Source organism: Taudactylus pleione, unplaced genomic scaffold (genome assembly GCF_031769625.1).
Source record: "Taudactylus pleione unplaced genomic scaffold, aTauple2 ptg001691l, whole genome shotgun sequence".
Classification (NCBI taxonomy): domain Eukaryota; kingdom Metazoa; phylum Chordata; class Amphibia; order Anura; family Myobatrachidae; genus Taudactylus; species Taudactylus pleione.
In genome coordinates, this window is record NW_028286088.1 from 209,551 (window position 1) to 281,639 (window position 72,089).

The following is a 72,089-nucleotide window of genomic DNA, read 5'->3' on the forward strand; positions in this document are numbered from 1 at the left end:
CCAAGGTGTCATACAAGAAACATCTCATGATGGGTAAAAGCAAAGAGCTCTCGAGACCTTCGTAACCTTATTGTTGCAAAACATACTGGTGGCATTGGTTACAGAAGGATTTCTAAACTTCTGAATGTTCCAGTGAGCACTGATGGGGCCATAATCCGGAAGTGGAAAGAATATCATTTCACTGTAAACCGTCCACGACCAGGTGCTCCTCGCAAGATTTCTGACAGGAGTGAAAAGAATTATCAGAAGAGCTAAGGCCCACTTGTGGAGAGCTTCAGAAGGACCTGGAATTAGCAGGTACAAGTGTTTCAAAGATATCAATAAGTAATGCACTCAACTGCCATGGCCTGTATGCATGCTCACCACGCCAGTGGCAGAACTAGAGAGTGGTGGGCCCAGGTGCAAGAATATGCTTTGGGCCCCTGTATGCAGTGCCCCTCAGTAGTGCCCCCTTTATGCAGTGTCCCCAGCAGTGGTCCCCCCTATGCAGTGCTCCCAGTAGTGGAAATTTTGTTATGGTTATTCCATAGGTCTTGCTATACCCCCGATACTAGGGTACCAAGCCAAGTAGGCCATGATACAGAGGGCCAGGCAGTATGGAGGTCATGATGCATACTTTCCTACACTCCCAAAAATCACATGGTACTCTTGGCTACCCGGAGATGTAGGCAAGTCTCCTGCACCTCCCTTCATTGGCAGCATCCCCCGCCTGCGGCTGCCCACTTATAGAGCACAAGTGGACGGTCCGAGGGGCCAGGCAGTGTGGAGGCCACGATGCAGAGGGCCGGGCGGTGAGGAGGCCACGATGCAGAGGGCCGGGCGGTGAGGAGGCCACGATGCTGGTCTGCTTAGGGACATTAACAATGGTTTGTGTTTTATCCATTGCACGGTGCTGGCTTACTGTTTTGTGAAGAATTGATTTGTGGAAAATTTATGAAGTAATATCTATTTTAAGCATTGTTGATGCAGTCTGGAGCGCTGTGAAGCATTGTTGGTGCAGTGTGAAGCATTGTTGATGCAGTCTGGTACGGTGTGATGCATTGTTGATGCAGTCTGGTGCACTGTGAAGCATTGTTGATGCAGCCTGGTGCGGTGTGAAGCATTGTTGATGCAGTCTGGTTTGCTGTGGTGCGCTGTGAAGCATTGTTGATGCAGTCTGGTGCGGTGTGAAGCATTGTTGATGCAGTCTGGTGCACTGTGAAGCATTGTTGATGCAGTCTGGTGCGGTGTGAAGCATTGTTGATGCAGTCTGGTTTGCTGTGGTGCGCTGTGAAGCATTGTTGATGCAGTCTGGTACGGTGTGATGCATTGTTGATGCAGTCTGGTGCGCTGTGAAGCATTGTTGATGCAGTCTGGTGCGGTGTGAAGCATTGTTGATGCAGTCTGGTGTGCTGTGGTGCGCTGTGAAGCATTGTTGATGCAGTCTGGTGCGGTGTGAAGCATTGTTGATGCAGTCTGGTGTGCTGTGGTGCAGTGACAAGCATTGTTGATGCAGTGTGATGCATTGTTGGTGCGGTTTGAAGCATTGTTGATGCAGTCTGGTGCGGTGTGAAGCATTGTTGGTGTGGCGTGAAGCATTGTTGGTGCGGTGTGATGCTGGGATCCGCACGTCCCCTCACACCAGGGCTGGGGGGCTGCACATGACACAACTCCTACAAGGCAAATTCTTACCTGTGCAGGTTTCTTGCTGCGCTCTGCTTGGCATGTGACCAATATCGCATTTTACAGCACAGGGCGCCCAACCCAGATCTCTGCTGCCCACAGTCGGATTTGTATATACAGTAACTATAGATTTAAAAAATGCAGGAAAACCCTCCAATAAAATGGATGAAAAGCGAATCCTATAACTACTGATGTTTCCCCTATATATCGGGGACATATACATAGGAACAGTCTTCTCTACACAACTGCATTCAGAAATCTCAGTTCCACATTAAGGTGATCTGGATTATATCCTGTAGCTTAGTATTTACGCCATGATTTTGCCACTCTAGCTACAGCCCCAGCTCCGTACAGTCTCTGAGGGAGCATAGCTGATGTCCCTTTATTGATGCTGTTATCAGAGGGTGGTGTGAGCTGTAGGTGTGTACGGATGTATCTGCTACTCACATGTGGTACCAGCCTCTTCCCTGGAGTATTTGTTCTGGCAGCTGAGGACCAGGAAACTTCATCCCAGCCTCCAGGTCTATAGGACAGACTGAATCTGCAGAGGATCCCCAGACTCGGATATAGCTTCCTGATCTCCAGCACAGAGTGGATCTGCAGAGGATCCCCAGACTCGGATATAGCTTCCTGATCTCCAGCACAGAGTGGATCTGCAGAGGATCCCCAGACTCAGCTATAGCTCCCTGATCTCCAGCACAGATTGGATCTGCAGAGGATCCCCAGACTCAGCTATAGCTCCCTGATCTCCAGCACAGAGTGGATCTGCAGAGGATCCCCAGACTCAGCTATAGCTTCCTGATCTCCAGCACAGAGTGGATCTGCAGAGGATCCCCAGACTCGGCTATAGCTTCCTGATCTCCAGCACAGAGTGGACCTGCAGAGGATCCCCAGACTCAGCTATAGCTCCCTGATCTCCAGCACAGAGTGGATCTGCAGAGGATCCCCAGACTCGGCTATAGCTTCCTGATCTCCAGCACAGAGTGGATCTGCAGAGGATCCCCAGACTCAGCTATAGCTTCCTGATCCCCAGCACAGAGTGGATCTGCAGAGGATCCCCAGACTCAGCTATAGCTTCCTGATCCCCAGCACAGAGTGGATCTGCAGAGGATCCCCAGACTCAGCTATAGCTTCCTGATCTCCAGCACAGAGTGGATCTGCAGAGGATCCCAACAGTGACCCTGTTTTCCAGGACATACAAGGAATATTCCAGGACAAATGCACCAAGGTTATTCCCCAATCAATACACTGTTTACAGGAGATTGCTGGACCCAGTCTGCAGAACGCCAGGTGAGACATATAGCTTTATATGACAGACATGTGGACAGGTTAGGAGCCTGATTCAGAGGTGGCTGCTAACAGCCGCGAATGTGACTATTTGCGCAGTACTGCAGCGCCTGTATGCTAATGCTGCAGCCGATGGGATTTGTACAGAGACGCTCACCGGCTGCATCACTAATACCCCGCTCTGTGTATATATATCGCACCATTGAACATTTCATCAGCCCTATGGCGATGCAGAATGTCAGTCTGACAATGGCCACCGTGTCTGACTATCCATCTCCGACCCGCGACGGTAGCCACAATGATACGCGTGCAGACTTAAAAAATTGCGCGTCCAACAAAGACATTGCGACCACCTCTGAATCCGACCCTAGGAGTGCGGAGTGACGCAGGTGAGATGTGCGATTGCCATACTATATAGTCATTATAAGGTTAGACTCAGGTTACGCCTCTTACATACAGCCCCCCGTCCTTATTAAATCATCTCCTAACCCTGATAATGATTTACAGGGAGTCTGAAGGCAGGAAGGACACCAGCTGCCCCATTACAGGAGACGCGTCACGCTAGACATATAATTAGTAACAGCTTCACGGACAGCTGGCAATTATCAATATAATCTGATAATAAAACAAATTGGTTCTGCTCAAAGAAGCATCACAAAATAGGGTCCCAAAAGAAGGGGGACCATACAAGGAAGTGCTGGCCTCATGCAGCAATATCTAGGGGCCAGTCATTTGCACTGAAACATTTAAAAATGTCAATTTCTCAGCTGTTTAGTTTGTTTATTTCTCTGTTGTATCTGAGAAACCAGGAATGTGCAGATGGGGAGAGGCGCGAGAAGGGTTAAGCTGGGTACACACTACACAACATGTGTACCCGTGATGCGACAAACAGCCCGGCTGCCGACGGGCCGACATATTGAGCCATCCGTACACACTGGGCGATCCGGTGCCTGATATGCCGGCCTCCGCCACATAAGATCACATCAGCCGCATCGCCTGATTGGACTGCATGTACAAAAGACCAGGCGATGCCGCTGGCGACCCCACGGGAGCGCGCACTACACGATGTAGTACATACACTGCACAATATTAACGATTTGTCGTTCCGATGCGCGGGAATCAACCAAATCATTAACAATATGGTATAGTGTGTACCCAGCTTTAGAGCTGCTCGTCCCCATGTTTCCTGAGGGTCCCTCCCGCAGGGTACTTTACATTTGTCTGCCTTTCCTAACACTACACTTTTCTTTCCTCCCAGCTCATCTTAATACATCAGAGGAGAGAACATCAGAATGTTCCATTGTCATCAGTGGCACCTACCATGAACTCATCACCCTCTAATTCAGGGAGTCTCTCTGCCCCCTTGGTCTCTGTTACCAACGTCCCCTACTTGTTGACCGAAGTGCTAACAGCCGTTATATCTGTAGTGGGCAACACTCTAATCTGCTTGGCAGTTTTAAATGACCGCAGGCTCCGGACTGTCACAAACTACTTCCTCTTCTCCCTGGCCACTGCGGACATCCTGGTGGGAGCCGTGGCCATCCCTTGTGCAATCCTGCTGGACCTGGGCGTGGCGCGATGCAGCCTGTACTCCTGCCTGCTTATGCTTTGCAATCTCATGACTTTTTCTTTGGCCTCCATCTTTGGACTTTTGGCAGTAGCAGTAGAGCGCTACATTTCCATCTTGTGCCCCTTCCATTACCGTGCACTGGTCACACCTAGGGCCTCCATAATAGTAATAGTCTTCACCTGGATGCTAGCGGCAGTGGCTGGTCTGATGCCACTCATGGGCTGGCACGAACCATTCAATCCTGAACACTTCTGTCTCTTTAGCAGTCTCATATCCGAATCTTACATGGTCTACCTGGTTTTCTTCGGTTGTGTGATTCCTCCTCTAGTGGCCATGCTTGTGTTCTATGCTCGCATCTTTCAGGAGATCCGGAGACAGATTCGGCAGATTGCAGAATGGGAACTGGATGTGAGCCGTAGACGCAGACGGAGGCGGATAGTGGTCAGGGAGTTTCGCATTGCGACGTCACTTTTCCTTGTGGTCTTCTGCTTTGTGCTTTGCTGGTTTCCCATTCATATCCTCAATGTTGTACGATTTTATTGCCCGCACTGCGAGGTACCTCGAGAACTGGTTCTCGCTGCAGTTATCCTCTCGCATGCAAACTCCGCCATCAACCCGATTATATATGTCTTCCGCATGAGGACTTTTCGGAGGGCAGTAGAGGCCACTTTGTCTTGTTCCTGTAATACAGGGGCTGTAGGAAGTATTACTGGGTCCAGTCTTGCAAAAGCGACTCCTGACCAGAGAGCAGAAGGGAACCTCAGAGATGGCCCTTTGCCTGGGACCTAGGTGAGGAGGTGTCCTCTATGAATGAAGCACCTAGAAGAGGAGCCTTCATCATCTCCTGGCACCGTCGTGGTGGATCTGACCCATTCCATGCCACACTCTCTGGTCTTGTTAGTGTTCCTCCATTCATCTAAGTGATTGGCTGTGTGTGACTGCCAGCAGTAAGCTTTGTGGCTAGGCCAGAGATCCCCGACCAGTGTGACAGCACCACATTATGGGATTTCTGTGCAAGATCTTAATAGAAAAGAGAATATAAAGAAGTACAGTTGGGAAAATAAAATATATTTATTTATAATGTAAATATAAAAAACATTGTCTTAGTTTCTTGTTTTTTTTCACCCCCAAAAGAATATGGTTTTTGATTACAATGTGTTTTTTTTTTGTTTTGTTACAAGAGGACAGGGGTATTGCATGTCTTATTAGCCTTTATTTACAATGTGATAGCATACTACTTACCGATCCACATTAAGGTGAGCAGGAGATAAGTGACAGTAGATGTGAATATGGTCTTACTCAGTGTCTGCGACAGCTAAGGCAGAGGGAAATGGCAGCAGTAACCTGTAGGGTGCAGTGACCATGGACAAGAGGTTTCAGTGTTGTGATGGGATTGGAAGATTGTGAAGGTTCCTGAGACCCTGATAGACCAGCTCCATGCGATGTGTCTATGGGAAGGAACGATACTTGAGGACCACTGGAGGATCATATAGGGCCACAGGAAGAGTCTATGGGGGAACTGGATTGATGGATAAGTAGGCAATGGCCAGCACTGTGTAACCTTAGGTACTTTTGAGATATCCATGATGCTGATAGACAGGAGGGTGCTGAGATTACATTTGAGGACACCCTGACAGGTCAGTAGGACAAGTATGATGAAAACCTGGAATGTAGTGTCACGTTGCCAAGGAAATGGAGCAGGGGTTGGTGGGCAGTGTGAGAACCAGCAGAGGATCCTGGAGGTGGAGAGCTTACATCTGGCTGTGAGCGGGTCTTTGCTGTCTTCTGAGCACCATCATGGCCTATTGTGCTGGGTGAAGGTCAGATGGAAGAGAGGTCCATTATGGCATTAGAGCTTGTAGGCAGGTGGGAGTAGAGAAACGGGACGGGGGCTAGGACAGCGATGGGTCAGTACAAAGTATCAGGAGAGTAGGGATGATGATCACATGGTTTTAGGCAGAGGGTAAATGATCCATGGAGCTGGAGAAGTTGTATAACGTACTAGGCCAGTGTGATTACAGGAGGGAAGTGCTGGGAGTAAGGGGTGACTGGGAGGGGGATGCAGGTGGGTGGGCAATGTCTTGTACGCTGCAATATCACATTCCACTCCTGATTGTGTTTCTTTGGAGTAACCAGCAATGTCTCAAAGCGCTGTCATAGGTGCGCACACAGGCAGATGATCCGTCTCCCTCCCCCCCAGTGTATGTATGACAGCTACATCGCACATCCAACCATAATGCAGATATTCACTGTATTCATGCATCTATGTATCCACAGCACACCATCAGCGCACATTGGCACCAGCGTCATCACCACCAGTGCACACTGGCACCAGCATTATCGCTGCCAGCACACACTAGCACCAGCGTCATCTTCATCAGCGCACATTGCCACCAGTGTCATTCCTAACAGCATGTACATTGGCACCAGTCATTGCTACCAGCGTGTACATTGGCATCAGTCATTGCTACCAGCGTGTACATTGGAACCAGTCATTGCTACCAGCATGCACATTGGCATCAGAATCATTGCTACAAGTGTGTACATTGGCATCAGTCATTGCTACCAGCGTGTACATTGGCTCCAGAGTCATTGCTACCAGTGTGTAAATTGGCTCCAAAGTCATTGCTACCAGCGTGCACATTGGCACCAGACTAATTGCTATCAAAGTGTAAATTGGCACCAGAGTCATTCCTACCAGCGTGCACATTGGCACCAGAGTCATTACTGCCAGCGTGTAAATTGGCATCAGTCATTGCTACCAGCGTGCACATTGGCACCAGAGTCATTACTGCCAGCGTGTAAATTGGCATCAGTCATTGCTACCAGCGTGTACATTGGCACCAGAGTCATTGCTACCAGCGTGTACATTGGCTCCAGTCATTGCTACCAGCGTGTACATTGGCATCAGAATCATTGCTACCAGCGTGTACATTGGCTCCAGAGTCATTGCTACCAGCGTGTACATTGGCTCCAGAGTTATTGCTACCAGCGTGTACATTGGCTCCAGTCATTGCTACCAGCGTGTACATTGGCATCAGAATCATTGCTACCAGCGTGTACATTGGCTCCAGAGTCATTACTACCAGAGTGTACACTGGCTCCAGAGTCATGACTACCAGAGTGTACATTGGCTCCAGTCATTGCTACCAGCGTGTACATTGGCTCCAGTCATTGCTACCAGCGTGTACATTGGCTCCAGAGTCATTACTACCAGAGTGTACATTGGCTCCAGAGTCATTACTACCAGAGTGTACATTGGCTCCAGTCATTGCTACCAGCATGTACATTGGCACCAGAGTCATTGCTACCAGAGTGTACATTGGCTCCAGTCATTGCTACCAGCATGTACATTGGCACCAGAGTCATTGCTACCAGCGTGTACATTGGCTCCAGTCATTGCTACCAGCGTGTACATTGGCTCCAGTCATTGCTACCAGCGTGTACATTGGCATCAGAATCATTGCTACCAGTGTGTACATTGGCTCCAGAGTCATTACTACCAGCGTGTACATTGGCATCAGTCATTACTACCAGCGTGTACATTGGCACCAGAGTCATTGCTACCAGCGTGTACATTGGCTCCAGAGTCATTGCTACCAGTGTGTACATTGGCTCGAGTCATTGCTATAGCGTGCACATTGGCACCAGAGTAATTGCTACCAAAGTGTAAATTGGCACCAGTCATTGCTATAGGAGGTGGGCAGGGAGGGAGATGTGGACATTGGCATCAGAATCATTGCTACAAGTGTGTACATTGGCACCAGTCATTGTAACCAGCGTGCACATTGGCTCGAGAGTCATTGCTACCAGTGTGTACATTGGCTCCAGAGTCATTGCTACCAGTGTGTACATTGGCTCCAGAGTCATTGCTACCTGTGTGTATATTGGCTCCAGATTCATTACTACCAGAGTGTACATTGGCTCCAGAGTCATTGCTACCAGCGTCTACATTGGCACCAGAGTCATTGCTACCAGTGTGAACATTGGCTCCAGAGTCATTGCTACCTGTGTGTATATTGGCTCCAGATTCATTACTACCAGAGTGTACATTGGCTCCAGAGTCATTGCTATCAGCGTCTACATTGGCACCAGAGTCATTACTACCAAAGTGTAAATTGGCACCAGAGTCATTGCTACCAGCATGTACATTGGCACCAGAGTCATTGCTACCACCGTGTACATTGGCTCAAGTCATTGCTACCAGCATGTAATTATTATTATTATTATCCTTTATTTATATGGCGCCACAAGTGTTCCGCAGCGCCTTACATAGTACATAGAACTAATAGGTGAAACAAGAAACAAGTAACTTACAGTACATTACAGTGCAGGACAAGGACACAACTTATATACATTGCTGAAATAGTGATTAAAGTACTCACAATAAGCTGCCGGGAGTTCCCAGTCCCGTGTTAGGTGCCCTAATGGGGAGTAGAGAGTAGAAGAAAATGTAAAGAGAAGCACATGAGGGAAGAGGTCCCTGCTCGTGAGAGCTTACATTCTAAGGGGAGGGGCAGACAGACAGGCGTGACACAGAAGGGGAAGATAGAAAGGAAAGAGCATGAGGTGGGTTAGGATGAGTGCTGAAAGGCCTTGATGAAGTAGTGGGTCTTGAGAGCCCGTTTGAAGATTTGTAGGTGGAGAGTCTGATAGGGAGAGGGAGAGCATTCCAAAGGTAGGGAGCAGCACGGGCAAAATCTTGGATGTGGGAAGAAGTAATCAGTTGGCAAGAGAGGTGGCATGCATTAGTTGAGCGAAGTGGACGGGCAGGAGTGTGAAGGGAGAGAAGGTCAGATATGTATGCGTGAGAGGATTTGGTGAGGGCTTTGTAGGCAAATGTAAGAACCTTGAATTGGCATCTGAAGGGGAAATGGAGCCAGTGTAGGGCTTGAAGGAGAGGGGAAGTAGATGTAGAACGTCTGGAGAGGAAGATGAGCCGAGCAGCAGCATTGAGAACCGATTGTAGTGGAGAGAGGTGTGAAACTGGGAGGCCAGTTAGGAGAAGGTTACAGTAGTCCAATCTGGATATAACCAGTGAGTGGATGAGGGTTTTAGTGGCATCCTGGGTGAGGAAGGGTCTAATCCTGGAGATATTTTTTTAGGTGAAAACGGCAGGACTGCGAGAGGTGCTGAATGTGCGGTTTAAAGGAGAGGGAGGAGTCTAAGATAACTCCAAGACAGCGCACTTTGGGGATAGAGAAGATAGTTGTGCCATCAATAGATAATGAAATTGTGGGAAGTGATGTAGTGGAAGAGGTTGGAAAGATGATCAGCTCAGTCTTAGACATGTTAAGTTTAAGAAAGCGCTGGGACATCCACGAAGAGACAGCAGAGAGACAGTTGGAGATACGGGTAAGGAGTGAGGGGGAGAGCTCAGGGGTGGAAAGGTAAATTTGAGTATCATCTGCATAGAGATGATATTGGAGGTCAAAGGAGTTAATGAGTTCACCTAAAGAGGATGTATATAGGGAGAAAAGGAGAGGTCCAAGAACAGAACCTTGGGGAACTCCTACTGTTAGTGGAAGTGGAGGGGAAGAGGAGTCATGAGAGGACACAGCGAAGGAACCATCAGATAGGTAAGAGGAAAGCCAGGAGAGGGCAGTGCCACGTAAACCGAGAGAGTAAAGGATTTGCAGGAGGAGAGGGTGGTCTACAGTGTCAAATGCAGCAGAGAGGTGAAGGAGAATGAGCAGAGAGTAGTGGCCCTTGGATTTGGCGGCAAGGAGGTCGTTGCTGACTTTTGTGAGGGCAGTTTCAGTGGAGTGGAGAGATTGGAAGCCAGATTGAAATGAGTCAAGGAGGGAGTGGGAGGAAAGGAAGGTGGTAAGGCGGTTGTAGACAATACGCTCAAGGAGTTTGGAAGCAAAAGGGAGAAGAGAGATGGGTCGATAGTTGGAAAGTAAGTTAGGATCAAGGGTAGGTTTTTTAAGAATGGGGGAGACAAGAGCATGTTTGAATGCAGAAGGGACAGTGCCAGATGATAGGGAGAGATTAAGGAGGTGTGCCAGATGGGAACAGGCAGAAGGAGACAGGTGGAAGAGGAGACGGGAAGGGATAGGGTCAAGAGGGGAGGACCGGATGAGGGCCAAGACTTCCTCTGCAGAAGCAGGGGAGAAGGATGTCAAATTTGGTGAGACAAAAGGGGAGGGGTGGTAAGGGCAAGGTGGGGGAGGAGTGCTGACGGTCTGATGGGATATGATGTCCTCACGTATAGAGTCAATTTTAGATTTAAAGTAGGTGGCAAAGTCGAGGGCAGAGAGCGAGGAGGGAAGGCGAGGAGGGGAAGGGCAGAGTAGTGTGTTGAAAGTGGCAAAGAGATGCCGGGGGTTTGAGGACTGGGAGGAGATGAGGTTCTTGAAATATGTTTGTTTGGAGAGAGACAGGGCAGCACTGTAGGAAGAGAGAATAAATTTGAAATGGAGGAAGTCAGCCTTAGAGTGTGACTTTCTCCACTGACGCTCTGCAATTCTTGAACACTTTTGTAGGTATCTGGTGCATTTGGAATGCCAGGGTTGTGGTGTGGATCTGCGAGGGTGAGTAGTTATTGCCGGAGCAACAGAATCAAGAGCAGAAGTAAGGGATGAATTGTACAGGGAAGTAGCTTGTTCAGGACAGGAGAGAGAAATGGTAGGGGAGAGAAGAGAGTCCAGCAGGGAGAAAAAGCAACAGTGTCAATAGCCTCAATATTACGCTTAGTAATGGTAGCCTTAGGAGTTAAAGGAGGGGAAGAGAGGGATAGGTTAAAAGAGAGAAGGTGATGGTCAGAGAGGGGGAATGGGCAATTGGAGTAATCAGAAATATCACAACAGTGAGTAAAGACCAGGTCAAGTGAGTGCCCACTCACATGGGAGGGTGATGAGGTCCATTGGGTGAGACCAAATGAAGAGGGGAGGGTAAGGAGTTTAGCTGCAGAGGATTTTGTGGGAATGTCAATAGGAATATTAAAATCACCTAGGATAATGGAGGGAAAATCTGAGGAGAGAAAGTGAGGGAGCCAGGAAGCGAAGTTGTCAAGGAATTTGGAGGGAGAGCAAGGGGGACGGTAAATGACAGCTACTCTGAGGTTTACTGGTTGGAAGAGGCGTATAGCATGAACCTCAAATGTGGGGAATGTAAGGGATGGTTCAGAGGGTATTAGCTGGTAGGAATAACTGGTGGATAGAAGGACCCCAACACCACCACCATGGTGACCCCCAGGCCTGGTGGTGTGGGAGAAGGCAAGGCCCCCAGAGGATAGAGCAGCAGGAGAAGTGGTGTCAGCGGGTGAGATCCAAGTTTCAGTGATGGCTAGGAGATGTAGGGAGTTGGAGATGAAAAGGTCATGGGTGTGGAACAGTTTATTACAGACTGACCTGGCATTCCAGAGGGCACAGGATAGAGAGATAGCATTTGTGGGGGAGATGTGAATAAGATTATCCAGGTTGCTGTAACGTGAAGGTAAGATTAGTTTGGGGGACCGATATGAATAGAGTTTAGTGATGGCGTGGGCACCTGAGCTAGAAAGGGAACCTATAGGAGGTGGGCAGGGAGGGAGATGTGGACATTGGTATCAGAATCATTGCTACAAGTGTGTACATTGGCACCAGTCATTGTAACCAGCATGTACATTGGCTCCAGAGTCATTGCTACCAGCGTGTACATTGGCTCCAGAGTCATTGATATCAGCATGTACATTGGCTCCAGAGTCATTGCTACCAGTGTGTACATTGGCTCCAGAGTCATTCCTACCAGCGTGTACATTGGCTCCAGAGTCATTGCTACCAGCGTGCACATTGGCTCCAGTCATTACTACCAGAGTGTACATTGGCATCAGTCATTACTACCAGCGTGTACATTGGCACCAGATTTATTGCTACCAGTGTGTACATTGGCACCAGAGTCATTGCTACCAGCGTGTACATTGGCTCGAGTCATTGCTATCAGCGTGCACATTGGCACCAGAGTAATTGCTACCAGCGTGTACATTGGCACCAGTCATTGCTACCAGCGTGTACATTGGCTCCAGATTCATTACTACCAGCGTGTACATTGGCTCCAGAGTCATTGCTACCAGCGTGTACATTGGCTCCAGAGTCATTACTACCAGAGTGTACATTGGCATCAGTCATTGCTACCAGCATGTACATTGGCATCAGAGTCATTGCTATCAGCGTGTACATTGGCACCAGAGTCATTGCTACCAGCGTGTACATTGGCTCCAGAGTCATTACTACCAGTGTGTACATTGGCACCAGTCATTGCTACCAGCGTGTACATTGGCTCCAGAGTCATTACTACCAGCGTGTACATTGGCACCAGTCATTGCTACCAGCGTGTACATTGGCTCCAGATTCATTACTACCAGCGTGCACATTGGCACCAGAGACATTACTACCAGAGTGTACATTGGCATCAGTCATTGCTACCAGCGTGTACATTGGCTCCAGTCATTGCGACCAGCGTGTACATTGGCTCCAGAGTCATTGCTACCAGCGTGCACATTGGCACCAGAGTCATTGCTACCAGCGTGTACATTGGCTCCAGCGTCATTACTACCAGAGTGTACATTGGCATCAGTCATTGCTACCAGCATGTACATTAGCATCAGTCATTACTACCAGCGTGTACATTGGCATCATTCATTACTACCAGCGTGTACATTGGCACCAGAGTCATTGCTACCAGCATGTACATTGGCACCAGAGTCATTGCTACCAGCGTGTACATTGGCTCCAGAGTCATTACTACCAGCGTGTACATTGGCACCAGTCATTGCTACCAGCGTGTACATTGGCTCCAGAGTCATTGCTATCAGCGTGCACATTGGCACCAGAGACATTACTACCAGAGTGTACATTGGCAGCAGTCATTACTACCAGCGTGTAAATTGGCATCAGTCATTGCTACCAGCATGTACATTGGCATCAGAGTCATTACTACCAGCGTGTACATTGGCTCCAGAGTCATCGCTACCAGCGTGTACATTGGCATCAGTCATTGTTACCAGCGTGCACATTGGCTCCAGTCATTACTACCAGCGTGTACATTGGCATCAGTCATTACTACCAGCGTGTATATTGGCTCCAGAGTCATTGCTACCAGCGTGTACATTGGCATCAGTCATTGCTACCAGCGTGCACATTGGTGCCAATGTACACGCTGGTAGTAATGACTGGAACCAATGTGCACGCTGGTAGCAATGACTGATGCCAATGTACACGCTGGTAGCAATGACTCTGGAGCCAATATACACGCTGGTCGCAATGACTCTGGAGCCAATGTACACGCTGGTCGCAATGACTCTGGTGCCAATGTACACGCTGGTAGTAATGACTGGAGCCAATGTGCACGCTGGTAGCAATGACTGATGCCAATGTACACGCTGGTCGCAATGACTCTGGAGCCAATGTACACGCTGGTCGCAATGACTCTGGTGCTAATGTACACGCTGGTAGTAATGACTGGAGCCAATGTGCACGCTGGTAACAATGACTGATGCCAATGTACACGCTGGTAGCGATGACTCTGGAGCCAATGTACACGCTGGTAGTAATGACTCTGATGCCAATGTACATGCTGGTAGCAATGACTGATGCCAATTTACACGCTGGTAGTAATGACTGCTGCCAATGTACACTCTGGTAGTAATGTCTCTGGTGCCAATGTGCACGCTGATAGCAATGACTCTGGAGCCAATGTACACGCTGGTAGCAATGACTGGTGCCAATGTACACGCTGGTAGTAATGACTCTGGAGCCAATGTACACGCTGGTAGCAATGACTCTGGTGCCAATGTACATGCTGGTAGCAATGACTCTGGTGCCAATGTACACGCTGGTAGTAATGAATGATGCCAATGTACACGCTGGTAGTAATGACTGATGCTAATGTACATGCTGGTAGCAATGACTGATGCCAATGTACACTCTGGTAGTAATGACGCTGGAGCCAATGTACACGCTGGTAGCAATGACTCTGGTGCCAATGTGCACGCTGGTAGCAATGACTCTGGAGCCAATGTACACGCTGGTCGCAATGACTCTGGTGCCAATGTACACGCTGGTAGTAATGACTGGAGCCAATGTGCACGCTGGTAGCAATGACTGATGCCAATGTACACGCTGGTAGCGATGACTCTGGAGCCAATGTACACGCTGGTAGTAATGACTGGAACCAGAGTCATTGCGACCAGCGTGTACATTGGCTCCAGTCATTGCGACCAGCACAACTCTTTTTAAGCATTGGATATATGTTTTATTTGTATGTCTGTGTTACTTGTATTAAATGATATAGGAGACGCCGTTCCGTGTTTGCTATATAGGAATGGAGCATACAGTACCAATTTCTTGGTGAATTTCTGGGGTGCAATCTACCATATAGCTCATATTGGTTTTTCCTTCCCTTTCTGACCAACTACCGTGTTTCCCCAATAATAAGACACTGTCTTATTTTTTATTTGGGTCACAAAAAACTCCATAGGGCTTATTTTAATTAACATTGACAGCATCATGCCCTCAGTCCTGCTTTATCCCCGTCATGCCCTCAGTCCTGCTTTATCCCCATCATGCCCTCAGTCCTGCTTTATCCCCATCATGGCCTCAGTCCTGCTTTTATCCCCATCATGCCCTCAGTCCTGCTTTATCCCCGTCATGGCCTCAGTCCTGCTTTTATCCCCATCATGGCCTCAGTCCTAGTTTATCCCCGTCATGGCCTCAGTCCTGCTTTATCCCCGTCATGGCCTCAGTCCTGCTTTTATCCCCGTCATGGCCTCAGTCCTGCTTTTATCCCCGTCATGGCCTCAGTCCTGCTTTATCCCCATCATACCCTCAGTCCTGCTATTATCCCCGTCATGGCCTCAGTCCTGCTTTATCCCCATCATGGCCTCAGTCCTGCTTTATCCCCATCATGGCCTCAGTCCTGCTTTATCCCCATCATGGCCTCAGTCCTGCTTTTATCCCCGTCATGCCCTCAGTCCTGCTTTATCCCCGTCATGCCCTCAGTCCTGCTTTATCCCCGTCATGCCTTCAGTCCTGCTTTATCCCCGTCATGGCCTCAGTCCTGCTTTATCCCCGTCATGGCCTCATTCCTGCTTTATCCCCGTCATGGCCTCAGTCCTGCTTTATCCCCGTCATGGCCTCAGTCCTGCTATTATCCCCGTCATGGCCTCAGTCCTGCTTTATCCCCGTCATGCCCTCAGTCCTGCTTTATCCCCGTCATGGCCTCAGTCCTGCTTTATCCCCGTCATGGCCTCAGTCCTGCTTTATCCCCGTCATGGCCTCAGTCCTGCTTTATCCCCGTCATGGCCTCAGTCCTGCTTTATGCCCTCAGTCCTGCTTTATCCCCGTCATGGCCTCAGTCCTGCTTTATCCCCGTCATGGCCTCAGTCCTGCTTTATCCCCGTCATGGCCCTCAGTCCTGCTTTATCCCCGTCATGGCCCTCAGTCCTGCTTTATCCCCGTCATGGCCTCAGTCCTGCTTTATCTCCGTCATGCCCTCAGTCCTGCTATTATCCCTGTCATGGCCTCAGTCCTGCTTTATCCCCGTCATGCCCTCAGTCCTGCTTTATCCCCGTCATGGCCTCAGTCCTGCTTTATCCCCATCATGGCCTCAGTCCTGCTATTATCCCCATCATGGCCTCAGTCCTGCTTTATCCCCATCATGGCCTCAGTCCTGCTTTATCCCCGTCATGGCCTCAGTCCTGCTTTATCCCCGTCATGGCCTCAGTCCTGCTTTATGCACTCAGTCCTGCTTTATCCCCGTCATGGCCTCAGTCCTGCTTTATCCCCGTCATGGCCCTCAGTCCTGCTTTATCTCCGTCATGCCCTCAGTCCTGCTATTATCCCCATCATGCCCTCAGTCCTGCTATTATCCCCGTCATGGCCTCAGTCCCACTTTATCCCCGTCATGGCCTCAGTCCCGCTTTATCCCCGTCATGGCCTCAGTCCTGCTTTACGCCCTCAGTCCTGCTTTATCCCCGTCATGGCCTCAGTCCTGCTTTATCCCCGTCATGCCCTCAGTCCTGCTTTATCCCCGTCATGGCCTCAGTCCTGCTTTATCCCCGTCATGGCCTCAGTCCTGCTTTATGCCCTCAGTCCTGCTTTATCCCCGTCATGGCCTCAGTCCTGCTTTATGCCCGTCATGGCCTCAGTCCTGCTTTATCCCCGTCATGGCCTCAGTCCTGCTTTATCCCCGTCATGGCCCTCAGTCCTGCTTTATCCCCGTCATGGCCCTCAGTCCTGCTTTATCCCCGTCATGGCCCTCAGTCCTGCTTTATCCCCGTCATGGCCCTCAGTCCTGCTTTATCCCTATCCCCGTCATGGCCCTCAGTCCTGCTTTATCCCCGTCATGGCCTAAGTCCTGCTTTATCCCCGTCATGGCCTCAGTCCTGCTATTATCCCCGTCATGCCCTCAGTCCTGCTATTATCCCCGTCATGGCCTCAGTCCTGCTTTTATCCCCGTCATGCCCTCAGTCCTGCTTTATCCCCGTCATGCCCTCAGTCCTGCTTTATCCCCGTCATGCCCTCAGTCCTGCTTTATCCCCGTCATGCCCTCAGTCCTGCTTTATCCCAGTCATGGCCTCAGTCCTGCTTTATGCCCTCAGTCCTGCTTTATCCCCGTCATGGCCCTCAGTCCTGCTTTATCCCCGTCATGCCCTCAGTCCTGCTTTATCCCCGTCATGGCCTCAGTCCTGCTTTATCCCCGTCATGGCCTCAGTCCTGCTTTTATCCCCGTCATGGCCTCAGTCCTGCTTTTATCCCCATCATAGCCTCAGTCCTGCTTTATCCCCATCATACCCTCAGTCCTGCTATTATCCCCGTCATGGCCTCAGTCCTGCTTTATCCCCGTCATGGCCTCAGTCCTGCTTTATCCCCATCATGGCCTCAGTCCTGCTTTATCCCCATCATGGCCTCAGTCCTGCTTTTATCCCCGTCATGCTCCGTCCTGCTTTATCCCCGTCATGCCCTCAGTCCTGCTTTATCCCCGTCATGGCCTCAGTCCTGCTTTATCCCCGTCATGCCTTCAGTCCTGCTTTATCCCCGTCATGGCCTCAGTCCTGCTTTATCCCCGTCATGGCCTCATTCCTGCTTTATCCCCGTCATGGCCTCAGTCCTGCTTTATCCCCGTCATGGCCTCAGTCCTGCTATTATCCCCGTCATGGCCTCAGTCCTGCTTTATCCCCGTCATGCCCTCAGTCCTGCTTTATCCCCGTCATGGCCTCAGTCCTGCTTTATCCCCGTCATGGCCTCAGTCCTGCTTTATCCCCGTCATGGCCTCAGTCCTGCTTTATGCCCTCAGTCCTGCTTTATCCCCGTCATGGCCTCAGTCCTGCTTTATCCCCGTCATGGCCTCAGTCCTGCTTTATCCCCGTCATGGCCCTCAGTCCTGCTTTATCCCCGTCATGGCCTCAGTCCTGCTTTATCTCCGTCATGCCCTCAGTCCTGCTATTATCCCCGTCATGGCCTCAGTCCTGCTATTATCCCCGTCATGGCCTCAGTCCTGCTTTATCCCCGTCATGGCCTCAGTCCTGCTTTATCCCCGTCATGCCCTCAGTCCTGCTTTATCCCCGTCATGGCCTCAGTCCTGCTATTATCCCCGTCATGGCCTCAGTCCTGCTATTATCCCCATCATGGCCTCAGTCCTGCTTTATCCCCGTCATGGCCTCAGTCCTGCTTTATACCCGTCATGGCCTCAGTCCTGCTTTATGCACTCAGTCCTGCTTTATCCCCGTCATGGCCTCAGTCCTGCTTTATCCCCGTCATGGCCTCAGTCCTGCTTTATACCCGTCATGGCCTCAGTCCTGCTTTATGCACTCAGTCCTGCTTTATCCCCGTCATGGCCTCAGTCCTGCTTTATCCCCGTCATGGCCCTCAGTCCTGCTTTATCTCCGTCATGCCCTCAGTCCTGCTACTATCCCCATCATGCCCTCAGTCCTGCTATTATCCCCGTCATGGCCTCAGTCCCGCTTTATCCCCGTCATGGCCTCAGTCCTGCTTTATCCCCGTCATGGCCTCAGTCCTGCTTTATGCCCTCAGTCCTGCTTTATCCCCGTCATGGCCTCAGTCCTGCTTTATGCCCGTCATGGCCTCAGTCCTGCTTTATCCCCGTCATGGCCTCAGTCCTGCTTTATCCCCGTCATGGCCCTCAGTCCTGCTTTATCCCCGTCATGGCCCTCAGTCCTGCTTTATCCCCGTCATGGCCCTCAGTCCTGCTTTATCCCCGTCATGGCCCTCAGTCCTGCTTTATCCCTATCCCCGTCATGGCCCTCAGTCCTGCTTTATCCCCGTCATGGCCTAAGTCCTGCTTTATCCCCGTCATGGCCTCAGTCCTGCTTTATCCCCGTCATGCCCTCAGTCCTGCTATTATCCCCGTCATGGCCTCAGTCCTGCTTTTATCCCCGTCATGCCCTCAGTCCTGCTTTTATCCCCGTCATGCCCTGTCCTGCTTTATCCCCGTCATGCCCTCAGTCCTGCTTTATCCCCGTCATGCCCTCAGTCCTGCTTTATCCCCGTCATGCCCTCAGTCCTGCTTTATCCCCGTCATGCCCTCAGTCCTGCTTTATGCCCTCAGTCCTGCTTTATCCCCGTCATGGCCTCAGTCCTGCTTTATCCCCGTCATGCCCTCAGTCCTGCTTTATCCCCGTCATGGCCTCAGTCCTGCTTTATCCCCGTCATGCCCTCAGTCCTGCTTTATCCCCGTCATGGCCTCAGTCCTGCTTTATCCCCGTCATGGCCTCAGTCCTGCTTTATGCACTCAGTCCTGCTTTTATCCCCGTCATGGCCTCAGTCCTGCTTTATGCACTCAGTCCGGCTTTTATCCCCGTCATGCCCTCAGTCCTGCTTTACAATTCTTTACTTTTTTTTTTTTTGTTAAGGCTTATTTTCGGGGAAACACGGTAGTAAGAGGTCTATGAGATTGGCTGCAGGTGTCTATTCACCTGCGTCATCGCTATCAGCGCCTACAGGCACCAGCGTCATCGCTATCAGCGCCTACAGGCACCAGCGTCATCGCTATCAGCGCCTACAGGCACCAGCGTCATCGCTATCAGCACGCATTGGCACCAGCGTCATCGCTATCAGCACGCATTGGCACCAGCGTCATCGCTATCAGCACGCATTGCCACCAGCGTCATCGCTATCAGCACGCATTGGCACCAGCGTCATCGCTATCAGCACGCATTGGCACCAGCGTCATCGCTATCAGCGCACACGGGCACAGCGCACAATGTCATCACTATCAGCACACATTGGCACCAGCATCAACACTATCAGCACGCATTGGTACCAGCGTCATCACGACCAGCGCACACTGGCACTCTCCACCACTGACACCTGCTGTCTGCATAACACAGAGTCTCGTACAGTAGCCATATACAGAGGAAATATTATACAGGGTATGAGATTACTGTACGCTATTATATGCTCTGTATGAGTCCTATCTGTGTAACACAGCATCTCATACAGTAACCATATACAGAGGAAAATGAGTTATGGTAAAACTTACCATTGTTAATTCTTTCTTCGAAGTCCATAGGATCCACAGGGCACCTGCCCTGACACACCTGGCTTCATATGGGCTGTGTCTGGTCACTGGTTTCCCGTCTCCTTCTACTTGAGTGTATGATTCTTGTGTGTACCAGTCTTCCTTCTCCTCCTCTGGCCTTTGGTGCTTTGGAGATGGGGTAGGGGGTGTTGGACCAGTGCATCCTGGGAGCTGAAAGCTTTAACTGGGTGGTGTCCGGTCCTCTACCTACACTCCAAGGTCGCCCTATGGACTTCGAAGAAAGAGAATTAACAATGGTAAGTTTTACCATAACTCATTTTCCTCTGTATATGGTTACTGTATGAGATGCTGTGTTACACAGATAGGACTCATACAGAGCATATAATAGCGTACAGTAGAGCCCGTTGTTAGGAGTACCCAGTCTGGGATCCAAAAGGGGCGACCCTTGGTTAGATGAGATGTCTGTAGCCATGAAGAGAGGGACAGACGCACCTCCGGAGAGTACCATTGCCTGAGCTTTGATCCGATGGGGTAACCCGTTCCACCTGGAGAGGATCAGCTTTTGCAAAGGTCTGGAATGAAACTGAGCATACTCCACCATGTTGAAGATGGACACCCAGAACCTGCATTGCTAAGTGGATCGACACCCGGCAACTGTGTAGACATCTGCGCACTAATAATTGAAGTGTGGAGATCTTGTCTAATGTCAAAAAGATTCTCTTACCTTCAGAATCCAGCAGGGCTCCCAGATGAATCATTCTCTATGAGGGATCCAGGGAGAACTTTTTCAAGTTTATTAACCATCCCTGCTTGTGAAGGAAAGCAATGGTTAGCCGCTGTTGGTGGTGAAGCATTTCTCGGGATCCTGCTAAGAACAGGAGATCATCCAGATATGGTAACAGTCGGATACCCTGTCCACGCAGGTGGGCTGCCATGATAGCCATAATTTTGGTAAACACCCGTGGAGCTGTGGATAGTCCAAACGGCAGAGCCTGAAATTGGAAGTATCGCTGTAGTATAGCAAACCATAGATATCGCTGATGTGAGGGCGCTATAGGTACATGTAGGTACGAGTTCTGAATATCCAGAGATACCATAAAGTCCCCAGGCTCCATGACAGAGTGTAGGGTTTCCATCCTGAACCTGGGTACCCTGAGGAATTTGTTCAGGGATTTGATAGACTGATGAGACCCATTCTGCTTTTGAACCAGAAAAAGAGAATAGTAACTGGTCCCCCGCTGAGATAGCGGGACTGGCAATTACCCCTGCTTGCAGCAAGGACTGTATGGCTTTCTGAATTTGTAAGGCCTTGCTTGGGTCTGAATGAGGGCTTGTGTAGAAAAACTGGTGCGGTGGCTATTTAAGAAATGAGAGGGCATACCCGTGGGAGACCACTTCTCTTACCCAAGCATCCGTGGTGGTTTGACACCAGCACTGGGCAAACTGAAGAAGTCGGCCTCCCACTCTGAAATTCCCCAGAGGGAGGCCCGTCCCATCAGGCTGAGGGCTTATCCTCGGATTTTGAAGCAGGGTTTCTGGTGGTCTAGGCCTGCTTGGTCCTGGGCTTGGTGGCCCTAGTGGAAACCGACTGCCTAGGAAAGGACTGAGCTTTAGGTTTTCCTTGAGGACGAAAGGACCTAAAAGATGTAGTCCGAGGCTTTGCAGTAGTAGTTGCTGAAGGCAGAAATGCAGTTTTTGATGCCGCCAATGTGGTTACAATATTTTCAAGGTCTGGGCCAAACAAGATCTCCCCATTGTAGGGTAACACTTCTAGGTCTTTCTTGGGAGTCCATGTGCGCCTTCCTTGAGCGTAGCCACAGGGTACGATGGGCAGACACTGCCGTGGCCTAGATCTGGAGGTTAGGAGACTGGCATCCAATGTCGCTTCTCCAATATAAGAAGCTGCATCTCGTATGTGATCAACGAAAGACATCTGATCCCTAGAAGCATTGGAGGGAAAAAGTCTTCAAGTGCGTCAGCCCAGCTCTCTATAGCTTTAGCCACCCATGGAATAGCGAAGGTCGGACGGGCAACATCCCATGAAAGAGAGTATATCGATTTAAGGCAAGATTCAACCTTTCTATCTGTAGGATCCTTCAGAGAGGATACTGTAGGGATAGGCAACGTAGCGCCTTTAATTAAACTCGTAAAATGCGAATCCACCGCAGGGGGAAGTCTCCCAATATGAACAGTGAGCCGCGGGAAATGGATAACAGAAGGTCAGACGTTTTTGGGACTGAAACCTGTTACCAGGCGTCTGCCAGGCTGCTGCCATGTGTTCAGCTAATTGATCCGATAGAGGGAATTCTGCTGAAGCCACTTTCTGTCGGTTAAACAGTGGGCGCTATGATTTAGGGGCTGGTTCGTCATCTTCTATTAGTAAGATGGATCTAACAGCTCGCACCAAGGCAGGAATATTAATTTTAGACCGACTCTCGTCCTCCCCCGGAGGGCAGTCAGTGTTAGAGGGATCAGCATCTTCTGCCTCCTCAGATGACACCTCAGAATCTGAGAGCTGCCTGGACTGTGAGGATAACACCAGACGCTTAGGTGTTTACTGGGCCGGGGATTCTCACCTTGCAACATAGTTTGAAAGGCTGTAGAGCTGCAGTAGCCACCAGACTCTGTACCGAGCTAGAGAGTACGTCTACCCATGGAGGGGGCACAGGAGGTACCTGTATTGCCTGAACCTGTTGTGGTAACCCCAGAGGGGGAATGACGGCCTGTTGTGGTAACCCCATAGGGGTAAATTACAGTCGGTACCGCTAGGTGGTCCACAATAGTAGCCAGCACCTGAGAAAAGGAAGCCCAGGGGGGATCCTGTGCAGGAGCTGGGGGGGTCTGATGGGCCTGGCAGAGTATAACATTTAACACATAACCCATCTTGTATCAAATCCTCCTCACCTAAGCCTGCAGCACCTAATGATAGCAGTATGGGTGCAGATGCTTGCTACTCTTGCCTTTGCTAGACATAGCTGTAAAGTAGTATAGCACACAATATGGCACAGGGTATAATGCAACCACTGGGTATGTAGGATACAAGTATGAATGCCTGCATATCCCTGAGAGAGCTGTGGCTGAGCCTGGAGAATATGGACTCCGGAGACCTGAGTTTCGTGTGTTTGGAAGAGAGCAGTTCAGGGAAGCGAGACCTCAGAGGAATGGCGTCCTGAGCTGAGGGGCCGCTGACCTCCCCATGCTAATTTCTAACCACCAGGACACTGGATTCCAGCTCCATCTGTACCCTGGTGATATAGTGGATCACGTTGGACAAAGCCTGTGTTCATTCTCAGCGCCACCGGTCTGTCCCCTGAGACCGGAGGTATGACTGCCAATCCGCAGGTCACCACAAGCGATGACCCGCCTTACCTGTCCCCTTGTGTCCGGGCTGCAGTCTGGGTCCGTCCGCGGGGCCAGCTAGTGAGGACCCCGGTATGCCCGCGGAAATCCCCAGCCGAAGCTGGCGCTGCGGCGTTCGGAGGGGTGACGGAGCGGCAGCGATGATGTCCTGTGGACGGTCTGCTGCTGTACGCTCAGCAGAAAAATAAACAAATCATAACATAAAAGCTGCCGAAGCAGCGCACTGCATTATGGTGACCCGACTCTGGCCAGGCACCGACGAGAATGAGGACCAGTGCATCCTGGGAGCTGAAAGCTTTAACTGTGTGGTGCCCAGTCGTCAACCACCACCTACACCCCAAGGTCTCCCTGTGGAGCCCTATGGACCCTGAAGAAGAAATATTATACAGGGTATATGATTACTGTACGCTATTATACGCTCTGTATCCCAACTATGTAACACAGCGTCTCATACAGTAACCATATACAGAGGAAATGTTATTATACAGGGTATATGGTTACTGTACGCTATTATACGCTCTGTATGAGTCCTAACTATGTAACACAGCGTCTCATACAGTAACTATATACAGAGGAAATGTTATTATACAGGGTATATGGTTACTGTACGCTATTATACGCTCTGTATGAGTCCTAACTATGTAACACAGCATCTCATACAGTAACCATATACAGAGGAAATGTTATTATACAGGGTATATGATTACTGTACACTATTATACGCTCTGTATGAGTCCTAACTATGTAACGCAGCGTCTCATACAGTAACCATATACAGAGGAAATGTTATACAGGGTATATGGTTACTGTACACTATTATACGCTCTGTATGAGTCCTAACTGTGTAACAGAGCATCTCATACAGTAACCATATGCAGAGGAAATGTTATTATACAGGGTATATGATTACTGTACGCTATTATACGCTCTGTATGAGTCCTAACTATGTAACACAGCGTCTCATACAGTAACCATATACAGAGGAAATATTATACAGGGTATATGATTACTGTACGCTATTATACGCTCTGTATGAGTCCTAACTATGTAACACAGCGTCTCATACAGTAACCATATACAGAGGAAATATTATACAGGGTATATGATTACTGTACGCTATTATACGCTCTGTATGAGTCCTAACTATGTAACACAGCGTCTCATACAGTAACCATATACAGAGGAAATATTATACAGGATATATGATTACTGTACGCTATTATACGCTCTGTATGAGTCCTAACTATGTAACAGAGCATCTCATACAGTAACCATATACAGAGGAAATATTATACAGGGTATATGATTACTGTACGCTATTATACGCTCTGTATGGGTCCTAACTATGTAACAGAGCATCTCATACAGTAACCATATACAGAGGAAATATTATACAGGATATATGATTACTGTACACTATTATACGCTCTGTATGAGTCCTAACTATGTAACACAGCGTCTCATACAGTAACCATATACAGAGGAAATATTATACAGGATATATGATTACTGTACACTATTATACGCTCTGTATGAGTCCTAACTATGTAACAGAGCATCTCATACAGTAACCATATGCAGAGGAAATGTTATTATACAGGGTATATGGTTACTGTACACTATTATACGCTCTGTATGAGTCCTAACTATGTAACACAGCGTCTCATACAGTAACCATATACAGAGGAAATATTATACAGGGTATATGATTACTGTACACTATTATACGCTCTGTATGAGTCCTAACTATGTAACAGAGCATCTCATACAGTAACCATATACAGAGGAAATGTTATTATACAGGATATATGATTACTGTACGCTATTATACGCTCTGTATGAGTCCTAACTATGTAACACAGCGTCTCATACAGTAACCATATGCAGAGGAAATGTTATTATACAGGGTATATGATTACTGTACGCTATTATACGCTCTGTATGAGTCCTAACTATGTAACACAGCGTCTCATACAGTAACCATATACAGAGGAAATATTATACAGGATATATGATTACTGTACACTATTATACGCTCTGTATGAGTCCTAACTATGTAACAGAGCATCTCATACAGTAACCATATGCAGAGGAAATGTTATTATACAGGGTATATGGTTACTGTACGCTATTATACGCTCTGTATGAGTCCTAACTATGTAACACAGCGTCTCATACAGTAACCATATACAGAGGAAATATTATACAGGGTATATGATTACTGTACGCTATTATACACTCTGTATGGGTCCTAACTATGTAACAGAGCATCTCATACAGTAACCATATGCAGAGGAAATGTTATTATACAGGATATATGATTACTGTACACTATTATACGCTCTGTATGAGTCCTAACTATGTAACACAGCGTCTCATACAGTAACCATATACAGAGGAAATGTTATACAGGGTATATGGTTACTGTACACTATTATACGCTCTGTATGAGTCCTAACTATGTAACACAGCGTCTCATACAGTAACCATATACAGAGGAAATGTTATACAGGGTATATGGTTACTGTACGCTATTATACGCTCTGTATGAGTCCTAACTATGTAACACAGCGTCTCATACAGTAACCATATACAGAGGAAATGTTATTATACAGGGTATATGATTACTGTACGCTATTATACGCTCTGTATGAGTCCTAACTATGTAACAGAGCATCTCATACAGTAACCATATACAGAGGAAATGTTATTATACAGGGTATATGATTACTGTACACTATTATACGCTCTGTATGAGTCCTAACTATGTAACAGAGCATCTCATACAGTAACCATATACAGAGGAAATATTATTATACAGGGTATATGGTTACTGTACGCTATTATACGCTCTGTATGAGTCCTAACTATGTAACACAGCGTCTCATACAGTAACCATATACAGAGGAAATGTTATTATACAGGGTATATGATTACTGTACACTATTATACACTCTGAATGAGTCCTAACTATGTAACAGAGCATCTCATACAGTAACCATATACAGAGGAAATATTATACAGGGTATATGGTTACTGTACGCTATTATACACTCTGTATGAGTCCTAACTATGTAACAGAGCATCTCATACAGTAACTATATACAGAGGAAATGTTATTATACAGGGTATATGATTACTGTACGCTATTATACGCTCTGTAGGAGTCCTAACTATGTAACGCAGCGTCTCATACAGTAACTATATACAGAGGAAATGTTATTATACAGGGTATATGGTTACTGTACGCTATTATACACTCTGTATGAGTCCTAACTGTGTAACAGAGCATCTCATACAGTAACTATATACAGAGGAAATGTTATTATACAGGGTATATGATTACTGTACGCTATTATACGCTCTGTAGGAGTCCTAACTATGTAACGCAGCGTCTCATACAGTAACCATATACAGAGGAAATGTTATTATACAGGGTATATGATTACTGTACGCTATTATACGCTCTGTAGGAGTCCTAACTATGTAACGCAGCATCTCATACAGTAACCATATACAGAGGAAATGTTATTATACAGGGTATATGATTACTGTACGCTATTATACGCTCTGTATGAGTCCTAACTATGTAACAGAGCATCTCATACAGTAACCATATACAGAGGAAATGTTATTATACAGGGTATATGATTACTGTACACTATTATACGCTCTGTATGAGTCCTAACTATGTAACAGAGCATCTCATACAGTAACCATATACAGAGGAAATGTTATTATACAGGGTATATGATTACTGTACACTATTATACGCTCTGTATGAGTCCTAACTATGTAACAGAGCATCTCATACAGTAACCATATACAGAGGAAATATTATTATACAGGGTATATGGTTACTGTACGCTATTATACACTCTGAATGAGTCCTAACTATGTAACAGAGCATCTCATACAGTAACCATATACAGAGGAAATATTATACAGGGTATATGGTTACTGTACGCTATTATACGCTCTGTATGAGTCCTAACTATGTAACACAGCGTCTCATACAGTAACCATGTACAGAGGAAATATTATACAGGGTATATGGTTACTGTACGCTATTATACACTCTGTATGAGTCCTAACTATGTAACAGAGCATCTCATACAGTAACCATATACAGAGGAAATGTTGTTATACAGGGTATACGATTACTGTACGCTATTATACGCTCTGTAGGAGTCCTAACTATGTAACGCAGCGTCTCATACAGTAACTATATACAGAGGAAATGTTATTATACAGGGTATATGATTACTGTACGCTATTATACGCTCTGTAGGAGTCCTAACTATGTAACGCAGCGTCTCATACAGTAACCATATACAGAGGAAATGTTATTATACAGGGTATATGATTACTGTACGCTATTATACGCTCTGTAGGAGTCCTAACTATGTAACGCAGCGTCTCATACAGTAACCATATACAGAGGAAATATTATACAGGGTATATGGTTACTATACGCTATTATACACTCCGTATGAGTCCTAACTGTGTAAGGTACAGTCTCATACAGTAACCATGTACAGAGAAAATGTTATTATACAGGGTATATGGGATGCGATCATAATCCCGACCACCAGCATCCCGCAGGTAAGTAGCGGGTTAGGGGGAGGGAGTGGCACTTGGGGGAGGTTAGGTTTAGGCACTAGGGAGGGAGGGTAAGGATTCCCAGGCATATGGCTACAGAACGTTATTATATGCTCAGCACAAATCCTGATGGAAGAGTTAGAGCTGTGTAAGTCGCCATCTCATAAGTCAGAATGCAGCACATGTCTAATCACTCCTGTTTATTACAAAATAAAAACAAAAGACAAACACGTTACATGGGACCCAACAGATCCCAGGCATGTGGAGACACACCCATCCCACATACAAGATGCCTCCACATGGATGGGACATTCGCGACGTAACCAGTGCTCCCAATAACCGCACGACATCACTTTCCAGCCAGCAGTGGGTTCCTGAGCACCACGATGACGCTGTCTCCTCGGAGGAACATCTTGGAGATGTATCTGTCCTTGTTCACCGGCTTGGACTTCTTCTTCCCTTTCCCACTTTTGGGAACCTCCGTCCACATCTCCTTGACATTTTCTAGGACCATATTGCAGTGCCTGGGGGTGACAGCGAGTGAGATGGGGGTTTGCAATAAGACTATAATACGTAACGTGACCACACCAGGCCGTGACAGAGCGCCGCTCACCTGTCAAACGCCTTCACCCGCCCCAGCAGCTTCTTGTTATTCCGGCAGTTGATGAGGACCTGGGTGTTGTTCTTGACGGACTGTGTGAGCACAGACAATGGCCCCGTGTTAAACTCCTCCTCCTCCCGCTTCTGCAGCTCTTCTGCCGTCATCTCGCTCTTGGGTTTGTTTAGGAGACTCCTGGGGATAGAAGACTACAATGAATATGCAGAGTACAGCACCTGACGATACTACGGAGTCCCATATCTAAGGGACAGGACAGGGACTGGAGCGACATAGTATGGTGTCAGCTGCCATTATAAAATGATAGTAGAGGAGAAGCCGCAATCTCTTATCATGCCGCTAAGATCTACCCATCCCCCGCCACATTGGTACAACACCTCTGACGGGAACAATGGCTGCAGGGAGCAGGTTATTAATGTAGGTGTTCGTGCATTTGCCACTATTCATTAGAAGGGTCAACAACTGAACAGTTACATGTAAAAGCCGCCGGTGATTGTATGTTATGTGGACACGTGTGCTCCTGAGGGAGTCTAGGTAACGCCACGATAATAGGCATTGGGACTTGATCTGGGCTGTTTTCCATTGTACGCTGAACCGAGTGTGTAGCACTTCTCCTTGTACCTTAATAAGAATGCACTATATTTATTTTATGAGCGTGTTGGTGTGCATATCTGATAAGCTTTGTTCTTAGGGCCTTAGGTTGGATTGCACGACTGCGTTTGCACGCTCCGCTAGCTGTGAAAATATGCTAATGAATGCAATCTCACGGCAACACTATACCAAGACACCCATTACTGTATAAAGCCGCCCACTTCCCATGACACGCATCCGCAAGTCTGCGAAAACATCGGAACCATTCGCACAGTTGTAGTTGACCTGACCCTACCTCCCAAACTGCTAAACTTCCTGTCGCCATCTATTATCATCATCATTTATTTATATGGCGCCGCAAGTGTTCCGCAGCGCCTTAGAAAGTACATAAACAAATAGGTGACCAGTGACTTACAGTACAGGACCAGGACATGGATAATATACAATGCTACATTAGCAACCATAACACCCAGATAAGCAACAGAGCAAAGCAACCAAGTGTTAGGTGCCCTGGTGGGGGGTAAGAAGTAGATGAAAGTAGAGAATGGAGAAGAACGAGGGTAGAGGGCCCTGCTCACAAGAGCTTACATTCTAAAGGGGAGGGACAAACAGACAGGTGTGACACAGATGGGACAGACAGACAGATAGGTGTGACACAGGTGGGACAGACAGACAGGTGTGACACAGATGGGACAGACAGACAGACAGGTGTGACACAGATGGGACAGACAGACAGATAGGTGTGACACAGATGGAACAGACAGACAGATAGGTGTGACACAGATGGAACAGACAGACAGATAGGTGTGACACAGATGGAACAGACAGGTGTGACACAGATGGGACAGACAGACAGATAGGTGTGACACAGATGGGACAGACAGACAGACAGGTGTGACACAGATGGGACAGACAGACAGATAGGTGTGACACAGGTGGGACAGACAGACAGGTGTGACACAGATGGGACAGACAGACAGACAGGTGTGACACAGATGGGACAGACAGACAGACAGGTGTGACACAGATGGGACAGACAGACAGATAGGTGTGACACAGATGGAACAGACAGACAGATAGGTGTGACACAGATGGAACAGACAGGTGTGACACAGATGGAACAGACAGGTAGGAAGGAAGCAGCAGACCTCTGCCAGCGCATACAATCGCAGAGGATTAATTATGCACGCCCGAGTAACGGGGTTCAAACACACAGACACGCCTGTGTTCCGCCGACCACACCCGCTCTCCACCCCTTAACAGTCACTTCTTAATCACTATGCGATTAGACTGTGGGCTCACTGCGATCGTTGCCCAATTGCAGAGGCCGGTTCAGGCATGCGCAGAGCACAAAAATGGCCGGCTGCGTGCGAACACAACCATGTGATCCAACCGGAATAAGGCCCTTAGCTCATTTAGGTGGACGGATGATAGATATATATTTCTATCTATAGGGAGGGTGATGCCACCTAATAGTATATATAGAGGGGAGGGCTGATATATAATTGTGTATACATGGGGAAGGGGTGAGATAAATATAGGATTAATGCTATATAATTGTGTATATAAGGAGAGGAATTAGATATAGATACATGTATACCGGGGGAGAGGGTGACGGCATATTAATTTGTACAAAGGGACAAGGGGTGAGATATAGTTAAATACACACACATGGGGAGGGGGTTATATAATAAACCATGCAAGGGGAAGGTGAGAGGTGTGTGTTGGATGGATATATATATATATATATATATATATATATATATATTATATACCCTCCCCATGTTTAGTTATATAAGTGACGCATGTAGAGTGGGTGCAATTTAGAATATATATATATATATATATATATATATATATATATATATATATATATATATATATATACATACATACACACACGGGGAAAAGGGTTGAGACATAGACGCGCGCGCGTGTGTGTATATATATATATATATATATATATATACACATATACAGATAGCCAAGGTGCGGCACTCGCGGCATAATCTCAATGGATAAACGATACGTGACACACAATTAGTCTAATGACTAATTGTGTGTCACGTATCGTTTATCCATTGAGATTATGCCGCACCTTGGCTATCTGTATCCTAAGAATTCGTGAGGGCACCGGCAGCAGATATAATATTTATGGGATATTGGGAGTGCCAGACCATCTGTGATTGTGTGTATATATATATATATATATATATATATATATATATATATAACACCACACACATACTATCGTATATATACGTATGGGGAGGGAATTTAATAAGTGATGCATGGGGTACAATATATTTACATATGGGGAGGGTACATATACTTGTATACATAGGGGAGAGGGGTGAAGGTATATATTAAGTGATGAATGCAGAACAGGTACGATATACATATATATACTGATACGGAAGGTATATATCAAATGAAATAGAGGAAAAACATACTAGGGTATATAATGAGATACAGGGGAAGGGGTGAGGGTATATAATGAGATACGGGGGTATATAGGGGAAGGGGTGAGGATATATAATGATATACAGGGGTATATAGGGGAAGGGGTGAGGGTATATAATGAGATACAGAGATATATAGGGGAAGGGGTGAGGGTATATAATGAGATACAGCGGTATATAGGGGAAGGGGTGGGGTATATGAGATACAGGGGAATATAATGAGATATAGGGGAAGGGTGAGGGTATATGAGATACGGGGGTATATAGGGGAAGGGTGAGGGTATATGAGATACAGGGGTATATAGGGAAAGGGTGGGGGTATATAATGATACAGGGGTATATAATGAGATACAGGGATATATAGGGGAAGGGGTGAGGGTATATAATGAGATACGGGGGTATATAGGGGAAGGGTGGGGGTATATAATGAGATACGGAGGTATATAGGGGAAGGGGTGAGGGTATATAATGAGATACGGGGGTATATAGGGGAAGGGGTGAGGGTATATAATGAGATACGGGGGTATATAGGGGAATGGTGAGGGTATATAATGATACGGGGGTATATAGGGGGAGGGGATATAATGAGATACGGGGTATATAGGGGAAGGGTGGGGGTATATAATGAGATACAGGGGTATATAATGAGATACAGGGATATATAGGGGAAGGGGTGAGGGTATATGAGATACGGGGGTATATAGGGGAAGGGTGGGGGTATATAATGAGATACGGGGTATATAGGGGAAGGGTGAGGGTATATAATGAGATACGGGGGTATATAGGGGAAGGGTGGGGGTATATAATGAGATACAGGGGTATATAATGAGATACAGGGATATATAGGGGAAGGGGTGAGGGTATATGAGATACGGGGGTATATAGGGGAAGGGTGGGGGTATATGAGATACGGGGGTATATAGGGGAAGGGTGAGCGTATATAATGAGATACGGGGGTATATAGGGGAAGGGTGAGGGTATATAATGATAAGGGGGTATATAGGGGAAGGGGTGAGGGTATATAATGAGATACGGGGGTTTATAGGGGAAGGGGTGAGGGTATATGAGATACGGGGGTATATAGGGGAAGGGGTGAGGGTATATATGAGATACGGGGGTATATAGGGGAAGGGGTGAGGGTATATATGAGATACGGGGGTATATAGGGGAAGGGTGGGGGTATATAATGAGATACGGGGGTATATAGGGGAAGGGTGGGGGTATATGAGATACGGGGGTATATAGGGGAAGGGGTGAGGGTATATAATGAGATACGGGGGTATATAGGGGAAGGGGTGAGGGTATATATGAGATACGGGGGTATATAGGGGAAGGGGTGAGGGTATATATGAGATACGGGGGTATATAGGGGAAGGGTGGGGGTATATAATGAGATATGGGGGTATATAGGTGAAGGGTGGGGGTATATAATGAGATACGGGGGTATATAGGGGAAGGGTGGGGGTATATAATGAGATACGGGGGTATATAGGGGAAGGGTGAGGGTATATAATGATAAGGGGGTATATAGGGGAAGGGGTGAGGGTATATAATGAGATACGGGGGTATATAGGGGAAGGGTGGGGGTATATAATGAGATACGGGGGTATATAGGGGAAGGGTGGGGGGTATATAATGAGATACGGGGATATATAGGGGAAGGGTGAGGGTATATAATGATAAGGGGGTATATAGGGGAAGGGGTGAGGGTATATAATGATATGGGGGTATATAGGGGAAGGGTGGGGGTATATAATGAGATACAGGGGTATATAGGGGAAGGGTGAGGGTATATGAGATACGGGGGTATATAGGGGAAGGGTGAGGGTATATAATGAGATACGGGGGTATATAGGGGAAGGGTGAGGGTATATAATGAGATACGGGGGTATATAGGGGAAGGGTGGGGGTATATAATGAGATACGGGGGTATATAGGGGAAGGGTGGGGGTATATAATGAGATACGGGGGTATATAGGGGAAGGGTGTGGGTATATAATGATACGGGGGTATATAGGGGAAGGGTGAGGGTATATAATGATAAGGGGGTATATAGGGAAAGGGGTGAGGGTATATAATGAGATACGGGGGTATATAGGGGAAGGGTGAGGGTATATAATGATAAGGGGGTATATAGGGGAAGGGGTGAGGGTATATAATGATACAGGGGTATATAGGGGAAGGGTGAGAGTATATAATGATAAGGGGGTATATAGGGGAAGGGGTGAGGGTATATAATGATAAGGGGGTATATAGGGGAAGGGGTGAGGGTATATGATAAGGGGGTATATAGGGGAAGGGTGAGAGTATATAATGATAAGGGGGTATATAGGGGAAGGGGTGAGGGTATATAATGATAAGGGGGTATATAGGGGAAGGGGTGAGGGTATATAATGATAAGGGGGTATATAGGGGAAGGGGTGAGGGTATATAATGATACAGGGGTATATAGGGGAAGGGTGAGAGTATATAATGATAAGGGGGTATATAGGGGAAGGGGTGAGGGTATATAATGATAAGGGGGTATATAGGGGAAGGGGTGAGGGTATATAATGAGATATAGGGGTATATAGGGGAAGGGGTGAGGGTATATAATGAGAAGGGGGTATATAGGGGAAGGGGTGAGAGTATATAATGATAAGGGGGTATATAGGGGAAGGGGTGAGGGTATATAATGATAAGGGGGTATATAGGGGAAGGGGTGAGGGTATATAATGATAAGGGGGTATATAGGGGAAGGGGTGGGAGTATATAATGATAAGGGGGTATATAGGGGAAGGGGTGAGGGTATATAATGATAAGGGGGTATATAGGGGAAGGGGTGAGGGTATATAATGAGATATAGGGGTATATAGGGGAAGGGGTGAGGGTATATAATGATAAGGGGGTATATAGGGGAAGGGGTGAGAGTATATAATGATAAGGGGGTATATAGGGGAAGGGGTGAGGGTATATAATGAGATATAGGGGTATATAGGGGAAGGGGTGAGGGTATATAATGATAAGGGGGTATATAGGGGAAGGGGTGAGAGTATATAATGATAAGGGGGTATATAGGGGAAGGGGTGAGAGTATATAATGATAAGGGGGTATATAGGGGAAGGGGTGAGGGTATATAATGATAAGGGGGTATATAGGGGAAGGGGTGAGGGTATATAATGAGATATAGGGGTATATAGGGGAAGGGGTGAGGGTATATAATGATAAGGGGGTATATAGGGGAAGGGGTGAGGGTATATAATGAGATATAGGGGTATATAGGGGAAGAGGTGAGGGTATATAATGATAAGGGGGTATATAGGGGAAGGGGTGAGGGTATATAATGATAAGGGGGTATATAGGGGAAGGGGTGAGAGTATATAATGATAAGGGGGTATATAGGGGAAGGGGTGAGAGTATATAATGATAAGGGGGTATATAGGGGAAGGGGTGAGGGTATATAATGATAAGGGGGTATATAGGGGAAGGGGTGAGGGTATATAATGAGATATAGGGGTATATAGGGGAAGAGGTGAGGGTATATAATGTTAAGGGGGTATATAGGGGAAGGGGTGAGGGTATATAATGATAAGGGGGTATATAGGGGAAGGGGTGAGAGTATATAATGATAAGGGGGTATATAGGGGAAGGGGTGAGAGTATATAATGATAAGGGGGTATATAGGGGAAGGGGTGAGGGTATATAATGAGATATAGGGGTATATAGGGGAAGGGGTGAGGGTATATAATGAGATATAGGGGTATATAGGGGAAGGGGTGAGGGTATATAATGAGATATAGGGGTATATAGGGGAAGGGGTGAGGGTATATAATGAGATATAGGGGTATATAGGGGAAGGGGTGAGGGTATATAATGAGATATAGGGGTAACCCGGCCACTCACATCCTCCTCTCGCTCTCTCACGTTGCTCTGGCGATTTCTTTCTTCCCTCTTGTGATCACTTCCGCTTCCGGGAACCTGTTCTTCTTCCGGTGGGTGTTACCATGGTGACAGCATCCAAAACTGTTAGCAAACGTTGTGCGGACATTTCTGTATGAGACCGGAGAGAACGCTGTGTGGGGATGGGGGGAGGGAGGAGGATAACGCTGTGTGGATGGGGGGAGGGAGGAGGATAACACTGTGGGGATGGGGGGAGGGAGGAGGATAACGCTGTGTGGGGATGGGGGGAGGGAGGAGGATAACGCTGTGTGGATGGGGGGAGGGAGGAGGATAACACTGTGGGGATGGGGGGAGGGAGGAGGATAACGCTGTGTGGGGATGGGGGGAGGGAGGAGGATAACGCTGTGTGGATGGGGGGAGGGAGGAGGATAACACTGTGGGGATGGGGGGAGGGAGGAGGATAACGCTGTGTGGGGATGGGGGGAGGGAGGAGGATAACGCTGTGTGGATGGGGGGAGGGAGGAGGATAACACTGTGGGGATGGGGGGAGGGAGGAGGATAACGCTGTGTGGGGATGGGGGGAGGGAGGAGGATAACGCTGTGTGGATGGGGGGAGGGAGGAGGATAACGCTGTGTGGATGGGGGGAGGGAGGAGGATAACGCTGTGTGGGGATGGGGGGAGGGAGGAGGATAACACTGTGTGGGGATGGGGGGAGGGAGGAGGATAACACTGTGTGGGGATGGGGGGAGGGAGGAGGATAACACTGTGTGGGGATGGGGGGAGGGAGGAGGATAACACTGTGTGGGGATGGGGGGAGGGAGGAGGATAACACTGTGTGGGGATGGGGGGAGGGAGGAGGATAACGCTGTGTGGGGATGGGGGGAGGGAGGAGGATAACGCTGTGTGGATGGGGGGAGGGAGGAGGATAACGCTGTGTGGATGGGGGGAGGGAGGAGGATAACGCTGTGTGGGGATGGGGGGAGGGAGGAGGATAACACTGTGTGGGGATGGGGGGAGGGAGGAGGATAACACTGTGTGGGGATGGGGGGAGGGAGGAGGATAACACTGTGTGGGGATGGGGGGAGGGAGGAGGATAACACTGTGTGGGGAGGGAGGAGGATAACACTGTGTGGGGATGGGGGGAGGGAGGAGGATAACACTGTGTGGGGATGGGGGGAGGGAGGAGGATAACACTGTGTGGGGATGGGGGGAGGGAGGAGGATAACGCTGTGTGGGGATGGGGGGAGGGAGGAGGATAACGCTGTGTGGATGGGGGGAGGGAGGAGGATAACGCTGTGTGGATGGGGGGAGGGAGGAGGATAACGCTGTGTGGGGATGGGGGGAGGGAGGAGGATAACGCTGTGTGGGGATGGGGGGAGGGAGGAGGATAACGCTGTGTGGGGATGGGGGGAGGGAGGAGGATAACGCTGTGTGGGGATGGGGGGAGGGAGGAGGATAACGCTGTGTGGGGATGGGGGGAGGGAGGAGGATAACGCTGTGTGGGGATGGGGGAGGGAGGAGGATAACACTGTGTGGGGATGGGGGATGGAGGAGGATAACACTGTGTGGGGATGGGGGGAGGGAGGAGGATAACGCTGTGTGGGGATGGGGGGAGGGAGGAGGATAACGCTGTGTGGGGAGGCGGAGGGAGGAGGATAACACTGTGTGGGGATGGGGGGAGGGAGGAGGATAACGCTGTGTGGATGGGGGGAGGGAGGAGGATAACGCTGTGTGGGGGAGGGAGGAGGATAACGCTGTGTGGGGATGGGGGGAGGGAGGAGGATAACGCTGTGTGGGGATGGGGGAGGGAGGAGGATAACGCTGTGTGGGGATGGGGGGAGGGAGGAGGATAACACTGTGTGGGGACGGGGGGAGGGAGGAGGATAACGCTGTGTGGGGACGGGGGAGGGAGGAGGATAACGCTGTGTGGGGACGGAGGGAGGGAGGAGGATAACGCTGTGTGGGGATGGGGGGAGGGAGGAGGATAACGCTGTGTGGGGATGGGGGGAGGGAGGAGGATAACGCTGTGTGGGGATGGGGGGAGGGAGGAGGATAACGCTGTTTGGGGATGCTGGGAGGGAGGAGGATAACGCTGTGTGGATGGGGGGAGGGAGGAGGATAACGCTGTGTGGGGATGGGGGGAGGGAGGAGGATAACGCTGTGTGGGGATGGGGGGAGGGAGGAGGATAACGCTGTGTGGGGATGGGGGGAGGGAGGAGGATAACGCTGTGTGGGGATGGGGGGAGGGAGGAGGATAACGCTGTGTGGGGATGGGGGGAGGGAGGAGGATAACGCTGTGTGGATGGGGGGGAGGGAGGAGGATAACGCTGTGTGGGGATGGGGGGAGGGAGGAGGATAACGCTGTGTGGATGGGGGGAGGGAGGAGGATAACGCTGTGTGGATGGGGGGAGGGAGGAGGATAACGCTGTGTGGGGATGCTGGGAGGGAGGAGGATAACGCTGTGGGTGGGGAGGGAGGAGGATAACGCTGTGTGGGGATGGGGGAAGGGAGGAGGATAACGCTGTGTGGGGATGGGGGAGGGAGGAGGATAACGCTGTGTGAGGATGCTGGGAGGGAGGAGGATAACGCTGTGTGGATGGGGGGAGGGAGGAGGATAACGCTGTGTGGGGAAGGGAGGAGGATAACGCTGTGTGGGGATGGGGGGAGGGAGGAGGATAACGCTGTGTGGATGGGGGGAGGGAGGAGGATAACGCTGTGGGGATGGGGGGAGGGAGGAGGATAACGCTGTGTGGGGATGGGGGGAGGGAGGAGGATAACGCTGTGTGGGGATGGGGGGAGGGAGGAGGATAACGCTGTGTGGATGGGGGGAGGGAGGAGGATAACGCTGTGTGGGGATGGGGGAGGGAGGAGGATAACGCTGTGTGGGGATGGGGGAAGGGAGGAGGATAACGCTGTGTGGGGATGGGGGAAGGGAGGAGGATAACGCTGTGTGGGGATGGGGAAGGGAGGAGGATAACGCTGTGTGGGGATGGGGGAGGGAGGAGGATAACGCTGTGTGGATGGGGGGAGGGAGGAGGATAACGCTGTGTGGGATGGGGGGAGGGAGGAGGATAACGCTGTGTGGATGGGGGGAGGGAGGAGGATAACGCTGTGTGGGGATGGGGGAGGGATTAGGATAACGCTGTGGGGATGGGGGGAGGGAGGAGGATAACGCTGTGTGGATGGGGGGAGGGAGGAGGATAACGCTGTGGGGATGGGGGGAGGGAGGAGGATAACGCTGTGTGGGGATGCTGGGAGGGAGGAGGATAACGCTGTGTGGGGATGGGGGAAGGGAGGAGGATAACGCTGTGGGGATGGGGGGAGGGAGGAGGATAACGCTGTGGGGGGAGGGAGGAGGATAACGCTGTGTGGGGATGGGGGAAGGGAGGAGGATAACGCTGTGTGGGGATGGGGGAGGGAGGAGGATAACGCTGTGTGGGGATGCTGGGAGGGAGGAGGATAACGCTGTGTGGATGGGGGAGGGAGGAGGATAACGCTGTGTGGATGGGGGAGGGAGGAGGATAACGCTGTGTGGGGATGGGGGAAGGGAGGAGGATAACGCTGTGGGGATGGGGGGAGGGAGGAGGATAACGCTGTGTGGATGGGGGGAGGGAGGAGGATAACGCTGTGGGGATGGGGGGAGGGAGGAGGATAACGCTGTGTGGGGATGCTGGGAGGGAGGAGGATAACGCTGTGTGGGGATGGGGGAAGGGAGGAGGATAACGCTGTGGGGATGGGGGGAGGGAGGAGGATAACGCTGTGTGGGGATGCTGGGAGGGAGGAGGATAACGCTGTGTGGGGATGGGGGAAGGGAGGAGGATAACGCTGTGTGGGGATGGGGGAGGGAGGAGGATAACGCTGTGTGGGGATGGGGGGAGGGAGGAGGATAACGCTGTGTGGGGATGGGGGAAGGGAGGAGGATAACGCTGTGGGGATGGGGGGAGGGAGGAGGATAACGCTGTGTGGGGATGGGGGAGGGAGAAGGATAACGCTGTGTGGGGATGGGGGGAGGGAGGAGGATAACGCTGTGTGGGGATGGGGGAGGGAGGAGGATAACGCTGTGTGGGGATGGGGGGAGGGAGGAGGATAACGCTGTGTGGATGGGGGGAGGGAGGAGGATAACGCTGTGTGGATGGGGGGAGGGAGGAGGATAACGCTGTGTGGGGATGGGGGGAGGGAGGAGGATAACGCTGTGTGGGGATGGGGGAGGGAGGAGGATAACGCTGTGTGGGGATGGGGGAAGGGAGGAGGATAACGCTGTGTGGGGATGGGGGAGGGAGGAGGATAACGCTGTGTGGATGGGGGGAGGGAGGAGGATAACGCTGTGTGGGGATGGGGGGAGGGAGGAGGATAACGCTGTGTGTGGATGGGGGGAGGGAGGAGGATAACGCTGTGGGGATGGGGGGAGGGAGGAGGATAACGCTGTGTGTGGATGGGGGAGGGAGGAGGATAACGCTGTGTGGGGATGGGGGGAGGGAGGAGGATAACGCTGTGTGGATGGGGGGAGGGAGGAGGATAACGCTGTGTGGGGATGGGGGAGGGAGGAGGATAACGCTGTGTGGGGATGGGGGGAGGGAGGAGGATAACGCTGTGTGGGGATGGGGAAGGGAGGAGGATAACGCTGTGTGGGGATGGGGGGAGGGAGGAGGATAACGCTGTGTGGATGGGGGGAGGGAGGAGGATAACGCTGTGTGGGGATGGGGGGAGGGAGGAGGATAACGCTGTGTGGATGGGGGGAGGGAGGAGGATAACGCTGTGTGGGGATGGGGGGAGGGAGGAGGATAACGCTGTGGGGATGGGGGGAGGGAGGAGGATAACGCTGTGTGGGGATGGGGGGAGGGAGGAGGATAACGCTGTGTGGGGATGGGGGGAGGGAGGAGGATAACGCTGTGTGGATGGGGGGAGGGAGGAGGATAACGCTGTGTGGGGATGGGGGAGGGAGGAGGATAACGCTGTGTGGGGATGGGGGAAGGGAGGAGGATAACGCTGTGTGGGGATGGGGGAAGGGAGGAGGATAACGCTGTGTGGGGATGGGGGAGGGAGGAGGATAACGCTGTGTGGATGGGGGGAGGGAGGAGGATAACGCTGTGGGGATGGGGGGAGGGAGGAGGATAACGCTGTGTGGATGGGGGGAGGGAGGAGGATAACGCTGTGTGGGGATGGGGGAGGGAGGAGGATAACGCTGTGGGGATGGGGGGAGGGAGGAGGATAACGCGGTGTGGATGGGGGGAGGGAGGAGGATAACGCTGTGGGGATGGGGGGAGGGAGGAGGATAACGCTGTGTGGGGATGCTGGGAGGGAGGAGGATAACGCTGTGTGGGGATGGGGGAAGGGAGGAGGATAACGCTGTGGGGATGGGGGGAGGGAGGAGGATAACGCTGTGTGGGGATGCTGGGAGGGAGGAGGATAACGCTGTGGGGGGAGGGAGGAGGATAACGCTGTGTGGGGATGGGGGAAGGGAGGAGGATAACGCTGTGTGGGGATGGGGGAGGGAGGAGGATAACGCTGTGTGGGGATGCTGGGAGGGAGGAGGATAACGCTGTGTGGATGGGGGAGGGAGGAGGATAACGCTGTGTGGGGATGGGGGAAGGGAAGAGGATAACGCTGTGGGGATGGGGGGAGGGAGGAGGATAACGCTGTGTGGATGGGGGGAGGGAGGAGGATAACGCTGTGGGGATGGGGGGAGGGAGGAGGATAATGCTGTGTGGGGATGCTGGGAGGGAGGAGGATAACGCTGTGTGGGGATGGGGGAAGGGAGGAGGATAACGCTGTGGGGATGGGGGGAGGGAGGAGGATAACGCTGTGTGGGGATGCTGGGAGGGAGGAGGATAACGCTGTGTGGGGATGGGGGAAGGGAGGAGGATAACGCTGTGTGGGGATGGGGGAGGGAGGAGGATAACGCTGTGTGGGGATGGGGGGAGGGAGGAGGATAACGCTGTGTGGGGATGGGGGAAGGGAGGAGGATAACGCTGTGGGGATGGGGGGAGGGAGGAGGATAACGCTGTGGGGATGGGGGAGGGAGGAGGATAACGCTGTGTGGGGATGGGGGGAGGGAGGAGGATAACGCTGTGTGGGGATGGGGGAGGGAGGAGGATAACGCTGTGTGGGGATGGGGGAAGGGAGGAGGATAACGCTGTGTGGGGATGGGGGGAGGGAGGAGGATAACGCTGTGGGGATGGGGGGAGGGAGGAGGATAATGCTGTGTGGGGATGGGGGAGGGAGGAGGATAACGCTGTGTGGATGGGGGGAGGGAGGAGGATAACGCTGTGGGGATGGGGGGAGGGAGGAGGATAACGCTGTGTGGATGGGGGGAGGGAGGAGGATAACGCTGTGGGGATGGGGGAGGGAGGAGGATAACGCTGTGGGGATGGGGGGAGGGAGGAGGATAACGCTGTGTGGATGGGGGAGGGAGGAGGATAACGCTGTGGGGATGGGGGAGGGAGGAGGATAACGCTGTGTGGGGATGCTGGGAGGGAGGAGGATAACGCTGTGTGGGGATGGGGGAAGGGAGGAGGATAACGCTGTGGGGATGGGGGGAGGGAGGAGGATAACGCTGTGTGGGGATGCTGGGAGGGAGGAGGATAACGCTGTGTGGGGATGGGGGGAGGGAGGAGGATAACGCTATGGGGGGAGGGAGGAGGATAACGCTGTGTGGATGGGGGGAGGGAGGAGGATAACGCTGTGTGGGGATGGGGGAGGGAGGAGGATAACACTGTGGGGATGGGGGAAGGGAGGAGGATAACGCTGTGTGGGGATGGGGGGAGGGAGGAGGATAACGCTGTGTGGGGATGGGGGGAGGGAGGAGGATAACGCTGTGTGGGGATGGGGAGGGAGGAGGATAACACTGTGTGGATGGGGGGAGGGAGGAGGATAACGCTGTGGGGATGGGGGGAGGGAGGAGGATAACGCTGTGTGGATGGGGGGAGGGAGGAGGATAACGCTGTGTGGGGATGGGGGAGGGAGGAGGATAACGCTGTGGGGATGGGGGGAGGGAGGAGGATAACGCTGTGTGGATGGGGGGAGGGAGGAGGATAACGCTGTGGGGATGGGGGGAGGGAGGAGGATAACGCTGTGTGAGGATGCTGGGAGGGAGGAGGATAACGCTGTGTGGGGATGGGGGAAGGGAGGAGGATAACGCTGTGGGGATGGGGGGAGGGAGGAGGATAACGCTGTGTGGGGATGCTGGGAGGGAGGAGGATAACGCTGTGGGGGGAGGGAGGAGGATAACGCTGTGTGGGGATGGGGGAAGGGAGGAGGATAACGCTGTGTGGGGATGGGGGAGGGAGGAGGATAACGCTGTGTGGGGATGCTGGGAGGGAGGAGGATAACGCTGTGTGGATGGGGGGAGGGAGGAGGATAACGCTGTGTGGGGATGGGGGAAGGGAGGAGGATAACGCTGTGGGGATGGGGGGAGGGAGGAGGATAACGCTGTGTGGATGGGGGGAGGGAGGAGGATAACGCTGTGGGGATGGGGGGAGGGAGGAGGATAACGCTGTGTGGGGATGCTGGGAGGGAGGAGGATAACGCTGTGTGGGGATGGGGGAAGGGAGGAGGATAACGCTGTGGGGATGGGGGGAGGGAGGAGGATAACGCTGTGTGGGGATGCTGGGAGGGAGGAGGATAACGCTGTGTGGGGATGGGGGAAGGGAGGAGGATAACGCTGTGTGGGGATGGGGGAGGGAGGAGGATAATGCTGTGTGGGGATGGGGGGAGGGAGGAGGATAACGCTGTGTGGGGATGGGGGAAGGGAGGAGGATAACGCTGTGGGGATGGGGGGAGGGAGGAGGATAACGCTGTGTGGGGATGGGGGAGGGAGGAGGATAACGCTGTGTGGGGATGGGGGGAGGGAGGAGGATAACGCTGTGTGGGGATGGGGGAGGGAGGAGGATAACGCTGTGGGGATGGGGGAGGGAGGAGGATAACGCTGTGGGGATGGGGGAGGGAGGAGGATAACGCTGTGGGGATGGGGGGAGGGAGGAGGATAACGCTGTGTGGGGATGGGGGAAGGGAGGAGGATAACGCTGTGGGGATGGGGGGAGGTAGGAGGATAACGCTGTGTGGATGGGGGGAGGGAGGAGGATAACGCTGTGGGGATGGGGGGAGGGAGGAGGATAACGCTGTGTGGGGATGCTGGGAGGGAGGAGGATAACGCTGTGTGGGGATGGGGGAAGGGAGGAGGATAACGCTGTGGGGATGGGGGAGGGAGGAGGATAACGCTGTGTGGGGATGCTGGGAGGGAGGAGGATAACGCTGTGTGGGGATGGGGGAAGGGAGGAGGATAACGCTGTGTGGGGATGGGGGAGGGAGGAGGATAACGCTGTGTGGGGATGCTGGGAGGGAGGAGGATAACGCTGTGTGGATGGGGGGAGGGAGGAGGATAACGCTGTGTGGATGGGGGGAGGGAGAAGGATAACGCTGTGGGGATGGGGGGAGGGAGGAGGATAACGCTGTTTGGGGATGCTGGGAGGGAGGAGGATAACACTGTGTGGGGATGGGGGGAGGGAGGAGGATAACGCTGTGGGGATGGGGGGAGGGAGGAGGATAACGCTGTGTGGGGATGGGGGAGGGAGGAGGATAACGCTGTGTGGGGATGGGGGAAGGGAGGAGGATAACGCTGTGTGGGGATGGGGGAGGGAGGAGGATAACGCTGTGTGGGGATGGGGGAAGGGAGGAGGATAACGCTGTGGGGATGGGGGAGGGAGGAGGATAATGCTGTGGGGATGGGGGAGGGAGGAGGATAACGCTGTGGGGATGGGGGGAGGGAGGAGGATAATGCTGTGGGGATGGGGGAGGGAGGAGGATAACGCTGTGTGGGGACGGAGGGAGGAGGATAATGCTGTGTGGGGACGGGGGGAGGATAATAGACCCCCCAACATGACCCCGTCCATTAGCTACACAATTCTCTGGTCCTGGACTTCCCACTTAATGTATGATTACAGCCTTCTGTAGTGATACATCTGTCTCTTCTATTACCTCGCTCAGCACAGGTGTCTGCAGTCATACATTAGGTAGGAAGTCCAGGAGCAGAGCACTGTGTACCTGGTGGATGTGGTCATGTTGGAGTGTAGGGAATAACACTATGTGGGAACGGGAGGGGAGGATAACACTATGTGGGGAGGGGGGCAGGATACCGCTATGTGGGGAGGGGGGCAGGATACCGCTATGTGGGGATGGGCAGGATAATGCTATGTGGGGAAGGGGGAGGATAATTCTGTGTGGGGACAGTGGGAGGATGACGCTGTGTTTGGGACGGAGGAGGATGGCGCTATGTGGGGAAAGGGGAGGATAATGCTTATGGGGGGATGTCACTGGGGGTCGAGGAGGATAACGCTATATGAGGACAATGCTATGGGGGCAGGATAACGCTTTGTGGAGACGGGAGGATAATGCTATATGGGGACGGGAGGATGATGCTGTGTGTGGATGTGGGGGAGGATAACGCTATGTGGGGACGGGGGGAGGATAATGCTATGGGGGGAGGTTAACGCTTTGTTGAGACGGGAGGATAATGCTATATAGGGACGGGGGAGAATGACGCTGTGTGTGGATGTGGGGGAGGTTGACCCTGTGTGTGGATGTGGGGGAGGATAACTCTATGTGGGGACGGGGGGAGGATAACGCTTTGTGGAGACTGGGGAGGATGATGATGTGTGGGGATTTACACTGGGTACCCTAGGTAACTGTAACATTATAGCCAGCCAAAAACAGCAGTGACACGAATGGAGTCTTCACAGAATCCCGCCCAGGTTTTGGCAGGCTAGATTCAAATCCTTACTCAAAAGGTGCAGGAGCTCTCACTCAGAGTAGAAGATGTTCGTTCCACTTCAGCTCAGATGAGTGTCAAGGAACCCAAAATGCATCTCCCGGACCGATTCTTGGGCGATCGCAAGGAGTTTCTTAATATTCGAGAGAGTTGTAAACTCTCTTTCAAATTATGCCCCATTTCCTTCGGAACAGAGACATAACGTGTTGGTGTAGTCAATTTCTCTCCTTCAAGGATATCCTCAGACCCGGGCTTACAGATTACCTTCCACTCATAGTGCCCTTCTCTCCGTGCAGGCCTTTTTTTAAAGCATTAGGTCTCCTCTACGATGATCGAGATAAGGCTGCTATGGCAGAAGCCAGTCTTCGCTGACTTAAGCAAGGCTTGAGAGCTACGGAAGGCTATTGCACTGAGTTTCGTAGCCAGTTCCGTCTGTGACTGTCCAACCCTATCAAGGATATCTTGGTTCAGCATCCTGTATTGGAAACATTGGATGATCTTATGCACCTAGTGATTTGTATCGATCGTCGTCTCCGTGAACGAAGACGTGAGAAAGATCTTCCCACTAGCTCTCCTAGGGTCTCTTCTTGGGGACTTCCTCCTGAAGCAGAAGAACCTATGCAGATTAGAGCCTTTCGTCTGCCTCCTGAGGAGAAACGTAGAAGGCGTTCTCTTGGTCTTGTATGTACTGCGAGGGCAGAGGACACTTAGTTAATAACTGTCAAAACAAGCCAGTAAAAGGGAAGGCCTAAGTGTTCAGGGAAAGTTACAATTAGGCCTCGCTTCAGTTTCCCCGACAGATTCTGTTCTAGTTCCTGCGCTTCTTCAGATCTCTGGAAAGAAATTTTCTACCTTCGCATTTCTTGACAGTGGTGCGGCTGGTAATTTATGGACCTTTCCTTCTTTCAGACCCTGGGAATCCCTGCTCCTCTTCTGAATCACTCAATTTCCATTTGCGGTTTAGATGGCCAGATCTTATGAAATGTAACTTTTCGGGCGCTGCCAATACATCTTTCTATTGGTCTGTTACATTCAGAGGAGATCTCCTCATGCACTGCCCATTTGGCGCCTATCATCTTGGGTCTTCCCTGGGTACATAATCCCGTCACTAACTGGGAGACCGGTGAAATCACCAGGTGGAGCTCCATATGTTTTTCTTAGTGCCTCTCAATACCTATTCAGGTGTTAAAACCGTCTTCCGTGCTTCCTCCTCAATACTCTGATGTTTTTTCTAAACAAAAGGCCAACGTCCTTCCACCTCATCAATCTTACGATTGTGCCATCACCCTGGTACCGGGCGCTAAGATTACTAAAGGACGCTTATATGCCTTGTCTATTCCGGAGAATAAAGCCATGGAAGAATATAAAGCCATTCCTAGTCACCTGCCCGGGCGGGATTCTTTTTTGTTGAAAAGAAAGATGGGTCACTCATACCTTGTATCGATTATAGGGGACTAAACAACATAGCAGTCAAAAAATTCTAGCCTTTAATTTCCGTTCAGTTTGATCAATGAGGCAACAATCTTCTCCAAGATCAATCTTCGGGGAGCCTACAACTTGATCCAGGGAGGAGATAAATGGAAGTCCGCTTTTAATACTCATTCTGGCCATTATGAGTACCTGGTCATGCCATTTGGGCTATGGAACGCCTCGGAAGTTGGAGCTGGAGCTATATTATCCCAGGAAGATCCTCAAGACAATAAGCTGCATCCTTGCGTTTTCTTCACTCGGAAATTTGCTTCTGCCGAAAGAAACTACGATGTGGGAAATCATGAGTTACTGGCAATCAAATGGGCTTTTGAGGACTGGAGACACTGGTTAGAGGGGGCCAAGTTTCAGATCACTGTTCTTACTGATCATAAAAACTTGGCATATATTGAGACAGCAAAATAACTCAATTCCAGGCAGGCACGTTGGGCATTATTTTTCACCTGTTTCAATTTTATTATCTCTTTTCGTCCAGGGTCGAATAATATCAAGGCAGATGCACTCTCCAGAAGTTTTTTACGTGCCTAACACACTGTAGTCTTGGATGAACCCATTATTCCCACTTCTCGTATCCATCTGGCTGTTGCACTCAATTTGGCTGACTCCCTTCAAACTTGTCAATCGGAAGCTCCACCTGAAAAACCTACTGGACTATTGTTCGTTCCGGACAGACTTAGAAAAGCAGTCCTGTTGGTGTTCCACTCCCGAAAGGCCATTGGTCATCTGGGCATTTCCAAGATGACGGAATTACTTTCCCGCTCGGTATGGTGGCCTTCGTTGTCTAGAAATGCCCGTTAGTTTGTGCTCAGAATAAGACTCCATGAGTAGCCATCTAGCGTTGTCAGGAGGAAACCATTGTGTGCGATGCTAATATGCTATTAGTATCGTGCGACTGCATTGCTACCGCATACTGTTAAAAGTCCTACCATACCCCATACGCACATTAAATTATACATATAATATACAAGACGCACAGTGGCGCTGTTAAGCGAAGCACACTACACATAAAATGCACCACGCATATTAGCAACTATGCAATATGCTCACACTTGCATATACCGAAACTCATAAAAAGGTTTTTAAAGGCTTTAATATTAGAGGTTATATTAGCGAATAATTATGTTTTGAAATGTAATATATACGATATTTAAAGTACATATGCTAGTAGACATATCATGTTTGGTACCATTCTAAAGCACTGTTTGTTTGCAGATTTCTGGTCCAACCCGCAAGTAAATTGCATTGTGCGTTCACAAGATATGAACAACATGAAAATAGTGGTTAGAATGTGAAAATGTATGTAGAGTTTTTCTACTAGTTTAAACCAGTTCTTCAGTGGGAAAACCACACAAAGCAACGTCTGAGGAACTGGGACATACCCCTAGTGATGCTATATGAACTGTCCAATGACCTGCATCATACCCGAATGTCCATGAGCAAGATCCAATGGAAACCTGTTATCTAGTTTCTTTGTCCTGGGAGGGTATATAGCTTGCATGCTGGTTCTAGTCTACAACCATTCTTTCTTGGATGACCACAGACTTCTGGACTGATGACTGTTTGCTGGGACCAGTGCGCGCACGTATGTATTGGGCTGTATCGTATTCTGTATTTCATTGCCTCTGCGCTAATTGTGGTAGATGAAAGCATGTAACTTTCTTTTATTTTATTACAATATAAACTTTTGTGCGTTGTCTGGACAGCGATTATTTCTCTCTAGCGATTTAAGGGTATTCATAGATGGGGGCTCGTCCGGGATATCACGCCACCCTGATTCACACGATAGCAAACGTACCTCGATTCCGCAACTAAGGGTGGAAAGGCGTCATAAGCAGGCAAGAACGCACTGTGTTCAAAATCCTGCTACTATTCAGTATTGTGGAATCAATGTCCTTTATTGTGTGATCTTAAAAGGGCGCTGATTAGGAATCTGGGCACAAGAGAGAATTGTCTGTCCATGCTTTTTGTGTTAGTCATTATTATGTATGCGACTAGTCGCAAAATAGCGTAATTTTTATTTCCGTGCTTTTGTGCATCAGTCGCATTATTGTGTATGCAACTAGGTGCACAATAGCGTATACGTGTCCCCGGTATTGCTGCCGCGTGTTCAAACAAAAGAGCTAAGATTGCACTGTTGTATTGATACCGTGATTACATTAAGTCTCTTAATCATACTGCCATATCTGAGAAAAAGTTTAAATTCTTTTCTGCACTGAAAAGGTGCATGATAGACGTATATGTATGGTGAGAATAGGGGTACTGTGTGTTCCCTATTTACTGGGGGTACTGTGTGTTCCCTGGGGTACAGAAAAGCAGGTGTATTGCATATAAAGGAGTACTGTGTGTTTCCTACTGATAGGGGTACTTTGTGTTCCCTAGAGGTGAATCGGCTCTCAGTGTGATCACAGAATTCATTAATCAGTTAGGTTCTTTGAGCATTGTGATTGAACCACACGGTCAGGGCAGATCGTGAATGTGAACTGAGTTGTGGAGGAAATCACTGCCAAGCAGTGGAAAGTACTCAAAGAGGGATTTTCTTTTTTTACGGGGTACTGTGTGTTTCCGCAGGTTAGGAAGTACTTTGTGTTCCCTATCCTGAAGGCTGGATATTGTATAAGCGGCATTCTGCTGCTTGTGTAGGTTAACTGTAACGATTAGCGGGTTGGTTGTACACAGCAGGTGAAGTTGAGTGGACGCGACTTATGAAATTTCGTCCACCGGTCCACATACTAGCGAAAAGTGCTTAGCGTTTTCCCAGATGGGTGCCAGGCTGTCACTGGGTAGGGTGGATGATGCACTGCTTGTGGAAGAGCTGACAGGATCGGCATGGCATATAATGCATACTAATTACGGAGCATATGCAACTGCGCACTGTAACGTATGGATTGAGATGACGAGAATGTGTTTGAAACCTTTTCCTAGAATTGGCAGTTTTGATGAGGAAATACTGAATAATGTTAGAGACAGCATCTGTGTGGTGAAATCTCTGAAGAAAAGAGTAGAATATAACGATTGGTTGAAACTGTGGCACCATAAGGTAAACATGTGGCGTAGCGGTGTGCATGTGGCGCGAAATAGCGTCGCGCGCACGACGCAAGGGAGCGCACACGCAACGCACAATAGCGTGTGCGTGCCACAAGGGAATGCGTATGCACGGCATGGTAGCTTTGCCGAAAGTAGCGCAGGCGCTCCCCCACTGCCCTACGCGGTGGGAGGTTGAGATACGGCCCATACCAAAAATTATAAAAATGTAACAACTTATACCTGCTCCTGAGTAATTATAAGGAAAATGTTCATGAAGCAGATGATGAACCTGTTGTAATGTCAGCCATTTCTCATGCAGTGCAAATGTTAAATGTTCCTTTACAGCAGGTACAGGAAGTGGCCTCACCAATGGTAGTAGCAGAAATGCTACCACCCGCAGAAACCATAGCGGAAACTGGTGTAACTAATATCATAAGCTGCAGTAATAGACTGAACCCCCCCCAGTACCAAGGCCAAAGGTAAAGGTGTGGTAGGCATGCACTCATTCCGGACAATAACAGTTCCCAATGGGAATCCAGGCGCATGTGGTGTAGTGCCTACAATGGAGGTAGCAATGCATTGTCCATGGACGAGAGCGGAGCTACATTCCATAATGACAGATTTCCCTGACTCTAGAAAAGAGTTAGCAAAGTGCCAGAGATTTATAAAAGATTTAGGCAATGCTCACGAGCCAACCAACAAAGACTGGCGAGAATTACGGGCATGTCTTCCACACAATACCGACGTGAAAAAGTTTGTAACGGCTTGTGTATTGGATGGAGATAGTCCCTTAACTGATGAAAGTAATCAGGACAACATAACACGCATAATCACCCAATTGGCCGTATATTTCCCAGTGGTAGTTAACTGGAGTAAAATTTTTACAATTAAACAGAAGGAGAGTGAGTCTGCAGAAGATTATTTCACCAGAGCTCTGCAAACTGTTACCCAGTACACTGGGATAGAGGACATAAAAGATAGCACACACCACAGGGAAATGGTCATCACGGTACTTATGGATGGTCTTAAAGACAATCTAAAGACCAGGGTTCAGACCTCACATCCTGGGTGGAGGGGAATTTCGTAAGAAACTCTCAGGGAAACTGCTATTGAACATGACAAGAACATCATCCGGAAGCGTGAAACACAGAGTGAGAAGTTAATGGCTGTTAGCATTCATGCTCTTGAAACAATGCATCTACAGCCACCAGACACCTACTCACCTGCGCAGCAACAAGTTCTCAATACATATCCTGCGCAGTCACAAATTACACAGCCATACCACACATATCACACTCGGCAATAAAACACATATTAACATACCTTGCCTCAGAACACATTCCACATACATCCACATCCCCCATATCCACATCGCCAGCCATTATCTTTCCACACTCCCCAATCCACACAACAACCTTTCAAACCATACCCACCACGAAAGGGTTATAACTGCAACCAGAGGGGACACTTAATGAGGGATTGTAAAGCAAGGAAACGGACCATTTAACCAGGGAATTCCAAACCATCCCCAGAATGCAGGAAACTTTCAGCAATCGCCTACTCACATAGTGGCAGTAAATGCTTTATTGGAGCAGGACAGTCTGCTCTAGGGGTCAGGTCACACCTGTAGTCTACAGCCAGTCAGGTTAACTGGGAGTATTATGGAAGAACCTGTAATGACGGTTGATGTAGCTGGTACTAAACCTACTTTTCTTGTAGACACAGGGGTGACCAGATCAGTTAAAATCTCCATCCAATTTACAGGTGACCGGCAAGACAGAACCAGCAATGGGTGTAACGGGTAAAGTGCAGCATTATCCTTTAACCAAATCTGCAGAGGTTACTATCGGGCCATTGCATACCAGGCATTCCTTTCTCCTGGCAGCGATGGCACCTACTAATCTTCTGGGAAGGGATTTGTGTAAAATTGGATGTGTCATTTATTGTACCCCTGATGGTATATTTTTAGATATCCCAGAGAGAGTTGCGCACAAGGTAAGGGATATATTGGACACTCCACAAAGGTTAATGTTTCACTCTACCATTCTAGAGCAAAGTCCATCACAGGTGAAGGAGATGTTATCTCAAATACCGGGTTCCCTTTGGACCAAAAATGGACAGGACACTGGATTAATGGCAAATGTAGCTCCTGTAAAGATCAACTTAAAGGTGGGAAGACAGGCTCCAAAAATCCCTCTGTACCCTTTAAAACCAGAGGTGGAGTTAGGGGTGTATCCCGTAATTGAGAGGTTGCTCCAGCAGGGGATTTTAGTTTGTACAGCTAGTGTAGCCAACAGGCCCATCTTTCCTGTGAAGAAGAGTGGTGGGAGGGGTAATAGGCTAGTACAGGACCGTAGAAGGGTTAATAAGGTAGTAGAATGCCAATTCCCTGTAGTGCCAAATCCAACTGTCATTCTCATGCAGATCCCACCAAATGCAACCCATTTACTGTCATTGACCTCTGTTCTGCCTTCTCTGTCCCTCTTCATCCTGACTGTCAGTATTTATTTGCCTTGACATACAAGGGGGTACAATACACATGGACACGGTTGCCCCAGGGCTTCATAGACAGCCCCAGTATCTTCTCCCAGGCCTTACACGACTGTTTACAATCTTTTCAACCTGCCAATGGATCTGTTCTAATACAATATGTAGACAATTTATTGTTTGTTCTGATTCATTTATGTCATGTTTAAATGATACTAAACTACTGTTGCTTCATCTTTCACAGACAGGACACAAGGTTGCTAAGGACAAATTACAGCCATGCCAACCAGGGTTAAATACTTAGGACACTGCCTAACCCAGGGACTACGACATCTGACTACTGACAGAATACAGACCATGGCACTGCCGCAAAACCAACAGCAAATTCATACCTTCTTGGGCATGTGTGGATACTGTAGATCATGGATCCCAGGTTTTTCTATTTTGGCTTTACCATTGCAGGACTTCGTTTCTTCCTCAAAACCTGACCGTGTCATACACACTGAGGAAACAGAGCAGGCTTTCCTTAACCTTAAGGACTGTCTGACGAGAGCGCCTGCATTGGGAATACCAGATTATGAAAAACCTTTTGATTTATATTGTACGGAGGCTAATGGTTGCGCAGCAGGTGTCCTCACACAAAAACATGGTGATGCTAGTAGACCCGTAGCATACTACAGTGCACAATTGGACACTGTGGCAAGATCACTCCCAACGTGTTTAAGAAGTGTAGCAGCAACTGCTCTATTGGTCAGTAAGAGTGAGGATGTAGTATTAGGCCATGAAATGATTGTTTATACACTCCATGCTGTATCTGCTTTGCTGAATTCTGCCCAAACCAGACATGTTTCCTCAGCTAGGTTCACGAAATGGGAACTAGCTCTAATAGCACCTGCAAACATCACCATTAAACGGTGCAGTACGTTAAACCCAGCAACGTATGTACCATATGTGCCTCAGGATGCACAAAGGGTGGAGAGAGGTGAGTCGCTTTTGGAAGGTGAGATCTGCAGGTATATTGATGCACATGATTGTATGGAATATTTGAATCAGACCTTTACTGCAAGACCTGACATACGTGATACACCTTTAGAAAATGTAGATGTGACATTTTACATGGATGGGAGTTGTCATAGACAAACTGACACTGGAGAGTTATGTACAGGTTCTGCTGTTGTAAATGACAAGGACGTTATAGAACCCGAACCCCTTGGTCCACCTCACTCGGCCCAAGTGGCTGAACTGGTGGCATTAAGGAGAGCGTGTGAACAGGCAGAAGGTAAGTCAGCTAATATCTACACTGACTCCAGGAATGCCTTCGGGGTAGTGCATGATTTTGGAACTCTTTGGCATCTGAGAAATTTTATGACAGCAGCAGGCACACCAGTAGCACACTCATACCACATAAAAGGACTGTTGACAGCAATTCAAAAACCAAAGGCAGTAGCCATCATTAAGTGTAAAGCCCATACATGTAAGGACAATCCGGTGTCACTGGGCAATAATAGGGCAGATGAGGCTGCCAAATGGGCAGCAAGTTTAAGAGTGAAACATCATCATTTGGTTAATTGGCATGTTCAAACGATTGATCTGCAGAAATTAATTGAGATGCAAAATTTGTGTGCCATTCAGTAAAAGGCGGTCTGGAGATCCAAGGGATGTGGGCAAGAGTCCTCTGGACTCTGGAGGGATGGACAAGGTAAGCCGGTGGCACTCAAGGCAATACTACCCAAGCTTGGCTGAGGCAATGCACGGTCTGACTCACCTGGGAAAGCAAGGTATGTGCAAGTTGGTCAGGGCATATTTGTGTGCACCAGGTTTCTCTTCCCAAGCCGAAAAGAAGGCAATGTCCAGCTTGACATGCTTGAGGAAGAACGTTGGAAAAACAATACCAACCAAGCCATCTCACATCCCTCCGACAGACTGACCTTTTCAGGTAATACAAATTGATTTCATCCAATTACCACCTTGCAGGATTCTCAAGTATGTATTAGTTTGTACAGATGTGTTTTCTAATTGGGTTGAGGCATATCCAGCTGCCACTAATACTGCTGCGTTTTCTGCTAAAAAGATTATTCAGGAATTTGTATGGAGGTACGGTATCCTTAGAATCATAGAATGTGATAGGGGTACTCATTTCACCGGAGATGTCCAGAACATGTAAGTTAATGGGTATTAATTGTAGACTTCACACCCCTTACCGACCGCAAGCCAGCACCAAGGTGGAGAGGATGAACAGTACTATTAAAAATAAACAGAGTAAGATCATGGCAGAAACTGGACTAGGATGGCCAGAAGTCTTACCACTAGTCCTTCATAGCATCAGGACACCTCCTAGACCCCCTCTTAACCTGTCCCCCTTTGAGATGCTGTTTGGGAGACAACCTCATTTGACTATAAGTCCACAGGAAGATTTGAAGGGTAACAACGAGGTTACTGTAAAGTATCTTATAACAATGAGTAAACCGTTGAAGCAGCAGCAGAAACTGAAATTGTTGTCACCTGATATGCCAGAAACAAACTCATATTGAACCTGGAGAATTTGTCATGATCAAAAATTTCTTACATTCAGGTTGTCTGACAGATTGGTGGGAAAGTCCGTATCAAGTGCTGCTGACAAGTACGACATCCTTGAAAGTGGCAGAGGGAGATACCTGGGTCCATTCCACTCGCTGCAGAAAGGTCAACTATCCGGTGGAGATACAAGGTGGAGTTGTGGCAGTTAACGTGGACCTGTTGATTGCAAGCTTGTTCCAGGAGAGTTAAAGACTGCAGTGAGATACCTGAGCTAGGGAAATTTATAGCCCATTATTCCAGCAATGGAATGGTGGGCTGTGGTTGCGTTTCTATTTTCTTCCAGAATTTTCATCATCCTTGTTTGGGTCGGGATGTCCTATTTCTGTAATGGTGGCAGATGATGGAGGGAGAGGATGATGATATTGATGGAGTGGAGTCGGAAGAAGGAGCAATACAGTCACAAGGGCGGTATCTGACCAAACTCGGTACAGTAATTGCTAAGAGATCTGTTAAACCTTCACACTGTCTCCGAGTTTCCAGGTTATCGTCTGAGGAATATTGTATTTGTGAGTTTTGTGGGTCCCTAGTTGATGAGAGATGCACCCAACGGTGCCAACCTAAGTATAACCAGTATTGGGGTGGGTATCCTTTAGAGGATTATCATACCATGGTGGGCAAAGTTTTAAACCAGACTGACTGTTGGGTGTGCTCTCACGTGCCTCAGGGACAACATAATGTAGGGTTAGCGCCATTTAAATTAAATGTCTCTAAGGTTTTAGAATTGCAACAAGGGAAGACGCTGGATGGAAAATTTCTTATGTCCAAGCCACCTCATTTTAAACTCCACTAGTACCAAGTAGATAGATCACTTTTGTGTTTGAACATCACCAACTTCAACAAATCAGGAAGTTGGGAGGTGACTGGGAATAACCAGACGATGACCTCACTAAGAGCTGATAATGAACCTATAAATTTTGAGCTTTTACGCACAATTAGATTAAGTGGGAGACACTTCCGGTATCTGTATACACGTAGTGACTCCAAAGAAATGGTTATACAACCAGAAACGTGTGTTAGTCAGATGGGAGAACCTGAGAAAGAATCATTTGTTAGGGAAATGTGTTTAATGATTATGATACATTCTATTCCTTATGTTCTCCCTGATGATGATGTGTATTTTATATGTGGAAGGAAAGCGTATAAGTGGCTCTCTCTGAGTTCAGAAGGTTTATGTTATCTGGGAATGGTACTCCCAGAGGTTATGACTCTTACACATGGTGAAATGCTTGGTATTCATAAAAACACACCATCACCATATCTTCACACACAGTATGAACCCAGAAACAAAATAAATATGATACCTGGTGATGTACATACAGCCACACAGTTGATTAGCAAAACAACTGGCTTCCAAATTTTGGTAGTATTAGATCCCACCAGGATCGCTCAGGGTACTTTAAATTTTAGATACATAATATCACCGAGATGTATGATGACACGTTTAGGTACACAGGTAAGGAGTTACAGGCCTAGAAGTAAGAACTTGTGCAACATAGACTAGTATTAAATTATTTAACAGCTGTCACTGGAGGGTGCTGTGTGACTTTAGCCACTCAATTTGGTGTAAAGTGTTGCACGTACATCACAAATAACACTAGTGACCCCAAAGAGGTGATAGACCAGAAAATGGATGAAATTCTGCAGCGAAAATGGGAATTTTGAAAGAACCATAATGCTTCAGTGGCTTAAGTAGAGGAAAAGGTAGAAAAGTGGTTCTCGTGGTTGAACCCTGTAAAATGGTTCTCCGGTCTAGGAGAGTGGGTCCAGGAAATGGTTGCTAGTGTAACCATGGGTCCTGATCCTCAGTGGGTCCTGATCCTCATCTTGTTTGTCATCTTAGTAATTGGCTTATGTGTCAGGTGTGGTGCTAATGTGTTGAAGTGTGAAAAATGTAATGCTAAGGCAAACCGGGAGAATGAAATCATGATGGTGATTAGTAGTAATAGTATGATTACCAAGGTAAATGATGAACTGTATTACAATCCTTAACTAGAATGTACCATCAGATGATTTATAGATTTAGCCATGCATGAAATGTATTATTAAATGTTATTTTAAACATCCTAAATAATGTAAGTCCCTATCCCCTTCAAGACTTCCTTTATAGGTTAGATGCATTCCCACATCTTTCCCATGATCTTCCAAGATCTGCGGTGTGTGTATAATGGTAGTTTTATGTCCCTCTCAGGGACACATTATTGATGGTTTAATGACCACATTGTGCCATCCCATAACATAACTTTAAATAATATTTCAAAGTGTATGACTGAATAAATTTAAGTCCAGAGTGTGATAGCGTGTTATTTGCTATCAAAGGGTGGACTGTCGAAGCCGGATGATTGGCTGAGACCAGATCCCAAGTTAATATCGGGCGACGCCATCTTATGTTGCCCCTGACGATGCCATCTTGCATCATTGGCATGAAACCATTGTGTGCGATGCTAATACGCTATTATTAGCATCGTGCGACTGCATTGCTACCGCATACTGTTAAAAGTCCAGATTTCCGGTCCGACACACAAGGAAGTCGCATCATGCGTTCACAAGATATGAACAACATGAAAATAGTGGTTAGAATGTGAAAATGTATGTAGTGTTTTTCTACTAGTTTAAACCAGTTCATCGGCGGGAAAACCACACAAAGCAACGTCTGAGGAACTGGGACATACCCCTAGTGATGCTATATGAACTGCCCAATGACCTGCATCATACCAGAATGTCTCCAAGCAATATCCAATGGAAACCCGTTATCTAGTATCTAGTTTCTTTGTCCTGGGAGGGTATATAGCCTGCATGCTGGTTCTAGTCTACAGCCATTCTTTCTTGGATGACCATAGACTTCTGGACTGATGACTGTTTACTGGGACCAGTGCGCACGCGTATGTATTGGGCTGTATCGTATTCTGTATTTCATTGCCTTGCGCTAATTGTGCTAGATGAAAGCGTGTAACTTTCTTTTATTACAATAAGAACTTTTGTGCATTGGAAACACAATTATTGTCTGGACAGCGATTATTTCTCTCTAGCGATTTAAGGGCATTCTTACCGTGGACACATCATGGACTTCATTGTCTCCCTACATCTTCTCGATGTTCTGTTAGTTGGACCGTGGTAGATTGCTTCAGCAAATGGCTAATTTTATTCCTCTGCCAAATCTTCCCACTGCCAAGTACTTTCTGTCTTGTTTCTCCAACATATTTTTCGTTTTCATGGTTTACTTTCAGATATTGTGTCCGACCGGGAAGCACAGTTCATTGCCCAGTTCTGGAAGAATTTTTGTTCCTCATTAGGAATTTGCCTTAGTCTGTCCTATGGTTATCATCCGCAGTCTTTCGGGCAGACGGAACGAGCTAATCAGCTGTTGGAGCAATATCTCCATTGTTTTGTCTCTACATGTTACAATATAATACACACTTTATTGTCATCAACAACAAAATATGTTAGATTGTCAACAAAATGTCAATTACAAACACTTCAGCATATAAAACAAACCAGTAAAACATTTCCATAATACTCAGGTCAGTGCATCTGTGTCAGGGTTGATCATTTGCCTTTGGCAGAGTTTGCCTTTAAAAACTCATGTCATTCTACATCCTCAGTTTCTCCGTTCTACTGTGTCACTGGACAACATCCCAGAGCCAATGCCTTCGAGCCCAATACCAGGGAGTCTACATCTCCATCCTCGGTGGCCCAGCTGCGCTCCATTTGGAACAAAGTTTGCAAGTGACTCCTTAAAACTTCTCTACACTCCAAGAACCTTGCAGACAAACATCGGAGACCCTGTGGATTCAAGGTTGGTGATTGGGTTTGCTGGCTACGAAGAATAACAAACTACGACAACCCGCACAAAAATTAGGTCCCAGATTCATTGGTCCTTTCCGGATCATTGCTCAGGTTAATCCTGTCGTTTTCCGACTTAAACTGCCTAAATCTCTGCGTATTAATAATACTTTTCATTGTTCTTTGTTGAAGCCGGTCTTTTCCTCAAAATTTAAATCCAGATGTCCAGTTAGACCCCCTCCCATTGTGATTCAAGGGCAACAGGAGTTCGTGATTGAGAAAATTTTAGATTCCAGGTTCTCTCGAGGACATCCACAATTCCTGTTTCATTGGAAGGGGTACGGTCCTGAGGTGAGGTCTTGGGTTCCAGAGAGGTCTTTACATGCTCCCAGGTTAAAGAAAAGCTGTTTTGATGATTTCCCCGACAAACTAGGTTCTAGGGGTTTCTTAACCCCTTGTCAAGGGGGGGTACTGCTACAAGTCACCGGCATGACTTGTCACTCTCTGACACTGCGGATATTGCATCCTCTACTTCCTCCTTCTGTGTGCAAACTGCACCATTGGTTTTTAGGCAACCTGGACGCTGGATGATGTCACGGGTTACTGGGAACATAGGATGATCGTCCATTAATCTTATTGGTTACTCATCCTTTGTATACCAAGCAGTATCTTCATGGCTTTTTTTGGCTATTGCGTCTCTGTACGTGCCCTTACGGTTCCTGTTGCTGGACTCAGCGTTATCTGTGATTATCTCCCAGCCTTGCTGCATCGTCTACAAGTGTCCCAGAACCTGTTATTTCAAGTGGATTCCCTCTTTTCAGCTTCCACGTTGCTTGCCCGGATCTCCAGCCGCACTTCCGGCTCTCAAAGCTGCATCCCATCACCAGCTCTCAAGCCACACCACCGGCGCTCGCTGCACTTCAGGCTCTCAAAGCCACATCTCAAACACTGGCTCTTAAGCCATACTACCAGCATTTAGCCGCACCACCATTTCTCAAAGCCGCATCCCACACCACCGGCGCTCAGCCGCACTTCAGGCTCTCAAAGCCACATCTCAAACACTGGCTCTCAAGCCATACTATAGGCATTCAGCCGCACCTCTGGCTCTCAAAGCCGCATCCCATCACTAGCTCTCAAGCCACACCACCGGCGCTCAGCCGCACTTCAGGCTCTCAAAGCCACATTTCAAACACTGGCTCTCAAGCCATACTATAGGCATTCAGCTGCACCTTCGGCTCTCAAAGCCGCATCCTATCATCCGCTCTCAAGCCATACCACCGGCACTTAGCCGCACTTCTGGATCCAATGCAGCATCTCAAACACTGGCTTTCAAGCCATACTACCAACATTCAGCCGCACCAATGGCTCTCAAAGCTGCATCCCATTACCAGGCACTCAAGCCACACCACCAGCACTCAGCCACACCTCCGGCTCTCAAAGCTGCATCTCAAACACCAGCTCTCAAGCCTTACTACCGGCATTCAGCCGCACCAATGGCTGTCAAAGCCGCATCCAATCACCGGCTCTCAAGCCACACCACCGACACTAAGCCGCACTATCGGCTCTCAAAGCCACATTATATCACTGGCTCTCAAGCCACACTACTGGCACTCATCCATACCTTCGTCTCCCGAAGCTGCGTTACACAACTAGCTCTTTAGCCACACCAACAGCACGCAGCCGCATCTCCAGCTCGCGAGCCGCTCCATTGGCTGGAGTGACTGTGCTTAGATCTCTGGCCCTTTAACTGTCACATTTACTTTGGTCTTCCTAGGGTTCTGTGTAAACTCGGGGTAGTAGAGGTTTAAGTCCAGACGGCCGCCTAAGTACCCGTGAACATAATTAGTTCTAAGGGAACATCGGGCCTTTCTTAGTGGTGGTAGACATTGTCCATTGGGTTCTAGAGGTTTACACGGGGTTACCCTAGGTAACCGTAACAGGAGTGCAGCCGAACTGGAGTTGGAAACAGCTGATGGAAGCAAGATAGTTTGGTAAGAGGAATTAATGTACCGAGTGGTCGTTCCTCAGTCCAGACAGAAAACAGTCATGCTTACTAAACAGTTGGTAGTACCTACACCATACAGAGTGCAATTACTGGCTCTTACCCATGACATTCCTGCAGCCGGGCATTTTGGTGCCTGTAAAACACTGGCCCGACTGTTGCAGAACTTCTTCTGGCCACACATCTCTAGAGACGTTAAGCAGTATCGAGACGCCTGCAATACCTGCCAGAGACTGGGGAAGCCTCAACTACAAGCTCCTCTGCACCTATTACCTATTATAGGAGAGCCCTTTACCCATGTTGCCATAGACCTAGTCGGACCATTAGCTATTCATAGTCATGTGTGTAAGAAGTATACTACCGTTGAAAAGTTTGGTGTCACCCAGACAATTTCGTGTTTTACATGAAAACTGACTTTTATTTATCAAATGAGTTGCAAAATGAATAGAACATATAGTCAAGACATTGACAAGATCAGAAATAATGATTTTAATTTGAAATAATCATTTTGTCCTTCAAACTATGCTTTCGTCAAAGAATGCTCCTTTTGCAGCAATTACAGCATTGCAGACCTTTGGCATTCTAGCTGTTAATTTGTTGAGGTAATCTGAAGAAATTTCACCCCACGCTTCCTAAAGCACCTCCCACAAGTTGGATTGGCTTGATGGGCACTTCTTGCATACCATATGGTCAAGCTGCTCCCACAACAGCTCAATGGGGTTGAGATCTGGTGACTGCGCTGGCCACTCCATTACAGACAGAATACCAGGTGCCTGCTTCTTCCCTAAATAGTTCTTGCATAATTTGGAGGTGTGCTTTGGGTCATTGTCCTGTTGAAGGAGGAAATTGGCTCCAATCAAGCGCTGTCCACAGGGTATGGCATGGCATTGCAAAATGGAGTGATGGCCTTCCTTATTCAAAATTCCTTTTATCTTGTACAAATCTCCCACTTTACCAGCACCAAAGCAGCCCCAGACCATCACATTACCTCCACCATGCTTGACAGATGGTGTTAGGCACTCTTCCAGCATCTTTTCACTTGTTCTGCGTCTCACAAATGTTCTGTGTGATCCAAACACCTCAATCTTCCATAACACTTTTTTCCAATCTTCCTCTGTCCAATGTCTGTGTTCTTTTGCCCATATTAATCTTTTCCTTTTATTGGCCAGTCTCAGATATGGCTTTTTCTTTGCCAATCTGCCTAGAAGGCCAGCATCCCGGAGTCGCCTCTTCACTGTAGACACTGACACTGGCGTTTTGCGGGTACCATTTAATGAAGCTGCCAGTTGAGGACTTGTGAGGCGTCTATTACTGAAACTAGAGACTCTAATGTACTTGTCTTCTTGCACAGTTGTGCACTGGGGCATCCCACTTCTCTTTCTACTCTGGTTAGAGCCTGTTTGTGCTGTTCTCTGAAGGGAGTAGTACACATCGTTGTAGGAAATGTTCAGTTTCTTGGCAATTTCTCACATGGAATAGCCTTCATTTCTAAGAACAAGAATAGACTGTCGAGTTTCACATGAAAGTTCTCTTTTTCTGGCCATTTGGAGAGTATAATCGAACCCACAAATGTGATGCTCCAGATACTCCACTAGCTCAAAGGAAGACCAGTTTTATAGCTTCTCTAATGAGCAAACCTATTTTCAGCTGTGCTAACATAATTGCACAAGGGTTTTCTAATCATCCATTAGTCTTCCAACACGCTTAGCAAACACAATGTACCATTAGAACACTGGAGTGATGGTTGCTGGAAATGGGCCTCTATGCATCTATGTAGATATTCCTTTAAAAACCAGACATTTGCAGCTAGTATAGTCATTTACCACATAAACGATGTATAGAGTGTATTTCTGATTAATGTTATCTTCAATGAAAAAAACAATGCTTTTCTTTCAAAAATAAGGACATTTTTAAGTGACCCCCAAACTTTAGAACGGTAGTGTACATCCTAATGTTGCTGGACTTTGCTACACGCTACCCTGAGGCCGTGGCCCTGTCATCTATTGACACAACCCGCAAGAAGTCATCACAGATCAAGGGCCATCAATTCCAAGGTGAACTAAAGGGGAAAAAAGGGAAGAAACTGGGAGAGCCCTGTAACAGTTTCTATTCGCTAATCTGGAAGTCCCACAGGCATCTACAGGATATTCCCCGTTTGAACTCTTGTACAGCCGGAAAGTGTAGAGATCTCTAGACCAGGTCAAAGAGAGCTGGGAGGAAACTTTCCAAGAACACCAGCAGCCCATTTTACATTGTAGAAAATACGTGAAACTACAAGAGAAGATTGCTACAATTAACCAAAGAGAATCTCAGGGAATCACAATAGAGACAAAAGGAATGGTATGACACCAATGCTCAAGACCGAAAGTTGCATCTGGGGCAAAAGGTCATAGTGCTTACTGCAGGCCATGTGGGAAGGACCGTATGTGCATCGTAAGGTGCAACAGACCGGTCAATTTCATGATCGCCCTGGATATGGGAGAGAAGTACCTATGCACCTTCCATATAAATCTAATTAAGGCCTGTTGTGATTGTCAAGTTGCGATTATGGCAGTATGTTTCCCTCCGATGTAGGTGACAGAAACTGATCCATTGCCTGACCTTTTGGGAGCTGCTAAAAAGAAGAAAGGAGTAGAATTCAACCAGATGGGACAAGAGTTGAATGCAGCCCAGCAGCAGGAGATGCGGAGGATCTTAGAGGCTGAACAGGCCCAGTTTTCTGGTAGAACTCATCTGACCGCCCACCATGTGGACACTGTGAGCGCTAAGCCCACCCGACAAGTCGCTTACCAAATGAACCCGGATGTTATGAGGCAGGTAAAGGCTGGGATCGAGGAGATGATAGCTTTGGGGGTCGTGTTGGTTTCCACAAAAGATGGGACTACACCAGTGGTTCCCAAACTGTGTGCCGCGGCACCCTGGGGTGCCTCTGGACACTTGCAGGGTTGCCTCAGGTTGGTGGTCCAGCACCAAATCACATTATTTATGGTCAATGTAATTTAAATATGTGCACAAAAATAAGCACAAACCTGTCCACTACTATAACCAATCTGAAGGATGACAGGTCAGGTCAATTTACTTCACTTTACTATTGCATTAAAAAAAAATTCTGAATTTCTCAATAACAAACTTTTGGCTTAAGGGTGCCATGAAAACAATTTTGATGCACTAGGGCGCCGTGATTCAAAAATGTTTGGGAACCACTGGACTACACGGTTTTGCGTGGACTATCGCAAATTGAACAAATTCACCACCACAGACGCTTACCCTATGCCTCGTGTTGTCGAACTACTGAACCTGATTGGAGGGGCTGAGTTTGTCTCAGCACTGGACTTGAGCAAAGGCTACTGGCAAATCCCACTTACCAAAGAGTCCCAGGAGTGTTCTGCCTTCATCATGCCTGAAGGACTCTGAGTGGACTGCCATGTTTTTCTGATTGAAGAATGCCCCTGCTTTGTTCCAGTGAATGACCTCCTGGAGGGGTGTCAAGACTTTGTCGAACCTACCTAGATGACAGCCATCCTCAGCTATACCTGGGAGGAGCATTTAAGTCAGGTGGCAGAAGTGCTCAAGAGGATCAGACAGGCTGGGCTCACCATACTCCTAGATAAGTGCCAGATGGGGATGGCTGAGGTTCAGTGCCTAGGACATTGGGTTGGAGGAGGTGCTATCAGACCTGATCCGATGAAGGTGGAGGCTATTGCCAATTGGCCCTCAGCTCTGAACCAGAAACAAGTGTGGGTGTTCCTTGGAGTCGCTGGCTAATATAGGAAATGTATACCACATTACAGTACTGGCCAAGGCTCTGACAGACTTGACCAAAAGAGATATGCTCAGAAGATTGAATGGACTGTTGAGTGTGAGCACACCTTCAATACCTTAAAATACATGCTGACTTGAGCCCCTGTGTTGGCTGCCCCTGACTACAATAGAAAGTCAATTGTGCAGACAGTCGCATCGGAATGTAGACTTGGGGCAATGTTGAGCCAGGATGAAGAAGATGATAGGGAACATCCTATTGTGTATACCGTAAACTAGCTGAATGAGAGAGAGCCTATGCCACTATCGAAAAGTAGTGTCTTGCCATAGTCTGGGCCTTAAAGAAGCTACAACCTTATCTCTATGGGAAAGACCATAATCCGTTGAATTGGCTAGATAGAACTTTGGGGGAAAATGGGAGGTTGTTGAGGTGGAGTTTGGCAAGGTTTCAACTTTTGGCAAGGTTTCAACTTTTCCATTTCTCACACAAAGGGATGGGACCTTCACAACGATGACGGGTTATCTAGACGTGAGGAAACAAATGAGAAGCTTCACAGACCTTCTGAGTTACTCCAACATTCGAACAGTGCCTGTCTACTCAATTTAAGAAGGGGGAGGTATGTGAGGGGGCAAAGGAAAGTGACCTCTGGGACTTGCCTGTATGTTAGAAAGGAAAGAGTTAACCCTATGACCCAGTTCATACCTGCTGACTTTCAGCTCCCTCCTTCCGGAAGGGAACTGTCTGGTTTCCATGGCGGGGGGCCGGGAGCAGCACCCAATTTTTGGTAGGCTCCCGGCCGAATTGGGAGGGTAGTCAAGTATGACCCAGTTGTGTTCTTAAATTGCCGCCCTCAATTTGCAGAAGTCTCAAACAGTAGCTAGCCAGAAGCAGACAAGGGAGTGTTCCTGTTAGAAAAGCCCTCCTCTTTCCTCTCTGGAAAGACAGACAGCAAGGCCCACCAATCAGAGAGAGGGAAGTAGGGTGGTGCAGCAGGGGAAATTGTGGGGAAGTGTGACTCTGGAGGTTGGGGTGTTGTCCCCTCTCAGTGTCATTATGTATCAGCAGCTCTGTGTGCCCTGCTACAGCTGCCATTGCTAACCAGGTATGGAGGAGATATACAGCAGCTCTGTGTGCCCCGCTACAGCTGTGATTGCTGGCCAGGTAGGGAGGAGATATACAGCAGCTCTGTGTGCCCCACTACAGCTGTCATTGCTGACCAGGTAGTGAGGAGATATATAACAGCTCTGTGTGCCTCGCTACAGCTATCATTGTTGGCCAGGTAGTGAGGAGATACAGAACAGCTCTGTGTGCCCCGCTACAGCTGCAATTGCTGGCCAGGTAGGGAGGAGATATACAGCAGCTCTGTGTGCCCTGCTACAACTGCAATTGCTGACCAGGTAGGGAGGAGATATATACAGCAGCTCTGTGTGCCCTGCTACAGCTGTCATTGCTGGCCAAGTAGGGAGGAGATATTGAGCAGCTCTGTGTGCCCTGCTACAGCTGTCATTGTTGACCAGGTAGGGAGGAGATATATATCAGCTCTGTGTGCCTCACTACAGCTGTCATCGCTGGCCAGGTAGGGAGGAGATATACAGCAGCTCTGTGAGCCCTGCTACAACTGACATCCCTGGCCAGGTAGGGAGGAGATATACAGGAGCTCTGTGTGCACTGCTATAGCTGTCATCCCTGGCCAGGTAGGGAGGAGATATAGAGCAGCTTTGTGTGCCCTGCTACAGCTGTCATCGCTGGCCAGGTAGGGAGGAGATACACAGCAGCTCTGTGTGCTCTGCTATTACTGTTATTGCTGGCCAGCTAAGGAGGAGATACACAGCAGCTCTGTGCCCTGCTACAGCTGTCATTGCTGGTCAGGTAGGGAGGAGATATAGAGCAGCTCTGTGTGCCCTGCTACAGCTGTCATTGCTGGCCAGGTAGGGAGGAGATATAGAGCAGCTCTGTGTGCCCTGCTACAGCTGTCAACGCTGGCCAGGTAGGGAGGAGATATACAGCAGCTCTGTGCCCTGCTACAGCTGTCATCGCTGGCCAGGTAGGGAGGAGATATATAGCAGCTCTGTGAGCCCTGCTACAGCTGACATCCCTGGCCAGGTGGGGAGGAGATATACAGGAGCTCTGTGTGCCCTGCTATAGCTGTCATTGCTGGCCAGGTAGGGAGGAGATATAGAGCAGCTCTGTGTGCCCTGCTACAGCTGTCATCGCTGGCCAGGTAGGGAGGAGATATACAGCAGCTCTGTGCCCTGCTACAGCTGTCATTGCTGGTCAGGTAGGGAGGAGATATAGAGCAGCTATTTGTGCCCCACTACAGCTGTCATTGCTGGCCAGGTAGGGAGGAGATATAGAGCAGCTCTGTGTGGCCTGCTACAGCTGTCATCGCTGGCCAGGTAGGGAGGAGATATACAGCAGCTCTGTGAGCCCTGCTACAGCTGACATCCCTGGCCAGGTGGGGAGGAGATATACAGGAGCTCTGTGTGCCCTGCTACAGCTGTCATTGCTGGCCAGGTAGGGAGGAGATATAGAGCAGCTCTGTGTGCCCTGCTACAGCTGTCATTGCTGGCCAGGTAGGGAGGAGATATATAGCAGCTCTGTTTGTCCTGCTACAGCTGTCATTGCTGGCCAGGTAGGGAGGAGATACACAGCAGCTCTGATATATAACAGCTGGAAAAGTCTTTGCTGAACTCTGAGTGGACTGTATAGATATTACCCAGCTCACTGTTTGATGGATTTCTGTGTCTCCTTGAATGAAGTTCCTCTTGTCTTCATTATAACACGATCCACTGTGTGATCCCTGAACCCGGGATACCCAGGTCATCTGGTATCCTCACAACCATATTGTGCCACCCTGTGGAGTGTACTGTATTGTGCCATGCTGTGGAGTGTACTGTATTGTAAAGTACAAAGTTATTTTTTAATGAATTGCGCAAGTAAGAAAGTGCTGCTAATACCTCAGTGAAAAGGCGTGCATCCACACTAACACCACAGATACAAAAATGTAAAGAATAACACTAACACATACTGTAAAGTGCAGTTTCTTTGGCATAGATAGTTAACAACCACATGAATAAGGACTATTCACCATCAAAACCTTAGTTCATTCTTTGTCATAGAACAGGTGTTGCTGATAAGTCACCATTCATAGTTGGAATAATCAATCCGTTAGAAATCGAAATAATTCTCTTTGCTGAACTATATCTGCAACAGATAAACGGATCTCCTCCCTTAAGTGCTTAACAACCGTAGGGGATTTAAGGGCGAATTCAATTACCCGTGAAAAGCTGAGGTCTGTATTCAATTCAAAAACAGGCGAAAACGCGGATAGGCAAATGTAGTTAATAATGAAACTAGCGAAAATGACAGCATATTTTGGGGAAATCAGTCTGTACTCCAAAAAAATCCTCACTGACCCTGGGAATCAATATAGAAGAGTATTAATAGCCCTAATAAAAGTATTTTGTGATCTTAAAATGAGTCAAATGCCTGTTATATGCATGTTTGCATAAGTGTGGAAAAATTATATAATGCAATGTTTTTTGGGAAAAATAAGTACCGTAGCTATATTTGGGATACATGTATATGGGTACTAGTAAATTTTGATGTCTCTAAAGTGAAGATTTAAAAAAAAAAAATCTCAAAATTACACCTGCTGCAGCCTCGTATATTCCCCAAAACACCTGTCTCATCCATACAGCCCCCCAACGTACCTGGCCCCCCACTTTTTACCCAATTTCCAACACTTTTTAAAAAAATTTTGCCCCAAAAATGATTTATTTATTACCAGTTATTTATATAGCGCACATATATTCCGCGCCACTACAGAGCATATTTGGCCGCTCACATCAGTCCCTGCCTCAGTGGAGCTTACAATCTATGGACCTGATTCAGACCTGCTCACTAGGATGCGTTCGCACATAGCCAACTGACTGTTTGCATTCTGCACATGCAACGCAATGCGCGTGCACGAACCAGTGTGAGCGATCGGAAAGCGTTTGCTCGCTGCGCATAGAGTGCCTGGCAGAATGAGTGGCAGGAGAAGCTGTTTGAGGGTGGTAATGGGCTGGCCGCTATAAACGGGGGAGTGAAGGTGCGAATGCAGGCGTGTCTGAGCATCTCAGAGGCGTGCATAATTAAAGGTGCCGACACACATAGCGATGTGTTCCTGATCAGCCGATGTACACGATTTCCCCCTGAACTCTCCTCGGCAGTGATGCACACGATTTCCCCCTGAACTCTCCCCGGGAGCTCCTCCGCAGTGCTGCACACAATTTCCCCCTGTACTCTCCCCGGGAGCCCCTCGGCAGTGCTGCACACGGTTTCCCCCTGTACTCTCCCCGGGAGCCCCTCGGCAGTGCTGCACACGATTTCCCCCTGTACTCTCCCCGGGAGCCCCTCGGCAGTGCTGCACACGATTTCCCCCTGAACTCTCCCCGGGAGCTCCTCGGCAGTGCTGCACACGATTTACCCCTGTACTCTCCCCGGGAGCCCCTCGGCAGTGCTGCACACGATTTCCCCCTGTACTCTCCTCGGGAGCCCCTCGGCAGTGCTGCACACGATTTCCCCCTGTACTCTCCCCGGGAGCCCCTCGGCAGTGCTGCACACGATTTCCCCCTGTACTCTCCCCGGGAGCCCCTCGGCAGTGCTGCACACGATTTCCCCCTGTACTCTCCCCGGGAGCCCCTCGGCAGTGCTGCACATGATTTCCCCCTGTACTCTCCCCGGGAGCTCCTCGGCAGTGCTGCACACGATTTCCCCCTGTACTCTCCCCGGGAGCCCCTCGGCAGTGCTGCACACGATTTCCCCCAGTACTCTCCCCGGGAGCCCCTCGGCAGTGCTGCACACGATTTCCCCCTGTACTCTCCCCGGGAGCCCCTCGGCAGTGCTGCACACGATTTCCCCCTGTACTCTCCCCGGGAGCCCCTCGGCAGTGCTGCACACGATTTCCCCCTGCACTCTCCCCGGGAGCCCCTCGGCAGTGCTGCACACGATTTCCCCCTGCACTCTCCCTGGGAGCCCCTCGGCAGTGCTGCACACGATTTCCCCCTGTACTCTCCCCGGGAGCTCCTCGGCAGTGCTGCACACGATTTCCCCCTGTACTCTCCCCGGGACCTCCTCGGCAGTGCTGCACACGATTTGGTATGAACGAGCTGTCAATGTGACATACGATCTCTCCTGCAGTCAGACTGTCACAGTACATCGCCTCCTAGATTGTCAGATCTGCCCTACTGCTCGACAGATCTGACCATGTGATGTGCGACCAGCGGGGACGCGCATCGTGATCGTGAGTGGGGACTCACGATTTACTCAGGATTTGGCCATATTTTACATGATCTGTTGTTCCAATGTGTCGCAATCGGCCAGTTCGGGTAAAATATCACTATGTGTGTGGGCAGCGTCATAGTACACGTCACTTGGTAGTATTTCACACTGACGCACTCGCAGTGCTTGCAGCAGGGTATGGTCAACCACAAGTTCTCCGACCGCATCCGATGGTACTCGATGTTACCGATGGTTGCATACACTTCCTGGACATGACGTGTATTAGTGGGCGTCTTAAGACAGGCTCGTGGGTATCTGCATACGCAATGCAATCGTGTGCTGTTGGGTGTGCTAATGCCTTGCCATGCGATCGCCTGCCTTGCCAAATTTGCATACGCATCTAGCGAGCGGGTCTGAATCAGGCCCTATATTCCATCCCTACCACATGTACACGCACACACATATACACGAGGGTTCATTTTTGGTGGGAGCCAATTAACTTACCAGTATATTTTTGGAGTGTGGGAGGAAACCGGAGTACTCTGAGAAAAACCCATGCAAGCATGGAGAGAATATACAAACTCCACACAGTTAGGGCCATAGTGGGAATCAAACCCATGACTTCAATGCTGTGAGGCAGTAATGCTAACCATTACACCATCTGTGCTGTCTTTTTTGGGGTGAATTATGATAACTTTAAACAAAATAATTTGACGTAAGTAGTCATTATGGTCTAAAGGGTTATAAACTAAGTCCCCACATTTGTACCCCACAATATGGATTTTGCACTTTTGTTCTCCTGCCTTTTGCTAGAGAAAATTTTTCGCCTGTTTTTGTCTAAGGAGCTTTTGCGTAGGTGAAAACTCCGGGGAATTGAATATGGAGATACTTTGAAAACAGGCGAAAAGCGCAAATCGGTGAAAACTTTATCGGTGCTTTTCGCCTCTAATTGAAGTCATCCCTTAGAGAGACACACAGGGTTATATTTACTAAAGTGAGAGTTGTTAGGAGTGGAGATGTTGCCCATAGCAACCAATCAGATTCTACTTAACGTTTATCTAGCACCTTCTAGAACATAATAGCTAGAATCTAAATGGTTGCTATGGGCAACATCTCCACTTCTAAACACTCTCACTTTAGTAAATTTACCCCATAGAATCGACAAGATAGTGCAGTAATCCTTACACAGAGGAATGGTATTGGAATGTAGACGGCTCTACAGCCGCCGGTCCAAATACCACCTTCAGAAGCCCGACAGTACTAAATCCCGACAACCTAAGGTAAGTAATCTAACCCTACCCTGCCCCCCAGCCCTAACCCACCCTTAGTGGTTCCTAATCCTAATCTCCCCAGTGGTGCCTAACCCTAACCCTAACCCCCCCCTTCCAGCACCCTAAAGCTAAGGGCCTGATTCACACCCGGTCGTTAGCAAGCGTTCGCTCGTTGCTGGCGATGTTTGCTAATGTGCGTATACATCGCAGTGCACGTGCGTGACTAGTCTGAGCGATCGGGAAGCGCTCACTCACCCAGCAAAGACAGCCCAGTGTAATGAGTGACAGGAGAGGCTGTTTGTGGGTGGTACCAGGGGCAGGGCAGTAGTAATGGGGGAGTGGAGAAGCGAACACAGGCGTGCCAGAGTGTTTCAACGCCGTTTCAGAGGCGTGCATAAGTAACAGACAGCGTCATAGTACACGTCACCTGGCTGGTTATTACACTGAAGTGCTCGCAGTGCTTGCGGTAGGGTAAAGGCAACCACAAGCGCTGCTAATGCTCCCGATGGTACCTGATGTACCGATGGTTGTATACACTTCCTGGAGATGACGTGCACTAGTGGGCGTCTTAAAACAGGCTGGTGGGCGTCTGCATACACAAAGTGGTCGCTCGCCAAGACATAGTGGGCGTGCTTATGCCTTGCCGTGCGACCGCCTGCCTTGCTGGGTGTGTTCCCAATTTGCATACGCTGGGAGCGAGCGTACGCATCTAGCGACCAGGTCTGAATCAGGCCTTAAGTCTCCCTCCGGGGGTGCCTAACCCTCACCACACCTCCCCGCATGCTAACACTAACAGTCCTGGGGGGGTGCCTAACCCCAATTCCCTCCGGGGCTGCCTAATCCTAATCACCTTCATCCCCAGCTTACCCGCATACTTACCCGCTGTCCGGGATTCCGTCGGTCGGGATGCTGATGCTGGTATCCTGATGTCCATCGGGATATCACCGTCAGCATTATGCCCACACGGCGGGGTAGCGCGACGGTATTTCGACTGCCGGCATGATAACTGCGTCCCTTTTCCAACAATAGTGTTTACTAAAGTAATGCACTAACAAACATTAATCAACAAAGCCTATGAGAGAACCACGGTGCACGGCAACATTACCAGAGCCCCAGGTGTACATGGGAGATGGAGTAGATTTGCTTCTGGATCGCCAGC

General features: G+C 48.9%; 1 protein-coding gene and 1 pseudogene across 1 annotated transcript; one reads left to right on the top strand and one right to left on the bottom strand.

The window, feature by feature from the left end:
• The first annotated feature begins 4,270 nt into the window (after positions 1 to 4,270).
• On the top strand, positions 4,271 to 5,308 carry LOC148439571 (adenosine receptor A1 pseudogene; annotated as a pseudogene).
• Positions 5,309 to 28,149: 22,841 nt separating this feature from the next.
• On the bottom strand, positions 28,150 to 35,622 carry SNRPD2 (small nuclear ribonucleoprotein D2 polypeptide). The gene is made up of 3 exons (XM_088464567.1): positions 35,516 to 35,622; positions 28,578 to 28,757; positions 28,150 to 28,488 (listed from the first exon to the last, which is right to left on the bottom strand). Coding segments are annotated over exons 1-3 (357 nt in total). The 5' UTR covers positions 35,518 to 35,622; the 3' UTR covers positions 28,150 to 28,313.
• Positions 35,623 to 72,089: the final 36,467 nt, after the last annotated feature.

Bases quoted from the DNA above. Each gene is read 5' to 3' on its own strand.
- SNRPD2 (XM_088464567.1), bottom strand. The intron at 28,489-28,577 runs GTGAGCGGCGCT...TGTCACCCCCAG, and splicing joins CGGGTGAAGGCGTTTGACAG to GCACTGCAATATGGTCCTAG.